We start from the raw sequence: 72,089 nt of genomic DNA, 5'->3' as shown, positions 1-72,089 counted from the left end.
CCACAACCAAACAAAAACCAAAACAAATCAGAGAAGAGAATTAGGGCAAAATAAAATCATCCAATTGTCACAATCTGTGCACCAGGCTTTACCCTGAAGAGAAATAACAAAGTAGCATTAAATTTAAATAGTGAAAAAATAATGCAATCCTACTCAATTTCTTTGTCATGCAATGTATTTAGTCAGTAAATAATTTGGGGCATAAATACTTCTGAATATACATGAACATCTGTGCATACACACTTATACAAAATGTATTTAGAACAATATATTTGGTTTCTGTAATTAAGTATGACATCTTTTAACATTCAACCCCTTGATAAGTTTAGTTTCCATTTGATTAGATGAAAATTATTTTAGTTCTCAAAGGGTCCAACAAACTGTCATTACATCAACAGTTTTCTCAGCTTAGTGCCCTTTCTTGGAGCTAGAAATATATTCATTGTATTGCCTCCTTTGCTGGGCAAGGTGTTCTAAGCTTCAAGAAGGAAAATCATGCAAAAGAAGATTGTTTGTCAACATCTAGATTTTTATATCCTTTACACAACATGACAAAATCTCAAAGGACACTACAGCTGAAAACACTCAGGTTTGAGAAATTGCCATGTTTTCTTGACCTGCACATTTATTCCATTGTAGACTTTACTTAAACATTTTATTCTTGTATACCTTCATTAAACATAAACCACTTTTGTTTTATCTTCCCTAGATAATGTGAGATTATATGATTTGCAGTATTGTCATTCATGCAATTTAAATGACTTTTAAAAAACCTGTGAATAAAAGGACTTTGAAAAATAAGTTTGGGTGGTTTTTTTTTTTTTTTGCTTTGTTTTGAGATTTTTTGTTTTTTTGGGTTTTTGGTTGTTTTTGTTATTTTTTAAATCTCCCTTTTCCTTCTTTTAAGGTTTTAGGATTTACTTGCTCACCCTTTTCTGTAGGTTAATATTGGTTAGAAATTTAAGACCCGAAGGAGAAAAAAAAGGCCACAAGAAAGTTGAATTTCCCACAGCAGTATCTGATTCCTGTCGGTAATGAAAACAGAGAAATAAAAACTCTGTTTTCTCAGGATTTTCAGGGAAGAAGTGAATGTGAACTCAACACTGGGAAAGACATACCTTTTTCTCCTGATGCACTTGAAGTGCCAAATGATATTTAATGAGTTGGGCTTGCTTGATTTTCAGGCTTATTTTAGACCTGATTGCCAGCTAGGTAATAGCCTGTGATTAACACAACTTGTCTTTCCATGAGGCTATAACATTACTCCCAACTGGCCATTTAACAATTACAAAGTGCTACTGCTTTGTAGAATATTTCTGATCTCTTTGAAGCTGTTTTCAGTTTATTTCCAGAACGAGGCATTCTCAAGTTTTTGGTTTAGCTCCTTCTTCCTTCCTGCTCAGCTTCCTTTTACACATACCTCTGATTATGGCAGCCCAGAGCTGCAGAGCGTTCCCTGAGGGTGCCTCTTTCTGCTGCTACCTGTTTTCCCCAAGCTGTTGTTCTCTGTGGGTGCTTGTTTGCTGCGTGTGAAAGCAAAGCGATGATTTTGCCTCTGATCTCTCCCAGATGGTGGTTTCCTCATTCCTGGTTGCTAAGTATTTTTAACATTTGTGAGCATTTGTCTTCTCTCTCAGGGTGGATAGTGCAAGCTTGCTGACAGGGAGGCTGGTTTTGGTGTGACTTGCAGAACCCTCCTAGTTAAATTGCCCATGGGGTAGTATGAGCTTGGTCATGCTTGCACATTGCCTGCTTCACCTATTTTAGCACAGCAAAACACATGGCCCAGAAGCTCCTTTGGAGCTCCTCCAAAAGCTGAGAGACATTGTGGTGCCATGTGGTAACCAGGGAGGTGTATTCTATGTTTGTCAGTGTGCTAGATATCCTTTGCCTCCACAAAGTCCAGAATCATGTCCAGGATCTAGTTTAAAGGTGTAACCCTGCTATTCACTTCCATGTTTCATCCACTCCAGGATATCCCTCTGTCGTGCTGAGGAGGCTTTCCCAAGCAGGTTTTCCATGCATTTACATATTAAGAGTAAGTGCAGTGAGCCTAAGGCTTCCAGGAAGCTACAGACTCACTGTTCATGTGTTTCTCAGTAATTTTTACATCATATTTACAGCGTACACACAGGCCATCTGTGCAGCACATGCACAGTGGATCGGTTGGCCTCATTGCAAATGCGCTGTAAAGTTGATACGCGCATGTGGAGTGGATATGTCCAGATTTTCTCCACTACTGCTCTGATTAGGTTGCCAGACATCCAGAAATCCTGAACAAATGTCAAAAATCTTTGAATTCCCTCTGGATATATGTTCCAGGCATTAAAAAAAGAGATGTGTTCAAGGGAACTGAAGCATATGGTAGTCTATCCGGCACAGACCACACTAAATGACTTAGTCACGTCTTGATGACAGAACACAGGAGGGCTGGGTCCAGATGCACCTTCTGGCTGCACCCCAGTTTTCTACTGGGGCTAGACTTGGGCGATTACCAGTCCTTTGTGGATTTTATGGCAAGGAAATCTAGATATTTGGGTCAGAGGAGAAACTGCCATGACGTCCAAATAAGCCCTTGATCTTCACAATCAAGGGAGAAGAAATCCTAGGCGAGCTATGGAGGTTCTCAGTGCAGCAATGAAGCTACAGTCTCACTTGCAGGATGTCCCAGCAAGGAGTTTATTACACTCAGTATTTTTCCAAATGTTATGTACACAGCTGTAGAAAAAGGTTAGTGCCTTCAGTGAATGTGGCTTTGATATTTGGAGGATGTTTCTACTTAAAAAAACAAAGGGACAGAATACTCAGTTGCTGTAAGAAATGCTGGACTGTTATTCATTTGGAGAGCACACAGTGAGCAGCTACAAAACAGCAGTTCAGTAAAAGAAATCAAAACATATACAAAACACAGTGAGTTGAGACATTTGTTCTTTACTATATTTACTAAATTGCCTACAATTCCTTCTTTGAAGCTGGCAAAATAACAATAAATACCAAGGAAAGAAAAAGGTTATCTGCATTTATTTCATAAGCTATTTATTTTAAGTAAGTCTGGAGATTGTAAAGTGTATGAAAAACATATGTATATTGCTTCTTAAGATGCATCATTACTGTGTTGGCAGTTTGAAAGTCAGAGAAGTCATAGACTAGAAACATGGAAGTAAAGACCTTTTATTTTAATCTTGATCTAATTAAGGAAAATATAGAAGCTATATATGTATATTTATTTAATTTATATTCATATTTCAAATGGAAATATTGTCTTTAGAACCAGCCTTAGGTACTCAGTAGAGATGAAAATTAATTCTTTAAAAAATAATAACAAATGAAATAAAACAAGGCATGAAACACATTTTGGTGTATTTTAAAATATAATTGTTCTTTTAAATTCTTGGCCATTTTAATAGATGCTAAAATCTATTTTTATAAGCAGACCATACATGTTGGTAAACATACAAATTCACCTTTGTATTAGGGAGCTTTATCTAGTGTTTATTTTAGTGGGGAGAAAGGTAAGAATTTTTAACCAAATTTCCCCCTTTCTGGGTATTCCCCTTACCCGCAGAAAAGGTAAAGCAGTGGAACCAGTTCTCACTGAGCAACTAAACTGCAGGAGAATGGATAGAGCTTGCTGTGTATGTGGGAAAGAGATTTTAAAACAGTTAAATATGCACTAAAATCTCCACAGGTGGCACAGGAAGTCAAAATGTTTTGTTTTGAAGTAAGAAAATGAACAGAATTAAATTCAGGAACGCAGCCCAGAGTGTAACTTCCTGCATCAGCAAGATGAAAACATGTAATTGCAGATGTTTTGATTATGAGAACTAATTCAGAAAAAAAAATCATTCTGACCTGCAATTCTAGCCCCAAAAATGAGGGAGAGAAAGCATACTAACTTTCATGTCAAAGCTGTTTTTATTAGTTCTAATTATAGAAAAGAGAGACTTCTGTTAGGTTTATCTGAATGTTCATTTGGCTTTGCGTAACAGATTATTTAATATTTTAAGATGTGTTTTTCTTAAGAAGTCACTTCTACAGCTTTTTCACTCAGCTGACCTGAATTTCATATCCTTTTTTAATATTTAGGATATTTTTCTAGAAGCTTACCAGGTGTGCTTATGCAACAAGGGCAGGTGAAACTCCAACAAAAGCCTTTTATTTGGGGAAGCTATTTATTACCAGAGTGCTGACAATATACTGTAGCTAGGCTTAAAATAAGGACTGGATAAATAAGTTACAGCAAACAATTTATTCAACACACATATAACCATTGTTCCTACTCACAAATTGTGCAGGAACAGCTTGCAAAGCTCTTGAACTTAGTGCCTGGAGCTGCAAAAAAAAGAAAAAAAAGGCAAATAATTTTACTTAAGCAAGTAGCAGGAGATTGAAGGGAGATCTCATAGCAGTCTATACAATTTTCTGCAGGGGCAGGCACAGATGTCTTCTCTGTGGTGATCAGGGACAGGACCTGAAGGAATGACATGAAGCTGTGTCAGGGGAGGCTTTTGTTGCATATTAGAAAAAAATTCTTCCACCCAGAGGGTGGTTGGGCACTGGAACAGGCTCCCCGAGGAAGTGATCACAGCACCAAGCCTGACAGTGCTCAAGAAGTGTTTGGACAATGCTCTCGGGCACATGGTAGGACTCTTAGGGATGGTGCTGTGCAGGGCCAAGAGTTGGACTTAGATGATCTATTTGGGTCCCTTCCAATTGAGGATAGCCTATGATTCTGATTCCATGATTCTATGAATTTTACTTAGGCAAGTCTCATCACTGATACATGCAGCAGCACCTGACAACCACTTGCAAGATCTTAATATTTTGCTATTAGTAGCACAAATGAACTTAAAACATGAATGCTTGATGGGAGTATGTTAAATATATTTTATCAAACCTACTTTTCCTTTTGACTGTCTGTCAAAGGACAATCCTTACTCTCGTGAGGGCAGTCCTCAGAGTTTCCTCAGCTGTCTAGTTTAAAACTGTTGTCACACATGCTCATGTAGATGTCTCATGTAGATATATGCATATATCAAGTAGATGTATCATGTTGATGTCTCATGTAGATACTCAATTGGATGTAAAGATGGAGAAAGAGAAGTAGTGAAAGTAGATCAGAGGATGAAAAATTATAGAGGCACTGATTTCACGTTGGCCAACTATGAGTTGATACATGATTTACAACCTGACCTAAGAACTCAGGCATACCTTTGATCTGGCAATATAAGAACAGTGCTCCAGAATAACATTATTTATTCTCTTCATAAGCTCTGCAAGAAAAAAACCTATCAACAAATTACAGTTATTCTCTGGAAGATGTTCAAGGATGACAATGTAAGGACTGCTTGTTGGACAGTGGAGTAAGGTTTTTTTAATCTAAAGTTTCATTCAAGTTCTAGTTACACTTTGCAATTTATCCCTGTATTCAATTTGCCTTCAAAGGTAGGCTCCAAGAAGAGTTAAGCCTTATATACAAAAAGTTAAATCCCTTTGTTGAACATATAGTGCCACTTCCAGGTCATCTTTTATACTTCTGTTCAGTCTGATTGTCAGACTAAAACCCTATCCTGAAGGTAGACATTTGCAAACTTGCTTGAGAAATTGGATGTGTAATGAGTCACCTTTAAAACGAAAGACTTACTGCTGATCAAAGCAGTTATATATGAAGTGGGAAGTCCTCCCTGGGGTTTGCAGATTCAAACCACATTTCCTAGCTATCCTTATCTGGATGGATATGCTCCCTCTTTTGTGGTCCTTCTCAGTAGATCCATGAAACTTGAGTGTGTTCCAGCACAGTGATTTAGAGGCATGTCTGTGTCCAGAATAGCTGACAACCCAATAGCTTGGACAACTAGAAATATGGAACTTCTTTGACCCTAGCAAGGTATCTATATATTGTAGACAGAGTGTTCTCATGGGGACCAACCAGTGGCAGCTTGCCTTTGTGTTTTCTGAACTGTTGGGTCATGTCTGCTTCAAAAGCACACACAAGTTGTTTAAAGGGAAATTCTATTATTCAGATACTAAATCAATAATTGAAAAGAGAATTTTCTGTATTATTACACACTGGTAGGAATTTTCAGTGTTTTTCAGACTATGGAACGTATCAGCAAATACCACAAAAGTAGTCAGTGGAATTAAATGCAGAGTATGATAAAAGCTTTGTTTTCTCTGGACTGTAAGGTTTTAATTTTCAGGAATCAATAGAAAACGCTATGGTTTTGTTTAATGTTTTGCAATATGGAGAAGGTTAGAGCAATTCACCTCATGGACCCTCTGACCTTAGTTTCAGTAGCACTTTATTATTTAAATGACATTAAAGCTCACATTAAATGAGAACTCTGATATGAATGATGGAAAATTGTGTGTTTGTACGATCAGCCAACTGTCTACTTGTTATTCTAATCCCTACAAAAAGGAAGATTTTATTTCCAAAGAGGAAAGATTGAAGCTTGTTATGTCAAGTGCTTTATTTTCTTTTTAGGAGTGTGTTAACTTGTCTTATGAAAACACGACAGTATATTTTACTTCAAGTTGAAAAAACAGAATGCTTTTGTAATGGTTGTCTTGGAAAGAAATCTCTCATTCACCAGTGGAATGGTGAAGTGTTGGAAAGACACTGATTAGTCATAAGTACTGTTTTGCCCATGATCACAATGTTCATAAGTATCCAGTTTATGTACATTATTTAAAGTTTACACATTATTAGTAATAAAAAAATAGCTTAAATGCAGCGCACAACAAATTGAGGAACATATTTTTGTCTTTCCCTTTAAAAAATAAATTGGTTTGGCTGATGGATCTAATGTTCTTTATGGGAAAAATATGGATATTACAAGATGTATAGTTTTGTTCCTTCACACTTAGTTGGAAAAATCCTTTCCTCATTTTATACAGAGAAGTCTCCTTTTAATAGCCAAGCTATATACAGTAAATTAGTCTTCTACTACCTATTAAATATGTATAGCTCTGAAGCCTATTTGGACTACATGTTTGTTCCAAGCAATTAAAAAACATTTTATAAAAGAAACAACAAAAGTTAAAGTTTTACAAAAACCTTGGCACCATGTCCTGAATTGGATTGCAATATTTTTTTCTTTAGTAAGCGCCACAGCTAAAGGGGCAAGGATTACTTTAACAAGCAGTTCCTAATATTTGTTTATTTGTGTAGAAGACACATTAAATTACTATTTCTTTCTAGTGTGAAAATGGTTTTACTGCTACTTTCTTCATAATATACCAGAAGACTTAAAAGATTAATACAAGTTGGATGAAGTTAACGTATACATTTAATTCTCCCTTTAAATAAACAATCTACACCTTACTGAGGTTTCTGAGAGTGAAAAGAAAAGTATTGTTTTGGGTTTTTTCTGAAGGTTAGCATCAGGTCAGGTCAGTAACTTGAGATGTGTAGTCAACAACTAGTTTGACCTGAATTGTTGAGAATTTTCTTTACTCTTGGAAAGCTTAATCAAAAATCCAGATGTATGCAACCAATGATAGCATAAAGCTCAGTTATAGTGTCAGTGGGAAATGGGAAATTTGCTTGTACTCAGGTAGGACAGTTAAGGATGGATAGCAGCATTTTGGGCTAGGAAGAGAAGTATGGGGAAGGAAGAAAGGATTTTGAGAAACAGAAATGTAATGCTTCTGAGGAAATCAACCCTCCATTGCTCTGGGAAATGAAAGTTAAGTCAGAACTGGGTGAACCTCTAAACAGCTGCAAAATTTTACTAGTATTTGGATAAGAAACTTATCAAAATGTCTCAAGGTAAGTAGAGAGAAAAAAATCACATGTATTTGTGGGTGCAAAGTGGGGAACCCCACTGTCATACTTTCACATTCAAAGAAAGGTGACATCTTGAAAAAGACCTGTGCTATGCACGAAGGCTCTCAAGTTACACTAAAATGTTTTTAGGTTATACTCCCTCACATTTAAAGCTTCTTAATGTGCAAGGTGATATATCTTGGATTGTTGCTGCCAGTATTTGAAAGATGTTTTCTCAATTGTAACATATTTCTGGTTACAGAAACCACATTAATTGTTTGAATAATTTTGAGGAATGTTGCCTGGGCATCAACAGTCAAGTCCCTGTATTGTTATGTGGTTAGAGGGGTTTCCAGCAGTTTCTGAGCCCCTTCAGTGGCCACACTCCGCCACCACACTCCCCCATAATTCCTGAATGTTTTCAGAAGATCTGTAGTAAGGTTGAAAGAAAAGAGGAAAAGCAAGGAACATTTTGCAGTATGCAGTACCCGAGTGCCACAAAGGAAGTTCCAAAGAAGTTTCATTAACTGCAATACAGGATATAGCAAGCTAATGTTGGAGGAATAAAGGACTGGCCTTCTAAAAGAAGAATGTACATGCTTTAAGCTGAAATGATAATTTAAAAAACCCTAATAAATTAGCTTCTGTCAAGCAGTGAAACAGTGCGCCCATCTGAATACTAAAGTCTTCATGGTTGTTTTAAAGTTTCCCCTTGTATAGCAGTTCCAGCCCCTGTTTTGGAGATTTCTTAGTTTAGATTTTGTTTGTTTGTTTGGTTGGTTTGGTTATTCACTTTTGTTTTTGCTTTTTTAAAAATCTAGTATTGATTAATAGAAAATGTCTAGACTGGTCTAGGACTCTGACCAAAAGATCTTTATTCATCTTTGCTCCCTTACAGCTGAGTGAGGAAGCAAACCTAACAATCTATTGACTTTCAGGTAGAGGCTCTTTTGTTAATCCCATTAATCTTTCTCACTTTGACAAAATTTCAGAAAAAAGAATAGGGAAATTAAAATTCTCTTGGAGAATATAACTTGATAGTCAGAGAGAGAGATATCATTGAATTTGAAATATTGGAAATGGTGAAAATGGGTGAACTGAGTTATTTCTTTTTCTGGAAGAATGTTACAGCCAGTAAATAATTATATTAAAAAAAAAACAAAACAACAAACAACCAAACCCAAACAAAACAACAACGACAACGAAAAAGAAAACAAAACAAAACAAAAAAAACCCCAAAACAAACCAAAAAAAAGGAAAAAACAAACAAAAACCCCCCCAAAACTCTGGAACTCAGTTAAGAAAAAACCAAAAAAAAAAAGGAAAAAACAAACAAAAAACCCCCCAAAACTCTGGAACTCAGTTAAAGTCAATGCACTCATACACTCCAGACAGTGATCTGGAGGTTAATTTTTCTGCAAACATTAATCCTTTTTTAATTTGAGCTGCATTAAAACTCAGGTTTTCTCTAAATATCCTTGAAATACATGTGTGAATGTTCTGTTCTGTGTGCCTGTATGAGAGATGAGCTTCAGAATGGGATTATTTTCCTTCTTTATAGTATCAATGGTTTTCCAAAAGCAAGTCACTGCCATTCAAGTCACTAAATGCAATTAATATAGTCCCTGGGAAGAGAACAGTGTAGAGAAATCCAGATTCTGTATAGCAAAGGTCCTCATTAAGGCTGTGTGCATCAAACCAAAGTGAATTCAGCACTGTATCACCACTAATTCTGTGTGCTCCAGAAAGGTCTTGTTCATGCAAGCCTTCACTGTGAGACTGCCTGTTTATCCTGGACTGCTGCCTTTTAAACCTCTTAATTTTGACTGATGAACTCAGGGCAGGAAGTGTTAATGAAACCTTGATTTGCAGGTCCCAGTTTTGCAGAGATGTATTATCACAAAGAGCACTAGCACCCAAATTTATTTAGGGTGTCAAAATACCCACCTGTGCTGTTAGGCACTCAGGTGGAATTCAGAGCAAAACACTGCTTGATGCCAACACCTCCAACATTCATAAGGGCGTCTTAGCAGTCTTGGTGGAGTTATGTGCAGTTTCAACCACACCTGGCATTTGCATGGGGCAAACAAGCCTGAAATTTATGCCCTGCAGGGCTCAGGCACTTCAGCCCTGCCATCCTTCCTTCCATGGTACACAACTCCAGTCATGTTTTCCAAGAAGAAGCTGGAGCTCTCCTGCTAAGGCATGCTCGGTGGTAGTGCTGCCACCATCTGTATATTTCAGCCAACGCAGGAGTGACTGTGCTTTGCAACCTGACCAAGAGCAGCCCCATGCCAAGCCTGGGTGCATCTCTAATTGCTGACCAAACGGCTACAAGAGCTAATGAAGCAAACATAACACAACTTTTCTGACAGCTTTGCAATATAGCTCCACTGGGAAGGCAGCAGTATGACCAAAATTTTCTCCCACCTATGAATGAATTTGTGGGAGAACTGTAAGTTGTGAATTGTAAATTTTGCCTGTGGTGTATCATACTACAAGAAAGACCAAACAAATAATTCAACTGATATTATATTTTGCATCTGATACTGACCAAAAATGAACTTAGGGCAAAGTGCAAGAATAAATCAGGGATATTTTCTATGTATTTTGTCTAAACAGCCAAGCATTTCTGACTCAGGGACCTACTGTTGCAGAAGTGATTCTTAAATATTTAGTAACCTTCAATGACTTGTAGCTCAGAGCTTCAAGGAGATCCACTTAATCCTCAACAATCAAAGAGTCTGATTGTTATGTATGTGTAGAGTGGCCATCCAGAAATCTGTAACTGTCCTCACAGCCCTAACTAAGTGCCCTCATCACCAGTGTAGGTTAAAATAAATACCTGGACAGACATCAAGGAGGAAAAACTCTCAGCATTTCTTGTTGAATCTGTTCTGTTCAGGACTAACAGCCTGCAATTTTAGTGAGAGGAGAACACTAAGAAATGTTATATCAGTCTTCAGCACAACATCTTCTAGTGACTGCTCTGTAAATTGTTCCCCTCTTTCATTCAAATGCTGTGTGATATAAAATGAATTTATGATAGACAGAGTATTAAATATTCAATTTTTTCAGTAGGGGTTCTAAGTATGAGGCAAAAGCCTTCTTAGGTCTTGCTTTCTAAATAAATTAACCTCAGAAAGTAGATGCATTTTGCAAGGCTATTTCCAATAGATTTGTGCTGGATTAGGTCTGGCAATTTGTCATTTAGACTGACAGATTACAGGACATTTAGGAAGAGGATCACCTACTATCTGGATCTTGATCAACCTGTAACAGGAGTCACAGGCTGACACAAAAGGGTAGAAATAGGTCTGGGGAGAACTGTGAAACTCTAAAATCGAAGTGTGGAGCTTTGCAGCATACCTCTGTATACAACTCACAAGATGTAGTACAGAAGGAATGAGAGTAGGAAATGACTAGCAGTTAACCAATGTCCTGCCTAAGGTACCTGACTCCATTTGTATTGATAAAACTTGAGACACTTGATCCAAAACTCAAGGCAAGACACAGACTGTGATGTGTTAAAGAAAATGGCAGAATAATGCAGAGAGATCCCAAAATTTTAGATGTTATCAACAAGTGTCATTAACTTCACTTTTAAGCTAACTACAGACTTTTGGTTTTGGTTTTTTTTTTGTGGCTTTTTTTTGTTTTGTTTTGTTTTGTTTTGTTTCATATTCAGCATCCAAATATACATTCCTTATCTAGGTTTTCTTTGAACTTTAGTACAACCTTGACTGAGGTTTTAAAAAAGACCGGGCTCCTGAACATAATGTAAGCTCCTACCACTCTGCCTGTAATATTGTTGGTGCTTTTGTCAGGGTCTTGATTTCTACCTTGGGTACAAGGATGTGTGCATTTGGTTATTTCTCTACTTTTGTTCTCATGTAGTATGGGCTTATTTATTTTCATTTCCATCCCAACATGTTTTTTGTCTTTCTGTTCGAATGCCAATTTTAGATAGATATTCATATGGGGGGAAAAATATCACTGACATATGGAGAATATTTGGGGTATTGGCACAATTATTTGTCCTCAAAAGGTTTGGTATTCCCTTGATTATGTTTCAGATATCACACTGTTTTGAGAAAGCCATCTGAGTCTTGCAGACAGAATATTTTCAGACTAGAAACACTGTATATTTTAAATTAAATATATTTCTCTCTTTTAGTCTCCTAATAAAACTTCCATTTTCAAAAGACTTTTTAAGAAAAGGATTCTTTGTGTTCAAATCTGTCTTTCTCTACATGTCAAATAAATCAGACTTTTTACTCTGAGATGCCTGGACTGTTTGCCCTGACATGCTTCTAAACTAAATGCAGGAACAGCAGAACCCCACTGCAGAAATAATTACTTCATGCACAACGTCTACCACTTGTTTCCACTGTTTAAACTCAGACACATTGTTCTTATTTCCACTCCTCACAAGACATTTGTTCTTTTCACTGTTCCAAACTTTGAGTGGATGAGGTTCATCTGGTTTGTTGATATTATAAAATATGGAATTCTTGTATTAATGGTTATAAAATCATATGGGAATACTTTACACCATGTCTTTGTCATGATGCGGTATTAACTGGTATCATATAGAATGAGTTAACATGATATTGAATTACTCCTTTTTATGTCATTCACATTTTTTCCTTCTAAAGACTTTTTGTATTATGTTATATTTATGAAGTGAGCAAATATGATACTGAAAAAAACTCTCAAAGCAGTTTTGACCCTAATTTAGCAATATTTAAATCAACATATTATGTCTGAGACTCCTGAAAAGCCACCCCTCAATAACTGATGTTTTAAAATACTGTAATATATTGTTGGTACAAGTGTCCAACCACAAGCTCACCACTAAATCAGTTCATATTGTTAATGCCTATTTTGCTGTTATGAAGGAATGAAAGGTAGAGGTAGTCATATTTTCATTTATGGCAGAAAAGATGGGGAGAGTTTGACATGGTTCTCAAACCCAGGTCAGAAGAGCACTTGAGTTGAAGTTGGATCCATATCTTAGAAGGTCTTAAAAGCCTGACCAAATGAGAAAAGCCAATTTTTTTTTTCCCCTGAGCTGTAGCAGCTGCCAAGGAGATATCAAATACCAGATCAGAAGGACAAAAATCAGATGCTTTTTGTATTATTCCAACAAGTTAAGAATTATTATCAGAGAATCATGGAAAGATTTGAGTTAAAATGGACCTTAATATCATCTAGCTCCAATCCCACTGCCATGGGCAGAGATACCACACACTGTATCAAGTTACCCAGGGCCCCCTCCAATCTAGACATGTATCCAGCTGTAGTGATGGTATATGAAAAGAGGCAGATTAAAAGCAACAATGCAACTTAGCATTGTAGATAGGACTTAGGCACAATACAGGACTATTTTAAAATTCTGATCTTAACAATCTGTTTTAAATTAAGAGGTATAAAATATGTGAACAGTCAGTAGAGAAAGCTCCAGAAGTTCTGGTCTTTCCTCCCAGGTAATGCTTTGATGATCCATAAAACTGGATTCATTTTCATGCATATTCTATCTGTATTTTAGGCCTAAAAATAGTTTAAAATGAAACCTATAGCCATTCTAGAGGAATTAGGGGTGAGTTAGACTTTTTGTTAACCACTCTGTAATTGATGTAAATGAACATACTCTGTAGTGTTGCTAAGTCCCAGTGCTAATAACATAAGTAGCAAACCTCACTCTGTGGACTGGTGTCACATAAGCTTCTTGATTTCCTGTTTTGTTGTATTTTATTAATCTACTGTCCTCTTCTTCCTTTCAAAATCTCATGACAACAGTCTGTAGAGGAAAAGAATCTTGATGTTACAAGAGGTATAAAATACATAGCAGGAAACAATGGGGAAAAATAGGCATTGCTAAATGGCCATGCAGTTTATTTAGCATATGCTCAGTGCCTTGACTCAACAGGTTTTTCTGCTGTGTTTTTAGAGGTGCCAGTATCACTGATAATGATCAATTTGTCACAGACTGACTGGACATAGTCATCATCAAGAAGAATTATATCCAAGATACCTGATCTTACCAAATCTCTACCTGCCAAGGTAATTTTCACCTTCCAGAAATACTAATTCTCCATCTGCCTCCATCATTACTGTCAGCACAATCACTAGTCATTAGCACTGCCGTAGATTGTGTCCATTATCTTATCTTTTAAAAATGTTTTATTTAGAAATAGTTTCAGTTTTCCTAGAACTCATCTTTTGTTAATGAGCCTTCTCTGCTGTGAATGACATCAGAAAATCTGAAGTATCATATGCCAGGATTTTAGTTTCACATAGTGATTCAAGAATAGCCCACGTCAAGATATTCTACCAGAACATCAAGAAAAAGTAGGGAGGGCAGGAGGGAGAGCTTTGTGGATTTCTGCCTCCAGCTTGAGAGGTTCTTTGGAGAATTCAAGAGCCCTTGTACTTCTGTAGTGTAAAAAATGTAACTGCAAGGGAAATAGGAAAAGGATAAGGCACAATTTAATTCTGCCCTGGATTTGATTTAAATTTTATGTGGTTGCTGTTATGCTTAGGCTGAACTGCAGCTCACTGTCTACTGTTGTATGTATATCATATCCTATCATGATTGGTATAGATGATTCTGGCTTTTCTAGAAATCCTCTCGGAGGAGAGAGGATTCTGTCTCTGAAGTGAAAGCTGGATTATTTCTGACAGAGGAGGATAAAGCCTAAAAGCTTGCTGCTCTGTCACTAATGAGTTGAGAAAAGTAATTTATCCCGTGTTTGTCCCATCTTCCTTATATGGAACATTCACATAAAATATTTTGTATCCACTGAGCTTCTTGCATGAAAGTAACTTTACAAGTTAAAGCAAGAAGTATTTGAAAAGGGTTGTTGAAAATCTGCAAGGAAATAGAACTTATTTTCATTATTGAACAGGACCTCCTTTCCTTATGACCTGACAATATCCCTGTGATATTGGAAAGCAATTTCTGATGTCTTTAGTCAGTGGTTACAGAGGCTTTGCAGAGAGTGGGCTCCCTCCAGCTCTTGTGGAATTTGAAGTTAAAATATAACCCAGGGACCCAGGAAGTAGTCAAAATAATGAAAAATTACCATATGGAGCTTTTTTACTAGAAAGCTGAGAAATGTACCTTTTGCATATTACTATTTCTCAGCATACACTTGATGTGCCGAGGGAAGACTTAGTGCACAGCTTTGCCTTCTCATTGCAGCCATATCTATTTCTAACACACTAAACAATCTGCTTTTCTAAAAGTTTCTTTTTGCTTCACTCCTGCTGTGTCTATTTAAAAATAATTCCTGTTCTCTCTACCAGTTCCCATATATCTTTCTCACTGTGAGCTGCTCCCATTACCACTCCCTTTTCCCTGAGGCTCTGGCATATGATGCCAATTTTTATGCTGACAGCCCAGATACCCAGCTGACTGTGGAAAGCAAAGACCATCAGGTCAACCTACAGATCAACCAAATCTTCTTCTGAAATGTTTATGTGTCAAATCTGAGCTAACTGAAGAGGTACCTCATACAGTAAATGGGAAGATATAGATCTTTTCAAAGGTTGATTTGTCTTCCACTGAGGAAGCCGAAAGAGCTGTCTCAGATTAGATATGAGATAAAAAAGAAAAGTAATATCATTCTGTGTCCAATGCTTCTTTCCATCGGTGCAAGAAATGATTGTCTGCTTTTTTCCTTTCCTGTCGGAGAACTGGGCCTTTCAATAAGCAGAGAAGTAAAGAGTAACTGCTGTAGGGCTACACTTTTTTTTATAGAAGTAGTCTAAGTTCAGGACATTTTCAGTATTTGCTTTTATTTACCCAAAATGCTTTTTATTTTTCCTTTCTTCATTCCATCCCCCCCTCCCCCCACCCCTTTTATTCTTTTTTCTTAAACAAAAGTTGAAATTTACTGCGTGCTTCTATTAACTAGTTATCAGCATATCGCTGCTAACAAACTCCTTCTGGCCCTTCAGTTTCATTACTGGCTGCTGGACTGCATGCAGCTAATGTTGTCAGATGCATTTTTTCCCTTCTGTGGTTCTAGCAGATATGGCAGGATCATCTGCATGTACAGGGTGAGATTCTAACCTGTGAAGAGTCATTCAGGGTTCACTTAGCCCAACATAAAGCAACTTCATTCAAGATGTAGTAAACCATCAAACAAATTAGCGATTCCAAAAATAGACAGGACTTGATGATTACTAGTGCATAAAATTTTGTTGCCATTTACATCAGTCAAAATTAAATTTAATTCATCTTAATCATCACTTTTACAATTGAGACACAGTGAGGTAAGTCTGTTACTGTTTTTTTTTTTTTATTTTTAATGAAAGATTCTAGTATGGTTCTTTGGAGTGAGAATATTAATTCAGCTACTGCTGTGTATCAAGGATAAGGTCTGGCAGCATGCTTGCCATCTTACAAAATCATGAGTATGCAGTGACTTATTGTCATTCCAGGTATATAAGACAACAGTCTCTAGCTCCCAAAGCAAGCCACTTTTGTAAACCAACCACTTTGGGCTCCTCCTCCCCTTCCCCCCTAAGTATTCTTTCTTATTTAACCCATACACCAAGTTCTCAAAAGGGGTGAATATATATTGATGTATGGTATTATGAAATCATTATTCAAAACAGATTTTGTGATTTGAAGCCCAACAGTGAGAATTCTTACTGGGTCTACCTTGGATGTGCAGTAAGAGTAGAAAAAATTAGATAATTGTTATACATGCCTGAAAACAGTGCTCGTAAATTTTGCATAGACAAGTTTTAAAGACACGTAAGCACTTACATATGCTTTAACATATGTCTGTTACACAGGATAAAGCTGAAAAGATACTTAAAATCAGAACTACACTTCTAGAATTGCTTCATTTAATAAAAAGTACAAATTTTCAAACTAATTGCCTTGCTTACAGGTATATTTAGAAGTATATATTTCCCCTTTTTCTTGAAAACTTGTTCCACTAGATATGTTTGGGAGATACTCCATTCTGAATTTTTGCTGCCTATATTTTTCGCTATGATTCAATGACATAAATAAAGCTATAATAGATACTGGTAGATTACATTTACAGTTATTTATTCAGGAAAATTGCTAAGGACAGTAAGAAGCTTTGACATACTTTGTAAAGGCTTCATTTAAATTGAAAGCTGTTCAAATCTATCCAGCATCAAATGATTCAGATGTTGTTAAGAGAATAGAAGCTATTCTTAATCCATGTTCAATCTAACAATAGATTTCTCAGCAATTTATTGCTGGTATTTGCGCATCCGTGAAATCTTATCTTTTCACCCTCTTTTGTCTTAGAACTGTTTCATAGCTGTGGAATATTGCAATTGTTTGCTTTGGTTATTTTTTTGTGTATACAAAACTGGTGTATATAACATTGTAAGATCTCAGAGGATGCTTCCACAGTGCAACCTTGTAGGTTTGTGGGATCATGAATCTGATTTCATGACAGTGACATATCTCCATTTAAAATACAAGTATTTTTATATACCTCCCTATTCTGCAAATTTACCTGCCATTTTGGATAAGTAATTTCCATCCTGCAGTTTTTGTTCCCATATGGTATTGTAAAACAATTGTAAGAAAACAGATGTCTGAGATTTCAAACAGCAATTAACTGCTATACTTTACTGACATATATTTCTCATTGTGATAGTGAGAGTTTATTATTGTCAACTTCCGAACATCGGTATTATGAAAGTAGTGAAACATCAATCAGTGAAAGGTATGAAAGAAGTGCAAGAAAAAAAAAGAGAATGGAATGCAAATCTGTCACAAGAGTGAATTTAAGAGAAATATACTAATTGACTTAAATGGAAAGAGGTTTCATCAATTTTGTTCTACATTTATGTGCCATCCAAAGGGTTTAGGTTGGACTGATGGTTAAGATAGTTTCTAGATAGCTGGGGGCAAGTGGGTCTCCTGTGTGTGACTCACTGTAGCATGTGCTTATGCAGACCTGATTATCTGTGGCTGGGAGGTGTGGTACTGCCTTCAAAGCAGCTCCAGCAGAAGGGATATTCCCGGCTGTCCCTTAATGCTGTTGTCTGCTCTTTGTCAAATGAGGCTGCAGTGTATTTATATTTTTCTTGTATGACAAAGGATAAAATGTAGAGTTTATACCACATTATTTTTATCTACATGCAAGGCTAATCGGTAAGGCTTCCTTTAATTAAATGCAGTGTAATAAGTCCTTTTACAGCACAAATAATCTCATCCTTGTATACATCTCTAGGCAGATCAAATGATCAGTATGACTCCATGATCAAATGATCATTGGAGACTTCTGTTTCTCTCCAGTGCCTGTGACAGGGACTAAGATAATTTGCTTAAGCTCATGAATATTTAGCATGGATCTGTGGAATTTCTGTACTACAAGTCCTTAAGACTTTTGCATTATAGACAATGCATTATTGATAGGTTCAGGGTTACACATTTAGAAACAAACATGGCGATAGCCAAAATATTCTAGGTCATTTAGATTTTTAAAAATCCAGTTCTTGAATGAGGACCATAAAATTCCCTTAGTGCAAAAGCAAAATACAAGGAGAAAGAAATATAGAGATGAATATATAAGTTACAGTAGTAATAAGGTGTGATAACCTTGGATTTATGCATTCATTTCAGTTGGTTGTGGGCTGAATTTTTTGTTACCTGCCAGCTTCAGTTTAATAGCTATTGCCTTATGGTAGTCTTTTGCACAGAGAAGAGAGGTCAGAGAAAATAAGTCACTTAGTCTTTCAGAAATAGCTTTTGTTAGGTGAGAAAGCAGTTATAGCTTTGTGACTTTCTGAAATGCAGTTCCACCAAACAATTCAGGGTGTATTCTTTTCTGTTACTTTTCTTTCACAGTCTGCCTCCATTTGTTTGTCATGGCATGCTTCTCAGCGGGGGTTTTCCACCTTATCTCTTCACTGACATTTTTTGTTTTCTTTCTTTTCACTTTCATTCCCACACACAGTAGTATCTCAGTTGTATCTTGATGTGAGCACAGGAAAAAGATGCAGCTTTCCTTCCAGCATCTCAGTAGAGCTGTCAGTGACTACTGAGTAGAAGCCATTTGTGGCTGTGGACATTTCTACAATCTAGACTGTGCTTTTAAAGAAGTTGTTTTTTTTTTTTTTTTGGGGTGTTTGGTTTTTATTCTGAGAGGTAGAATATGTTCAATATGACAGCTATCATGACCAGCCTCTAGTTCTAGAAAATTATTACTACAGAATTTTAAACATGTGTAACTGAAGGGAAAAATTCTGGCACTACAGCTCAGCCATATGCACTTCTCTCAGGTAGATCATATACCCCTTTGATATTATGTTACTGTGACTTTAGCTAGCGTGTGCTAAAATCTTTTTGTGAAATCAGCATATTATGGGCAGTCATATAGAGAAGGTTTTAGAATAAAAAGACTATTTTAAATAGATAACTGATACTGTTCGAAACCACAAGTAAGCTTTGGGCATACAGAAACTTTCATCTGTAAGATCCCCATTGCTGCCCTAACACCATTACCACACAGTCAAATTCCTCAAAAAGATGAATTTAAATTAATTAAATTAATGTCTGATAAATTATTTGTAATAGTGTACATAATATTAGCTAGATATTCAGCAATAATCATGTAACTGGACATATTGCATGTTCTAGTTAATTGCAATTGGTTTTCAACATGCATATTTCAAAAGCAAACATTACTTGTACATTTCCAGATTTTTCTGCTAATGAAGCAATAACATTTTAGCAAGAATGGATAATGAATTTTTAGTACAGAAATACACAGCAGCAGTATTTGAACTGAATAATCACTTTCTCTGTTCTACTTGAACCATTGCTTCATTTGCTTTAGTAGAAAGAAATATCACAATTACCTTCTAATTTTGTTAATGCTATAGGAGAGAAAATGTCATTTCAGGCCCCCTAGAGAATTATCTATCTCATTCTACCTGCTTTTACTACCTATTTGAAGGATTCTAAACTCTTAAATTCCAGAGTCACTCTGTTAATAATATAATAAGCAAAAAACAAAAGAACCCAAAAAATCAAAACAAAAAAACCTCCCCAGCAGTATAATTTCAGTAAATTCCAGTATAATTCTTTGGAAACTCATTAATATTTCTTTGTGTGCCATCTGGTAAATAAATAACTGAGAATTTCAGTGGTGATTAATTAATGATGAGATATTGTGGCAGCAGAGAGAAAAGTGGTCACTGGAAAATGAAGAAAATTTTACTCTTGTGATGAACAATTGTGATAGTTTCTGTGCATATTGCCTACTTCCTTAACTGGAAAACCTCATAGCTTTCTTTTGTTGGTTCTGCTGTTTCTAATAACAGTAACTGATAACTACTATGGTGGGCATGTGAGAAGGTAGAAATCACTGGACTCATATGGCATATGTACAGTCAGGGCTGACAAGCAAGGAGACACGGACACTGAACCACGAGCTATTTCCTTTGTGCAGAAACCCACTTGAGCAAGGTAAGAAAAAGTTTTCATTTCTCCATTGTAATACCTTTAAATTTTGCTGATGATAGAGAAACTAGGGGAAATTAGGGTCTCCTTCCTTTAATACGCTGTGGAGAAAATCTTACAGACAACTGTCTGCAAGACAGATTTTAAGTAGACTATCTACATTTTCTCTGCTGTGATTATAAACACTAAGTCCAGATAACTACTTCTGCATGGTAGATATCTGGATAGAAGCCCAATGTCTGCTGAAATTAATCCCACTATCTATACTTTTACCTTTACTGCACCTTTTTCAAGTTTATGGCAGACAGACATATCAGCAGTTGCAGGTCCTACAGCTCCAGTCAAGTTGCACAGAGCTTTCAATTTCCTACCCCTCCTTCCCCAGACAGTGAAGAAATGCTAGAAGAAGTAGGTAGGAAGCAATGTACTGGCAGCTTGTAGGAGTGTGAGATGAGTATGTGATGAAGGGGTGTGGCAGCAGTGTAATGGCAGAAAATCTGAAAAGTGGGAGTCCTTGTGAAAAAAAAGAGGTGATCAAAAACTAGAGCAGGGAAATGCATGCTATATTTGGAATGGTAGCTGAAAAAATATGGGGTGAAAGTGTAATAACAGGTATTATGGAGACGTGAGTCATTGTAGGAGGAGGTGAGCTGAACAGGAAGACTTACAGAAAATAGTTGGAGGGAAATTTTAAAAGACAAGGAAGAGTTAGCTAACATATAGCTTTTGTATGAGAAATGAGTAAACAAACCAGTAGTATCAAGCCCAGAAAAAACTGATTTGGGGAGATACAAAATAAGTCTACAAAATAGTGAGTGTTAAGGAGAAGGTAGATTATTTATTTTGGTCTTTCAGAAAAGAAGAATTAATTTTGATGAAGTTAGAAGAACTCAAAAAAACAGGAGAAAATTCAGAAACCTTGTGATTTTTTTTGCCAGAGGATGTCCTTGAAATTAAAATCTTTATATAGACTTGAGACCAAAAAGTCTGAGAAAGATAATGTCATTTAAAGTTACTAATTATGTGGCAACCAGAGGCAGTTCAGAAAATCCAATGAACTGAAAATTTTTGGAGGCTGAGAGAATTCTGGAAGTATCATGTACACTTGCTTTGTTTGTATTTCATCTTAGGTATTTGCTCACAGCTATTTCTAGAGAAAGCATACTGAGTTAGATTATCCTTGACTCGACACAACATGGTTGCATTTATTTTCTAAGTAGGGATGAGAAAAAAAAAAGGAAAGTGGTACTATAATTCAGAAAGTACTATGGAGGCAGTATTTAGGACATACCTTTTTCTCGGAACATACATTAACAAAATATATTCTTAGGAATTATTATTTTAAAGCAAGTTTTCCTAAGTACACCTGTCTATAGAGAGAATTTCCAAAACAATTTCTAGCAGTCTCTAAGTAGTGGCACAATCTGTTTCAGATACCTTGTTTTGATTACTATACATGTAAAAAAAACCCCCAAACTCAGACCAAAACAAAACCAAAACCAAAAAACTCCCAAACACCAAAAAAAAAACCAAAAAACACCACCAAACTCCAAGCCCCTCTTCCTTAAAAATATTCTATTTCATTTAACCTAATTGGAAAAGATTTATCTGAATTCTGTATTGATGTCAGGGAAATTAGGCTTGTGCCAGTTAACTCAAGAGGCTGTCATACAATGGTTTACCTCAGACAAAGCCTTCTAAAACCAGCACGTCATGAAAAGGCCAAAGGCCATGCCACTCTTTTGTATGGCCTTCCATCAAACTGTGTTTATGGACACCCAAAAGCTGAGCTCCTGGAGAACACAGCAGGGGTCTTAGCGCTGTGTGGCGCCTGTCAGTGCCATGAGAGACATATCAAACATCTGCTTCCTTTCATTTATTGATACTGATAGGTGCATTTTAAATAATTTTGTACTTGGAAAAAGTGATGAATAGCTTAAGAAGTGTGATATGCACACAAAAGAAGTACCATGCTCAGGTAGCCATGCAAATGGCTGTACAGGAAACAGCCTAATCTTCCTAACTAATGCCTGAAAGGATGGTGACATCCATCAAATAAGGTATAATTGCCTTTCTCTAATATAAGTGAGTATTACAATTATCTTAATATAATAGATCCAGAAATATCTTAAATCTGCCAGATTAATAAACAAACAAGCTCAGCATAGTGGCCAGACAAGAGGTCAGATCATGTTGCCCTGAGGTTAATTGGAGTTTTTCTACTGAATTAAATTAGGTAAGTGTTCAGAAGAAAATGCTTGAACTTTCCTGAATGGCTTCCTTTCAGTGAAGGGAAGGCGAACATAAGCAAGCTTTGGTTACATATTATGTCCAAGGCACAATTTTTTCTTGTGGCTTTAATCTGTAAACCAAACCTCACTCTTTTCCTTTGCTTATCTTTATAATGATTCTTATCTACTATCTATCAGTAATATACTTTAAAGAGCAAGTACTGAAAAGAAACTAGACTCTTATTTTTCTTCTGGGGTGTTGCTGTTTTGCAGATAGCAGACAAAAAATGGCATCCCACAACCTCTGTCTTGAAAATTGCAGTCAAAAGACTGCAGAATTTTTATTGAGAAATTCTCTCTTTCTCATTATCTGTGACTTCCTCTGCATGATTTAGAAAGTGAACGACCTGGCATCGTTAAAAACTTCATCATTCATTAAGTAGGATAAATAGATAGGAAAACAGTGTTAGGAATTAATATCAGTGTTAATTAAACACTGATATTAATTAAACACTTTATTCTGTTGTCCATCTAGTGTAATAGTTACTCTATCCTTTGCCAATTTGAATTTCATCCTAGTGATATCTTGGTCTACCTATCCTAGATGAAATTCACAATATTGGACAAACACTGGAACTTACTTGGCTTTTAAAACCTTGGACATAAATTTGAATGCATTTCTTTGTGTGTGTGTGTGTGTGTGTGTGTGTGTCCAGGAAAAGAAGAAAGGAAGAAAAAGAGGAAATGAAGAAGGCAGAAACAGGCAAAACAGTAGTACTTTCTTAAAAATCTTACTCCTAAACACATATTTAACCATAAAATAAAAATTACAATCAATAAAAATGATTTAAACTCTAAAACTGAGGCCAGTGGAGAATTGCAGGTGCTTAATACTTAAAAAAAATTGATCTTGAATATAGAAACCTAATATCTAACAATCAAATCTGAAATTTTTTAAGCTCTGCTCATGGCCACAGAGATTGTTTCTTTATTATATTACCCTTCATTCTATTCTTATATATTTATGTATTTACAAAAGAAAGGAACTCTGAAGCTTAAACAAGAAAAGGAAATGTGGTTAGAAATTGAAACACAAAATGTCTGCGTTAGCATAAGTTTTATTTTTGTTATTGACTATATGAAGCTGTACCTTGAATGTAAAACTTTGGGGGATTTTTTACAATGTTGCTGGTTTTGTATATATTTTCTGGGAAATGTTCTCCTTTGCTATCAAAATTAATTCAAGGCCCAGATAAAAGAATATTTAGTTTAGAGGGGAAAATACCCTAGGAGAATGCAGTTGTGTTTTTCTTAATATTTTTTTGTTTACTTTTTCTTTTAAATGGTGACAGTCTTTATATATTTACTGGTAAATATGTCTCTAAAGGCTAAGGCAGTTAGTTAGTTAACATAAAAATATTGAGATGATCATTCAGATTTTGTTTTATTTGTTTTCTCATAGGCTCTCTCTGATTGGAAGTTTCCTTTTCTCTCTCATTTCAGAGCTGATAGTCTATTAGAAACAGAAATTTTATGGAAACATAGCAGCTTTAATAGAAACAAACAAACAATCAAACAAAAACTGTTAAGAAATCCTTTGACAAGGTGGTAGCACTTTCTGTCAAGTTACATCTTGGAAGTAACATCCATTTCCTCTTTAAGCAGAACAAAATTAAAGGCTTTCTCCACCCCATACCCTCACCCTCCCCTTTGAAATAGATGGTCCAAGTCCATTCTGTTTTCTAATTTACAGAGTTAAGATTTGATTCTAAGTAACATAAACAGCAGGGTCTTTGGGGATTAGAGTATTTTCTTTTAATTATTTTCATATATGATAAATAAACCAAAAAAAGAAGTCAAATTGATAGGTCTTGAGTTCATCAAAACATTAAAGAGAAAACAAACAAACATACTTCCACCCTTGCCAAGTTTTGAATTTTCCTGGGAAAGAAAATCCATTTCCTTATCAGCCGAAATCTAGACTTTTCTGCTCCAAACGAAGTAAAACCACATACCAGCTGCTGCTTATATGTTTTCAGTAACTTCTAAGCTCCTAGAAGATTGGGAATAACTCATTATAGCAGACATAGGAAAGCATAAAGTGCCACTCTACTTGTTCACTTATTTAAAATAATTCTTTTCCCTAGGACTTCTGCCTACACTTCATTTGAGGGAAAAACTAAAGGGGAAAAAAAGGAAAGTGATAAGAATAATTCAAGAGAACCAGTAGCTATACATATCCATAGTTATGTAACTGCATGTGTGTGTATATATATATCATAGGTATATATTTAAATATTTCATAATCACGTGTATAAGCTTCACTCTTCAGGGCCTGGGAAATAGTATTTAGAAAAAAAAAAATGGAACTCTCATATCCATACCAGAACTGTAATGAGACATTTTGGGCACTTTGATTGCAGGCTTGATGTCTTTTCCCCTTGTCTTCTATCAATCCCCCTTTCTCCCCTCATACACCCTGGCAAATTCCTCTTAGTGCTGAAACAACCTGCAGCCTCTTGGACCAGAGGGCTCCAGTACTTGTACAATTATTTGTCAGTGTTCTACCTCACCCTTACAGTGGCCCTGTGTGGGACTCTTCCACTGAAGAATTCATGAAGGAGATAGATGGAGTCCGTGGTCGGGGAGAGTTCTATGTGAAAAGGGAGAAAGAAGTGAATGACAAGTGTTATTAAGTCCCTAGAGATTCAAAGGAAGGAAATCCAATGTTTCTCATAATATGAGCAGTTCTCTGTATTTTTCAGCCAGGAATTGTGCCACTGGCAAAATAATTAAACTAAGGAGTTTCCCTGCAGTCATGTTTTTTTTGCTTCTTATCTAAACAGCACCAAGAGTACCACAGACTCAATATAAGATGTGACTTAGAAAGTAAAAAGAAAGGAAGGAAAATTTCCCTAGCTATGAATATACTTCCAGTGCTCTATTCATGGCATGAAAAAGAGGCCTAATAAGATAACAAAGTGTGTGATGAAGTGCAGCAAGCTTGAACTGCTGCATGCAATGTGTGAGTGGAGACAGCCATTAATAACTCTTTCAGACTCTTAAAAACTGCAATGCAAACATTATTAATACACTTCTGCTAATTGCCATTCAAGAGAGGTGACGCAGCGTCTTCAGGGAAGTCCAGCTTCACTCTGTGATCCTGAAGAGCCTGAATCTTAGGAATAGGTATTTAGGCAGGAAAGGACCAAGGTGCCTTATATTCCAGATAGAAGTAGAGGAGCCCAAAGTATATTTTTTCCCTTAAGTTGTACAGTGAACCATGTGAGACTCATGCTGTTATGTCTAGTGGTATCACTAGGTGGCCATTAGAGAGCAGAGCTCTATTTTGAGAGGTGAAATTAGAGGAAAATCTCCTTCATGATCCCCTTCCCTTTGATATAGCATAAATAGCTTTTATTTCTCTGTTTGCTACATCTTCACACTCCAGTGCTTCCCAAACCCCATTAATTTACCTTGCTGCTGTGCTCCTGCTTGCCCTGCCCACCTCTCACAGAGCTGTTACTGTCCTCAGACCACCCAAGGTGCTCCACAGCTGACACACTTGCACCCTTCACTTAAAAGAGTAGGGATTCTTTGCTTAATTGGTTGATCAGAAGATAGAGAGCTGAGCTCAGTAAAAATTTTCCAAGGATTTATCTGATACAAAGGGACAGCTTAACTTTCTTCTCCAAAGACATCAGGCATCAGCCCCTTCATGGGCTGACTGACAGGTCTAGAGTTAATCTAACTCTCCTGTCTCATAAAAATTTTCTACATCTGGAAGAAAGATTTGAGAGCCAAGCATCCCTTTCAATAGCATTCCTTCTATTCTTGGGAAGCACCACTCCTCTCTCTAGTGTTATGCCCATCCACAGCATGAAAAGTAGGAGCTTGGTCATTTCTCAGCAAAAGTTCCATGACTCCTAAATGTCTTTTTATCCACTTTTATTTGCTCAAATGTATCAAAGGGGAAATGCAAAGGGGAATGTTCCTGCTTTATTTCAAGAAGCCTCTGGAAAAAAAAAGTACAAAAGTGAAATTACTAATGATGCAACTATTGTGTGTCTGTTCCCCTTTGATCTCATTTGACAGTGAGAAGCACAAGCCGCCCTTGCTGGGAAAGACTGGATGCTGAGGAGATCTGCACTCCTTCAGATCACTCCTCCCAGCTACAGAAATACATAAGCAGTAGCTGTTCACTTCAAAGAAGCATTATGGAGACAAGGGCCTTACTTTCAGTCTGCTCTGCAAAAGTCTTTAGCAGCTTATGCTAGATGAGAGATAGTGTAGACATGAAGCAGCTCCGTGTGACTCATCACCAACACCTTGGGAAAACATTTTGAAAGCAACATTGAATCTCTTGTCAATCATAATCTACACAGGCCACATGCACGAACCAGGAAAATGAAAATTGCAAGATTGGTCATTTGGTCTCCTTCCATTCAAAGTGTTACTACAGTAAAGTAGTCTGAATTTAGGTATTTTTTTACTAGCTTAAATTACCTTAATATTAAGCAAAAATAAGATGAAGACTTGTCTTTCTGTAAGGGATAATCTTTTTCCTGTACATATTACTGATCTACTATATGTATACCGAATTGTCTTAGAGAACAGTAAACCAATAATTTAGCACTTCAGCCATTTAAAAATAGTGAAAACCAAGACATTCCTCAGCCTTCCTTGCATTGTGCATTACCACTCAAATTTTAAACATATTATAATTTTATGTTTTCAATTAAGGTTTAGAACAATGAAGTGCATATGTAGAATTCAAGAAATATTACATGCAAAATGATATAGACTCTCTTGGCTCACTGTGTTACAGTGTAATTTGGATCCATAACTACACTCATAATATTTTGATGTTTTATTATACTTCTGCGCTAATATTTAGAAGCAAAGGTGAATAAAATAAAATTATTCATGTGGTAATGAGATAAATATCATAATTGTAAATAACTTGCAAAGTCCAACACTAATTTACTTTTAACTATTTAAATTTTTATTTGGATTTCAATAGAATTCTTACAGTAAGAAAGTATCAGACTGGGTAGTCTGCAAAGTAGGTAGTGTGATTTTTGAGAGCTATTATAATGCACCACAACTAGAATGTTTTTCAGTTTTGCAAGCCAGTATCTACTCTATTCTGTCAGACACATACACACTTACACAGAGGTGGAAAAAACCTGAGAATTCTTCATCCTTTTTTTCTTCCATCTTTTTTTTCCCCCTTTTTTAAAATAATGAAGTATTAAAATACATATAAAAATAAAACATTAAATTTATTTTAAATTGATATGACCAGATTATTTTCATTTTACTTATACAATCAATTGTAGTTATAAGTACCAGTTTCCAATTGTTTTTCCAGACTATGTCAGGACATCTGATCACATAATATGGAGTCAGATTCATGTCTTCATAAGTGAAGCAGGCAAACATCTAAATATGGGTTAATGATAAATTTTGTGTTTGTATCAGTAGACAAAAGTATACACCTAATGGAGGGGGTTCAGATGACCTGCAGTAGAGGGTTTTCTCAAGATGAAACAAATCCTTTTTTAGAGCTGCATATCTCCAGTTATTGTCTGTAGGGAGAAAAAAATTGTGTAAGGTTTACAACCTTAAGTAGATATATTTGATCTCAACTCATGCAACATTTGTATGTTTTCCAGAGAAATTGGATATCTTGATATTTACTGACAAGTTCAGTAAGGGATCTTGAGAAATTAGGTAGGTATAATGCTGAAAACTTTCTTTTTTTTTAATGTAGTTTCTATGAACTGGGATCCCACATGAAATTTTCACAACAGCTTTTTTAAAGTTCCATAAGATTCAAGAAACTCTCTTTTTCAGAAACAAGCCATTAGGGCCTGAAATTCAGATCTAAGAAACATTCCTTCAAAGAAATTCAGAATTCAGAAACAGGCCAGCATGGTTGCAACTATGTTGTAAAATGACTTCCTCACATTTTTTGGAATCTTTCAATGGGTTTCTGGCATTAATCATTCTTTACCTGTTTGTTTATAATTTGCTGAAGGTGACTGGCAGGTGCCAGGAACAATGTCAGAACAAGGCTTGTGTGAATTTTAACATTTTTCAATGAAACTTGTTCTTATGTTGGTATCTACTTAAATTCATTGGTATTATATTGAATATATACTCATTTTCATAGTTACTAATTGTTGAGAGAAAAGCACATCAGAAAGCATAGTAGAGAAAGATAAGAAAAAATAAAAAATTGTAGCCATGAATAAATGGTCACCAAATGGTCTGAACCCAACAAATGCTGCTGAGAACTGAAGGCACATTTCCATTTTCAAAATACAAGCCAAAGAAATGCATACAGAGGTATTGGCAGGCCTGAGGCTTTGTTATGGCTGCCCTTCTCAGCAGAGTTTAACACAGATCTGTTTCTGTAAGAGTTCTGGGAGGAAACAATATATTTCTAAGTGATATGGCAAAAGATACACCTTTCACTACTTGTTATAATGGAATGATAACAGTGAGTGAAAAAAGAGGTATTTTTTCATCCTTTTCAGGTTATGTTTTAATGGGTTTTTCTTTATTTAACAACAATAATTAATAATATTTAACCATTAAGACTCTTTTCTTTTTCTGATTTTAGTTTTGAGAACTTTAAAAACAGTTTCCAATTCAGTTTGTCACACCTAGGAAATTTTCAGAAGCTGAGGAATGGGATGAGTTAGGCAGGATAAAATCACTTTCAGTTTTTCTGAGTCTAACAGAATGTTCCTAAGCATTATCTAATTTAAAAATTTTGTTCCTTTTTCTGCTCCTATTAAAGGCGAGATAAAGAGATGTGCACTTTAACTAAGAGAAGAAATGTAATATGATGATTATATATGGCCAGCTGTGGAAAATGTCTTTCTTTGCATATGATTGGTTCAATTGTGAAAAGTACTTCCCTGGTAGTTTAGTCTGAGAATCTGCAGAGTCTTCTGTGGAGACTGCTTTTTGTCAGTCATTCTCTGATAAAAGGAACCCTTATATTGCTGAATAACAGTTTTGAACTTTTTATCTTACATAATAATAATGATATATTTAATTTGTTGAGGGATGTTCTCTCCTTTGTTTATTTCCCCATGGAGCTGACCACAGGAACCTTCTGTACTAACACACTGTGGAATTAGATTCAGTCTTAACAGACAGGCATCCTCAAATTCTGAACAGCAGTAGCAGCCATACTGATATTGAAATGAAAATCCAGATGATTTTGATTTTGTATATGTGAGTTAGTAAGTTTGCTGATTAAGTAAGAATTTAGCTCCAGATGCTTCCAGCTAGAAGGTATCCTCTACATTCTATCAAATGTTTCTTGTTCTTTCTTCATTCACTGGGCATATTTTGCCACATTTTAAAAATTTCCATTATTCCTTCCTAACTTTCAGTTTTTAAGTATCACAGCCCATAAACTATAAATTTTCTTCAGCTGCTTCTCCCACAATCGTATTATTGTTTTCTGATTAAATTTATTGCTTATGCCTGTATAACAAACAATTCCTTTAAAAATTCTTAAGCATTTTCTAGTATGAAATTTGCATATTCTAGTGCAAAAATGGAATTACACTGATGATGCTTTTGTTACTTTTCCTTATTTTAGCATACAATTACTGCTCTCATCAAGAGTAACAGAAGGTTCCTTGTTCCTGGAATAATTTATCATACTTCATTTATACATAATATTTTGTTAAAAAAAAATCAAGATTTATTTTCATTACATTGCTGTCCTCTCTATATAAGAAAGCTGAAAGCTTAATGTAAATTACCAATGGTAAATACAGGCATTGGTAGCTGCTGGTGGTGTACTTTCCAAAAGAGAAATCATCCCGGGTTTGTTGCCATGTAGAGGTGGGGTAAAATTCAAGAACAATTTCTTCATTTGTTGAAACTGTTTCTCTGAAACAATGAAACAAATGCCCTTTTTTTTTCTTTTCCAAAAGTCCCGTTAGAGTATAAGGATGTAAATAAATAATTTGTCTTCAACAGTTTTTATGTGTTTTTATTTGATTTTTCTCCTTAGCTAGTTTACTTAGTGGCTTGTTCCCTTATATTAAAGGAAACTCCCTTATATTAGGAAAATTTGTGAAACATAAACCAAAGGACATGATATGTTAGCCACTGAAGCAAACTTTGTCTATTCACTCATTTAAGAGCAGGTCAGACTTTGTAAGGTAAAGTATAGTTATTAGGGAAAGAGGTTTTGAAAAGTCAATTTCTTCAGTTGTTTTTGTGACAAGGTTTAAAAAGTTGATGTGTAAATTTTGCTGCAGTGATTTTTTTTTTGTCAGTGATTTCTTTTTACAATAGCTTTGCAGTTGGATCCCAAGCACAATTTAAGGCTTAAGTCGGCACAACTTTCCACATATATATCAGTGTCTTTCAGCTAGTTCACTTATAAACATTAAAGAAAATAAGCAGAAAACACCATTTTATGCCATCATCCTGATGCTCTCTACTTCACATCATGTACCATAAAAATTGGTTATCATTGATTTTTAAAAGTACATTTTAAAAGAGAGATAAGACTTGGGGAATAGCTCATCAAGGCTAACTACCATGCTGTCCTAAGACTCAAGTCCAGCATTTGGTTCAAATCCTCCAGGCTAGGTCACTACACAGACGCAACCATCATCAACATATGAGACAACTTCCATGCTATTATTTATTAGCTTCTTCACACTAAAGATTGTATTTGAGAATTATTTTTTCACATAAAAGTTTATATGCATATTATACATATACATACTCTATTGAAGTGTTTCACAGACAGGTGAAAAGTGATTTGAGAGATATGTGAGCAGCAATCTACTTTTCCTTTTTACATTACACTTGCTGAACATTTATTGTTGTATTATTTCTGGTTTGCATCAATATTTTAGGAAAAAAACCATAAAATAAAAGTTTGCATGTGCAAATTGGAAAAAAGTGTATAACTGCAACATATGACTTACCTCTGAACAGGAGAAATATTTATAAATGAGGAGTGAACATTTTGAAGAACCATTCATCTTCTTTGAGACTGATATAATTTCTGTCTTACAGAATGGGAAATTTCCAGTTATTATTATCTGTATTTTCCAAAGGGTGGATACATAAACAATTGTTTATTTTAAGACTTTAGAAAGGTTCATTTAATGACCCTTTAATAGTTAAATACCTCAGAGTTACTGAATATGTGGTGTATCCATGTAAGCAAATTGTAAGCAAAATGACTCTGAAAAAGGTAGAGGCAAAAGTGATAAACCACTATGTTAACATATCTGTCACTGCTTGATGTATGTTCCATGTTAAATCTGGCATGGAATCAGTTTCTGCACAGAAGCTCTGCCATCCCAGGCAAGCTTCATCAATGGCATGTTGAATCGAAGACACTATTTTTGCATTTTAAAAACTTTTCTTTAATGCTGTCTCATTTTTCCTCCTTGATCTTTAACATCTATGACTACTGATGGTCACCTGCAATTTCTAAGTAAGTAGGTAAACAGCCAACTATTTCTGAAGTGCTTTAATTACAGTTGAAATAACTAATGGCCTGTTCTATTGCACAGATTTGGAGAAATATCACCAAGAAAGAGAGAACCTTTGTGGCTCATGAAAGGCTATGGCAAAAGCTCTTCATAGCAATGTGAGCCAAGCAAGGCAACAGGTGCAAAAACTTGTTTGCAAACACAAATATACACAGTTATTTTTGTTCCTATGAGGCCTAGCACCCAAAACAGAGGAGAGGATTCTCATAGTGCCAAAGCTAAAAATGAACAGGCTTTGCCTGAGCAGGGCTTTCTCTGCTCACCAAGGAAATTGCACCATTTGATGCATTATTACAGACATCAAATATTAGAGTTATAAATATTTTTCCTACGTAGTCCTTAGAAATTTAGTTTACAAAAACAACTGGGATTCTCTTTTCTTTAAAAAGTAGAGAGAAAAACTCTTCTTTTCTTGGACCATGAGGATTTTCTTCTATTTTTAAATTATTTATCTAAAATGGGCTACATTATATTTTTTAAGCTTAGGATGAACTTTTATTCAGAGTTATCTCTTCATTTCTTTGGAATATTATTTGCATTTTTGACATTCCATCTAAAGTGTATTAGATGTGAAATCACTTTTAAAACAGGAAGAACCAAGAAAAAAAGAAGGAGGGTGTAGCTAGGTGAGGGTTGGCACCTTCTCCCAGGCAACAGGAGGAAATGCCCTCAAGTTGCTCTAGGGGAGGTTTAGATTGGATATTAGGAAAATTTCTTCATGGCAGGGGTTCTCAGGCATTTAAAAAAAAGAAAAAAGCTGGCAAGGGAACTGGCTGAGCCATTGTCCCTGGAGCTATTTAAAACACATGTATATGTAGCACCTGGATAAATGGTTTAGGGGTGAGTTCTCAGCTAATGGTTGGACTCAATTATCTTAAGGCTTTTTTCCAGCCTAAATGATTCTATGATTCCACAAATTTTTGCAACAGTTAATGAAGTCTTGTGTCAGGAAGATATTATCAGATATCTCAGCTACCACCTCTTGATAAAAAAACTTAAATACTGAAAATATTTACTTGGCATATGTGTGTGATCAACACTGTGCAAAGTTACAATGTGAGATGGGCATCTAGTCTAAACAGGAAAGATTAATATCTGCTTCAAAAGTAGATATATACATCTAACAGAATAGGAAGGAGAAAGTTAACATTAAATTAAAGATTAGTTTTTGTATTGGTCAAACATTTAAAAACAAATTACTAAAACATGTCAGTATTACCTATATTTTTTTTTCTGTTTTTCTTCAAAGTGTGTATAAACAGGAAATTTCATTCCTAAATTTTTCTTTACACCTGAACTATTTAAAATACGAAACATAATTCCCTTCTTGTGATGTAACCTCTGTGGCTGTGAAAAAATAAATTAATCTCTTAGAAACTTCATAAATTAACAAAGGAAAGGAAGCCATTAATCAAAGGTGAAAAAGATCAACCCTTGACATATTCTGAGTGTATACATATACCCATTAAACTCATTTTGTTTATAAACAAAATTGAATTATATGCATACTAAAACAGTTGAAAGGAAGGAATCATAATTTTCAAGTAGAAAACACCAGTATATTATATGACTTACATATATTAGTGTAACACATAGCCTTAGAAGTCTTCAATGTTCCACTCTTGCTATCACATGAAGATTCAGAATGACTACTTTTCAAAATTGTATTAGTTTGCATGTATTAATGTAACTGTATTGACAAGGAAAGTTGTAGTTTGGTTATGATTTAACCATTTGAAGCAAGCTAAGAGTTTACCATTTTTATCAGCTGAGTATGTATTACAATTTTGTAATTTGGATTTTAGTACATGCCACTGAATGACTTTTGACTTGAATTAATGCTCTCTATCCATTCTAACCCCCAGTATAATAGTCCTTTTAGCTCCAACATAGCCATAATAATTGGTTTTGGATTTAAAACCTGGATAAGTACTGCTCTGAAGTGGGGTCTCAATTAACTGTTGTTAAATGAACCTTTTTGCAATTTTGGTTTATTGTTTTTTTTCTGCTCTGTGAAAATGTCTCTTTTCAGTGTGTTTTACTAAATTCCATCACAGCCATTCCATTTGATAAAACTGTCATATACACAGCTGGGTTAACTGAGCACAGGTTTGTAGAAGTCACTTTCATTGATTCACATCAGATGAAATGCTGAGATGAAGCTTTATTCATTTTCTTTAATCTTCGTAGCTTTTGGAGACTGAGAATAAAAGAATCAATGTACAATCATTCCTTGGTAAAGGGGCAGTATGTGTTCATTGAATAATACCCCTCAAAAATCTCCAGGTAGCCTCAGGTTGTAAAATAATCATCCCTGCCTTTTAGTCTTTCTAGCAGGATCCTGAACCACAAATTTATTTTCCAGAAATTGCCAAGAAATTTTTGTCTATTAGTTTCATATTGGTTTCAGGGGTGAAGCTGGAGAAAATTGATTTGGTCAGTGTAGAGAACATTCCTAACCATTTATATCTATGGCCATTTGATATTAGATCATGCAGTGCTATAAGTTCAATAAAATCCCCTGGGTGTAAAGCATTAGTCATCAGAAAGGGATGGTGCCACTGTCACCTCGTGACAGATTTGATGAACACATCATTTTAGTGATTGGTTATAATAGTGAATTGAGAAAACATATTTTTATCTCCAAAAGTAAGTTTCACCTTATTTTTACCTCATTTGCCAGAATAGAAAACTAAGAAAGTTCAAATTAAATGGAAATAGAGAACTGATGGGATAGAAGTATAAGCTCCTTTATTAAGTTCTGCAGATCAGGTTTTTATTTCAATTTATTTATTTTTTTTCTCATTGAAACTTGAATATTTAAAACCTCTCAGAGACTGCTTGAAAATAGGCTACAGTGGAATGCTGTTCATCATCAGAGGACAAATCACGGCAATACCATGATTTCATGGGAAAGGGAAATGAATATTGAAAACAATAGCAGCTCATCAGGTGAAGCTAAAGCATTTGACCAAAGAAAATGCATTGCTGTTGTTTTCAGGCAGACCAGAAAAAACTCACTTTGTCAGGTTCCAGATTGAGAGTGCAGAACAGGTGCTTGTCAAAATTGTCTTCAAAACTAGAAAAACTTAAAAAGCAAAATCATGCCAGGAAACACAATACCTATGTTTGACTACCGAGATGGGCACTTTTGAGTATAATGACAATTCTTTAAATTAAAATTAAGAAAATATGATAATATATTTCTTTTTATTTAATTAACTTCATCATCTACATACAGAATGGATGCACCACCATAGTTTTGTTTTTATACTGCAATAAGAATTCTTGATTCATTTGCCATGAGGACTTAACCCAGTGTTTATGCTCTAGAGATTGGCTTCTAGTTGTATGAGAACATCCATTATGTATGAAGGCAAACAGGGAGTCATACTGGTTTGGACCCAGAATCTGAATCATATGAGTTAAAATACTCCAATAAAGCAACAAGCCTGTTTACAAAGAAGAAAACCAAGCAAGCTAAAAATAAAGAGCACCATTTCACAAATATGATCTATTTTGTCATTTTTTTCCATGCCCCTCCCAGTTATTTTTACAGTTTTTTGTTCTAATATTAGAATGCTTGAAGCCTTGATAGAAGAATCTTGATCATAGGAACATGTCATTGTTTTGTAGAAGCATATAATGATATAATGTCTAAGGAAAAGAAAGAAACAATTCTTATGAGAAAGATATTCATAGAACTAAAGCAAAGCTTTGTGCTGGTGTCTGTGGGTACAACCACAGAGAACAATGGAGTAGTGACTGCTTTCTCCTGGCTCAGTTTCGTCCTCCAAGTTCTCCTTAAAATATGGTACAATCTTGAAGGCACCATCCACCCTGGTCTCCATAAATGGGATTGTGCCATGTGTGTGAAATGTATATGTGCTTTCTTTCCATGTGACTGAATTTATGTTGCTTACTGCTTGCACATTCTTCATTCTTCAATCAGCGATTGCTGCTCAGTGCTGCCTAAGTATCATCCTGGCAAAGGCAAGCTGTGATTTCATTTGAGTTTATAGTATCAAAATTTGTTTTATATAGCTTAATATATCTATCAGATTTCACTAGAGGTGGGTAAATAACCTCAAAAAATATTTATCTTAAGTTTAAAATATTTTTTTTTCTTACAGCATATCCATGGGGAAATAGTTTTCCACATAATTTTTAGCTCAGTGAAATGTCATTTGTGGAGTTCCCAGTGATGTTTCTTCAGATAAAAAAAGGGTTGAACTCATGGAGTCATCATGGTTTGTCTCATAAATTATGTGGGAATGTCTCTGTTGCCTGAAGAGACCAGATTACCCAAGGGACTTTGAAACAGCTTCCTTGGAAGTATATACCATGTAAATATCCTGGACCTGTAAATGGCCTCTCGTAGCCTGTATGATTTGTGCACATTTGGCCTCTCCCTTTTCCTTCCCATCCTCAGTGGTGGCACTGCAGGCAGTATGGAGAGCTGGAGCTGGTGCAGAGCTGTAGGGTGGCTTGGCAAGGCCTCCCCCTGCCCGGAAAACAGAGGCAATTAGTCCAACTCTTCTGCAGTGAGCCATGTGAAGCCAGCTCGTGACCCTCCCCAAGGTCTGGCTGACAGAAAAACCAAATTCCTGCTCTGGGGATATGCTGCAGTACATTGGGATCTGGGTCCTGCTAAGGTACAAAGGCCTGATGTTTGTGGAGGGAGTGCAAAAGCATGTATGTATAAATGAAAGGAAATCCCTAAAAAAATCACCTGGTATTTACAGAATGTATTTAGCAGTATTTGCCAAACAGATTGACATTTTAGGTACTCTTATGGTCTTCTGTTTTTAAATGGGAGATCCATCTTATACTCCTGAAGTCCAAACCCCCTCTAACTGAAATGAACAGCAAGCCTTGTTTTTAAGCATGATTTCAGGGGAATAAATGGGAAAAATAGTATTTTTTTAGTATCAAATTACTTGTATTTACATGTTGTAATTTTGTAAGTACTCATGTCAGACAACTTATGTTTTTTCCCTTCAAATAAAGTCTCGAGGATTGAGAACTTTCATTGTCATTTTCAGGTGATTTGCAGCATTCAGCCAAAGGAAACAAAATACTAGAGTGATTCATCTTTGCTGAGCTAGAGTTTTCAAGTTTGTTCTGACTCTATTTTTCAATTCATGAATATCCTGCGCATTTCTCTGTTTTTTTTTTTTAATCTATGCACTCCTCCTTCCCTTTATTCTTTCCCTTCATTATCTTCATTTTCCCTCAGACTCTTCTTCTTCCCTTCCCCTCTCACACCCATACTGCTCTATGTGGCATCATCACTAAAGTGGGAAAGATTTGTCAGCTTGCATCTCTTATTTAGAAAGCCATAGATTCATTAATCCTACATTTACTTTGTTTCATTTTTGTCATCCATTACATTAATAATAGATGTATTTATTAGGTACCCATCATTTTAATAGAAGTTGGTCCACTGTGACAGCAATTCTAAATGGGTAATTTTTCATAAATTAAAATTCCTTGCAGCGATATAACTTCGTTTCAGTAAATTGCAATCCACAGACTTCCATAACAAAGTGCTAATTGTAACTTGGCTTTAAATGTTACATTTTGTATGCAAATTGGCCTGTGGGGAGTTATTATTTAGTATAACATTGTTAAGAACACTAACATTAGTTTGTAATTTGTTTGAAGTGGAATACCATTATTACTAATACATTACATATGACTTAGAGAAACAACACTGCTTTCCCATGAAAGATAAACATCTTTTATCAGTCAAATTTGTTGAATGGTTTTTTTTTTGTGCTCCGTGGGAAAACAAAGGGTGACCTGAGTCATAAAAAATGTATTGTGTTTTACGTTATTTGAAGAGAAGGAAAGTCAAAAGAACATGACGTAATCTTCAGGCATTAAAAACACTGCACCGGACCTGATCCTGCAAATGTTTGGATAAATGAGACACTGTTTTTATTTCACATGTGAAACTCTAGAATAACTTGCTCTTCCTCTAAAACCCAAACCAGAATTTCTGGTAGGGTTTATTCTAAATGTGTGGAGTTGTCAGTGATTTCCTTGCTGCATGTGTTATTTCCTGCTTCAGTTGCTCAAAAACTAGCACTTTGATCTGACATAAAAAGGTGCAATGTCCTGGTCATCAAAGCGTTAAAGTTCTAAAAATGGTTTCATGAACATTGCCATCAGATCTGAAGCACGCTTTGATACTGTATCACTTTTTTGTGTTTAACCCTTGAGGATGAAACAATATCTTCCTAGAGGTCAAGGAAGAAAAAAGGCAATAGAATTTAGCCCCCAACACTGCAATGGGAGCCCAGTGAGGGTGACTCCATGTTGTTCACTGAGCTCTGCCCGACAGAACTTACTCTGCTCTGAACAAGGAGTGTTTACACAAACACAGCTCTATCCCTGACTGCCAATAGGACAGATGCCAAATAATACTAAATCCCAACAGAAAACCTAAAAGTTTACATGAATTCAAAAGGAGAATCCCCATCATGTCAGAATTCTAATAAATACCCTCATCTTTTTACAGTAGGTCTTACTTTAGGAAATGGAATTTGTAGGCATTTGTGAAAGCTATTAATGCCTGTCATGCTAAAGTCTGTGATCCTTTCTGCCAAACAGAGGAGACATGTGAGTTCAGAAGGGTAATTGATTTAAAAAATAAATCAGAAAATTCACACCAGGGTTAGGAATAAAAATCTCCTTCTACTTATCAGAAGATAGGACTTCCATTAATTTCATTTAAAATTACAAGCACTTTCATAACTTTTCAGCAGCTGTTGATTAATTGTTGAAGAAAAATAATGGGAGCCTGAGAGAATTTTGTTGATAGGAAGTTCACTTAGGTCAGCACATTTATTTGGAATACAGCTGGCCCTGGTAACCCTCTGCAAAACTTCAAGAACAGATCTGTCCAATGAACTCACTCTTCTCTGCTAAACCACTCAAATAGTGTCTCTTCTACTTTAGTAATGTAAGTGGACAGTTTATACATGTGTTTAAAACTTGAGGTTTCGTTTTAAAGTAATTTGATCCAATATTTACAGAATGAAAAATGCAGGTGAGACTTAGGAATGTAGATGAAAATAATAAATGAATTCCTGTCTATGACAGTCATAATATAAACATTTGGATTACTCCGTGGTCCTTATAGAAATATTTTCAAGTGTATTTTTTATTGATGTGTAGTGCCTGACACTCATATTGTGGTAAAATCAAAAATTTTTGGTTTACGGGAGCCTTTCAGGGTACTTGGAACCAGTTCAGCCCCCCTAAGGGCTGCCTCTGGCAGGTATCACTATGAGAAAGGCACTTTCCCTACCTTGCACTGAGCTGCCAGTGTAGTGGGAATGGGAAGTCAGTAGTTGAACTTCTCTCTCTTGTTTTCTAATGCTCAACTGCCCCTGGATGGATCATCCCCAGCTTTTTGGGTAGACACTAGGGGCTCTTCTCTGTTACCTATCATTCCTAATATCACCTCTTCCTTCATTGTGTGCCTAGATTCCCCACAGGACACAAATTCAGGCATCCCCATGATATGGTAGGAGTACATGTTAATGTAGCCAGTGCAGGATGATCAGAAAGATACATATGTTAATAAACACCCCTTTAAAATGAAACTGAAACCATTGTCTCATCATATGATGTATGAGCAAGGTGAAAATGAAAGACACCAAGTGATCTCAGATTGCATCAGCAGACACCCACACATGCATACATACACATTACCAGATGAAAGGGGATGCTTAAAAACAGTTCAGATAACAGGATGTATTTACTTTCTCAGAAACAGACATTACACTTGTGGATATTATAAAGCTCATCCTTAGTTTTGTTTTGCTCCTTGCTTTTAACTGAAAAATGGGAAAGCTGGGCCACAGTTTGGATGAATTATGACAGACAACGAGGTCTGGTCCCTGGGCTGCACTCAGCATTCCTGCTCCAGGAAATCAGCATTGCAGTCAGTTCTGTCACCTGGAAACTGATGTGTGTGGAAAGACAACCAAACTTCAGGTCAGAACAGGGAAGGATCTTAATTTTTACTGGCTCTGCACATGTTCTCTGAAACAATAGGAGTTCCCTGTTTCTTAGCAACACCAAATGGGTGCAGACTGGAGGACTGCTCACACAAGGGAAGTGGTTGTGAGTTGAAGGAGAAAGATGCGAATTCCTGATTTTTTTCCTAATTCCATTGTTCTTGGTTCAATGTTGTAAAAATAGATGGCTAGTCCCATAGGAGCTATCAAGTGACCCACACCTAAGATATCCCTAAAAGCTATGCTTGAACTTTTTCTAAGTGGTAAAACAGCAAGGAAAATCCCTGTCAGGAGAGCTTTACCTCAGGAGACAAGACGGGATACAATGACAGGATGAAGAGTAGGACTACAAAGACAAGGAATGGTAGGTTAGAATAGGGAAGGCAGAAAAAAACCCAATATAGACTGCCTTCAAAAGCAAAAAAACAAAATAACAAGGTAAAGAAGAAACAAATTACCATGAAGTTAATTGGCAGGAACACTCTATAGAGTGTGTTTCTCGAAAAATACTTTGTAAATCAGTAGATAAAAGGCCAAAAATTATTACATGCTGTATGGGCAATCTCAAGTCAGAAATCTTCATTGCTGTTAGAGCCAACAGCCCCTCATCGCTGTTAATCAGAGCTACCATCTTTCAATTGATGTGGATATCTAGTAATAGACATGGCTTTCCGGGACATAGTTTTTTTGCCATTGAAAGGAAAGACCAGTTTCCTGATTCTCTTCAGTGGACTCTGAATACAGGGAATTGAAAGCTATGATCAAGTATACATGGAAGTGCATGGGGAAAAGGTTTGTTGACAAAAACTAGATTTTATTTTACAGGATGAAGGATTAAATGTGTTGCAATACATCACTGATTAAATCAGAATACTGGCTTTGATACTTGCCATAACTATATATACAAATTATGTGTACAGATCTTCTAGTCTTGACCATCAAAAGCACACTGGTTTGGGGCTTTTTGGACTTCAGAGTCAACACACAAGGTGTACATACTCGATTTATTTAATATTTTTTTTTAAATTTGTAGACTTGAACAGGCAATGGAACTCTGATTAAGTTGCCTGATACCCCCATTATCTGGACCGTAGATCTCCTTTTTAGCGTTTTAGAGAAAATCCTGAATTTTAGGCACTGATGGGTCTTTGCTAAAGTGCTGGGAAAGCATTTTCTTGCAAACTAGTCCAATCTGTCTCCTGCAGAACACATCATAATAGGATGAAAATTGCTTCTTACCTGTTGACCAGCTGAAAATTGCATCTTTAGCTGCTTTCTCATGGAAGCTTCAGCAGCTTCCTCTTCTTTAGCAGCTAATTGAAATTCTTACAAGAAATAAACCACTTTTGAGTAGTCTGCAGAATGCCTAATAAGGTATTACATGCCCCCACCTTCTAGCATTCAATCATCAACTCCACTTCTCTGACTTTTGCAGCAATCAGAACTCTGGAAAATGAAGATGTAGGACACAAGTGAGTATGCTGAGGGAGTCTTGGTAATTTGGGAGAGATTGTTCTGTTTATTCTTGCAAGTGGTGTGTGTTGGTACTGAACATTGAGTAAGCTTTAATTGAGGGAAAGGCTCATAATTGTCATTCATCTATCAAAAATTGGGGAAAGTCTGTCTCCAAATTTCTTTAGGTAATATACAAAAACATTTTCCTCAAGTTTATATTTTTAGTCAAAAATGGATTTTTCTAGCAGGCAAGAGGGAGAATAAGACATAGATGTTCATGAATGTTTTTATTTTGTTCATTTGAAATCCTCTGATTGCCATTTGTTTCCCAGTGTAGAGTTTAAGAGAAGAGATAGAGAGATGTGGAGAGAAGATACATTTAATTGCAAGCTACCAGAAGTCTGTGGCTCAGGAGTCACAGGGACTTCTTTTGTATTCATACATTCTGACAAGAACTCTGTCCATGTTAGACTTTCTAGAAATCTTGCAAGATGTCACAGAGAGATAGTTGAGGAAGGCTGGAATATGTTAAATTTGCAAGTTCAGGTGCAATATATTTGAATTTCCTTTCAATAGTATTTTGCCTTTTATTGCTCAAAACTATTGCTCACTTAAAGGTATGCTGGAGCTCTGACCTGCATAAAGGCAGTTGTAAAGCTCTGTACATCCCTTCCACAAGTTATTTTTGTAAGCTATGTGTATATTCAGGTAGGTCCTATATTTCAAAATAATGGGTGTTATGAAAAATAACAAGTTTTACACTGCTGCGCTGCCCAGGATCATATTACAGAGAAAAACTAGGAAGTTGATGACGGTCCAGGCTGGCCCATTGTGTTTCTACATTACTTTGTTTCACCCATTTGCCTTAACTGCACAATATGGACACAGTGGGAGTAAGATACAGAAGAGGGAAAGGTACAGTACTAAAACTTTAGTGATACATTTTCAGATCGTTCTCAGTTATTACCTAAATATGTGAACCTTAATGACTTGGCAGCTAGAACCAAACTCACTTTCCAATCCACAGGATAACAAGAAATTACAGTTGCAATTGGAAAGGTATCTGTAAAATCCTGTTATCTTCAAACAGATATGAGGAATGTATGTAACTGTAGCTATACATTTCCACAAATATATCAATAATAATTTTTTGCAATGGTTTTGAATGTATCCTACCCTGGTCTTCTTCATTATGCTTTACTCACTTTCTACATAAATAGTGATCTAGCAAAAGCATTGAAAATAAAAAAAAAATATTTACGCATAAAAATTGAAATGTTCCATGACGTTGGTCTCTGAATAGCACTGTTCATTTTGTATTCTCTTCTTTTTTCCCTCAGTGTTAGGGCCTGAGAGTCCTTATCCTGTAATACACATGTAATACTTGATTGGTCACAAAACAGTTCACCCTTATTAAGAGCTGCTTTTGTTTCTTCGTCTATATCTTCCTGCTGTGTTGCTTGTTTATTCTGAAATACATGCAACTTGCCTGGGTGGTCAGAAAGGAATGATAGAATCTTGGAACTATCAAATGGCTTGAGTTGGAAGGAACCTTAAAGATCATCTAGTTTCATTCCCCCTGAAGGGAAACCTTCTTCTAGACCAGATTGCTCAAAGCCCATCCAACCTGGTCTTGGCCGCATCCAGGTATGGGGCATCCACAGTTTCTCTAGCCAACCTGTTCCAGTGCTTCACCCCCCTCACAAGAAAGAACTTCTTTCTAACATCTAATCTCAACCTACCTTCTTTCATTTTCAGGTTAGACCCCTTGTCCTATCACTACATGACCTTGTAAAGTTTCTATCTTTCTTGTAAGCTTCCTTCAGGTGCTAGAAGGAATCTCTAGGATAAGTCTTCAAAATCTTCAATAACAATGATAAGTATGGGGGAGTATTTCTACCATGAGGCATATAAACATTATTATTTCAGTGACAGAACGGTATTTGCACATCTGACTGACAATTCTTTCATATAAGGTGTTTGCTGTTAAATTATTTTTTATATTATATATTGTGAAATCACTTAATATTTAGGGAAGAAAAATACTAAAACAATAAGGTTTGACATAGAAAACATAATTGCATGGCTAAGAGAAATGCTGGTAGTTCTCTTCTTATGCATTTATATGGGGCATGTACTCTGTGGTGGTGAGAGCTGAGTAAGCTCAATGGTCATCCTGCTATATCCCAAATTTTTCAAGAATCCTGACCCAAGTACTAAGCAGAACTAACTGTCACTCCTGAGCCATCATCACTGCTCTGGTGACTCACTTTGAGGTTCACAAAAAGATGCAAGCAATATACATTCCTCCTATGATTAGAGTTGAAATTATTACCTCTGAAGAGCACCAGTGTAAGTCTGTTTGGACTGTCTGACCTGGCAGAGATTTCCATGTTTCTTTCTCTGATATCTTCAAAGACGACTGTTTCATTTCCACTACAGAATTGTATTCATGCCAAAAATTCTTCTATAATCACCATGTTTTTAAGTTTTATGTTTTTTACCAATACCAAACATGAAAAAAACCAAACAAAACCTACAAAAAACCCCAAAAACCAACAACAAAACCCCCACAAAATCACCAGCAAAAAATAATAAAAAAAAACACCAAAAAACCCAAACCCCCACTGATTCTTATTCCAGAACTACCTTATTCTTTGAAGTAAATCCATAAGAAAGTTCACAGCAACACTGCTGTTACATGGAATATTAGGCAGAATTAGATTAAAACGCCAAAAGGATAATACAGTCTCCAAAGTTGAGGCAAAGCTTCCTGATGGTGCTCTTCATGGTTTGCAAATGTATATTATTTCCCTGTGGAAATGTAGGAGATGTAAGGGAAAGTTTCCTAGCACTATGTACCTTTGACTGTTTGTATCAGCATATTGCCACATCCATGTTAATAATTCAGATATTCACTGGGTGAATATCTGAATGAGATATTCTCTGGGTGCCGTATGTCCCTCTCTGCAGAGAGTGCAGGATGATAAGAAATGATTACTTTTGAGAGATAATGGTCTTGGTCTTAGACAAATGTTGACCACCATGTGCACTTACATCTAGGAGTACAGTGAAAAGATGATAAACAGTCTGCTAAATAGGTCACTTCAAACCCAATTTCTAGGGAAGAAAAGAAAACACTTTGTCTTCTTCTGCAAATGACTATTATTTTGTCAAATCAAAACTGTTTACTCAAAACTCTTTTCTCAAGTAATTTCAGCTATGCAATTGTTCACAAGTCTGTCCTCTATATTTTATTAATAAGAAAAATATACTCTTTTTCAAGTTCCTTTATTGTCAGGTAAAAGCAAAAGTATTCTCATCCAAATTACTAGAAGTAGAAACAGGTGAAAAATGTTAATATTTATAAATGGAAGCATTGAGTTTTCCAGTGCTCACCAACATGTTTTCCAATGGTACAGTAGTACCAATAAATTTGCACACCCAGTAAATCTTTCTGACTCTGTATTTTGCATTGTCCTAGCTATGCACAACATCCTCTTTTTATGGTCTGTTTAGTAGTGTGTGGGAGAAGCTGTTTAACCCTACTTTCCCAGGAATTCATGAAATATCTTTAAAAAAGCAAGGTCTTTGAGGTTTTAAACTTTTTTGTTGTTGTTGTTGTTGTTGGGGTTTTTTTGGTTGTTTTTTTCTTTCCTTTTAGCTTTTTGGTTTAAATCTCTTTGTGAATTAAGGAGGGTTTGTTTATCCTTTACATAATTAAGCTTGTGTGCAGGGGCAAAAGGGAACCATCAATTTCCTTGTTCGTCTTTCTTCAGTCTGTAGTGGCTGATTCATCATTGCAGGCTTCACTCTGGTGACACTGGTCCCCACCATCCCTGCTCTGAGTTTGCTTTCAGAAGATTAATCAGTGCAGAGGGTCAGAGCAAGTCACTTGTGAAAAGCACTCTCAGGAGCTGGAATGTACTTGTGAGAGGCTCCCACCGCACTAACCATGAGGGGAAAGAAACTTTATTTGGTAATTCTTGCATTCATCTAATGGGTACTTTTTGATGTAAGAACATCAAAATGTATCTCTAAATTAGTGTCATCCACATTCAGAGCAGAGTAAGACAGTGTGCAAATTGCTGCACTATCTTTCTCTCACAGGTTTATATCTACCTCATTACCTCCCTTTTCCCCTTCTAATTAAAACATGTGAGACATTTTAAAACAGTCTATTTATAACATGACAAAGTTGCTTTCAAAGTAATTTTCTTTTATTTAGTGTTTGATCCCTGATTTAATGCATTTTTCCTCCATCTGGCAGTTGTCACTAAGGCAGATGGCCACCAGCTGGGAGGGCAATGTAAGTATCTCCCTCTAGATCTGCTGCCAGAGCTGCTCAATAAATGCAATGAGAAGGAAAACTGTGTCAGTCTATTACCCATGCAATGAGCTCACTTACTGACTTGTCACCACTTCAGGTTCTGACGATGAAATTCCACTCTGAAGCTGGAAGCTTGGAGAGGGCTTTATTTATTGGGACAAGGGAAATATTTTCCTTTCTTTTCCTTTCTTTTCCTTTCTTTTATTTTCCCTTTTTTTAACTTTTTTTTTTTTTTTTTTTAATTTCCTTCCCTGCTGCTTCTCCTACGTCTTTAGCCCTTCTATAGGCCTGCAACTCTGAACGCCACATCTGCTGCTACTGGTTTTGTAAATAAACATTTGGGCAGGTTTCCTATGTCTTCATGTTTAACTCTAGCCAATGATATGTCTATAAATAGGCCTGAATAAAAAGAAGCCTAAATTTCCAGTGTCCTTAGCAAAGTTAATGAGACCTGAGTGAGTTTGCTGCCTTGGTAAGCTCAGTCTACTCTAATTAGCATACTAATTTGGAAGCAAAGGGTGGATATATCAGTTGTAATGTGTAACGAAAAAATATTGAAGAAGTCTCCACGGTAGGTGATTTGGTCTGGCTAAGCAGAAAGGGATACATTTAGACAAATCAGAAAGCTCCAGGTCAAGACTTCCCTTTAATTTTGTTTTTATCATTTTTTCTAATTTTCTGATATGTGGGTGACTGATAACAGTAGCGAAAGGGAACACATATAACTCCTATCCTCTGGGAGATAATTACAGAAGGGATACTTAAAAAAAAAGTGACAAGTGCAAGTGTCAAAGATACCTGAAGAACTTAGGAGCCGGAATTTCCACATTTATACATGTGCTTGGAATAGGCATAAAATCTTAAAGAGAGAGTGATAACAAGAGGGTTTCTTTTTCTATTTCACAATTTTTTTCAAATTATCAGCAGTTTCTGCCATGTTATATACATGTATACATTATTTGTAAAACAAAACTAGGAGACTTTGAAATTATACGTTTTCATATTACCACACTTTTATATTTAAATGTAACTTACCTTGCTTTGGCTGCAAAAATAAACTTAATAAGAAGAACATAAGGGATCTATTTTTATTTCACTAGAAAGCATTTGTAGAAAACCTGAACATTTTTAGTGGCTTATTTAAAAACAAAATGAAACCCAAAGACTTTCCAGGATATATTTAAGTTTTTAAAAATCAGCATTTTCAAATGATCAGTTTCAGCTAGAAGTTTTACTAACATAGTAAATATTGTTCAGAGAACTGTTATAACTGGCATACAAAATATTCACCTCTGCCAGGATATGTAAGGACGATCCTTTATAGATGTTAGAACCTTTTTCCTCCTGGGTAATGAAAACCTAACACTGATAGGCAAAGAGCCCTGGGAATCAAATTCACTCCAGCACTTTGAATAATACTTTAAATATCCAAACCTTTTCTAATTTCAGTGAAAAATTTCCCCACCCTATCATTACACTGAAATAAGTAAATATGGATTTAAGTTACATACCACTCATCAGTTACATACCACCCATTAGCCACTAGAATAAAGATCATTTGGTTAAGTGCCTGAGGATATAAAGGAAAACTTAAGGTTTCAGGTAACTTTGCATATATTAATTACTGAAATGTGTTTGAATCTCTGAACCACTAAATACAAGGTTTACAACATTTTCCAGGAGTGGATATGCTTTGTTCTGTGTTTACTTTGGCTCACACAAAAGCAAAAAAAATCCACAGTCAGTTTTCTCTGATCTCATCTATAAAAAAAGTTCCTTTTTTTCCTTGTATGAGTACGCTTTGATATTAAAGCTTGTTATAAATTTAAACAAAGATATATTTTCAGCAGGCTATGGAACAAACAACTGCCTCATTTTGGTCTTGCCTATAAAATTACTGTTGAGAAGAAAATAAATGTGTAGCTCAAAGAAGATTGCTCAACTGACTTGCACAGTAGAAGGGTTAAGTTAATAAATATTTAATCTATGGAGTAATTAATGATTTCAGGATAAATCATTCTCTAACTAAAGTACATTGACTTAAAATACAGTAGAAGAAAGTCTTCCAATTTCCTGCACACTATTTTAGTACTGCAAATAAATTTCAGTATTTCTCATTATACCTCATATTTCCAGCATTCCAATGACCATTTCTGGGTTCCACTTTTGGTTAGATTTAATTTCAGTTATTCTCAGGCACATGCAAAAGCATCTGAATTTGTTTCTTCACATCTCGTACCATCATTATTTTTTGGACTGGAGCTCTTAAAATTAAACATTTTGTAAGTGTATTTGGCCAGCTGCCTTTGCTTTTCATATGTAAACATAGAGCTGTAAGCAAGTTATACCTTTTCTTACGCTTTTTGTTCTTCAGAACAAAGCTTAAAGGCTCTTACATTAAGGAACATATGACTTTGTGTTGTAGAATTACACTATTGATTAAAGGAGCCAGGATGAATTTACAGTGGAGGAAGTAGCAATGCTATTTACAAAGTAAACTGGATTAATCTCAGCTAAGAGGTCTACATAGTGTAACTGAGAGTGTTTGAATATGGTTAAAGCATCAAAAGACACTCGTATAATGACATTCTGCCCGTCAGCCAAAGGGTGGTTACACTGATGTTTTACTGCAAGTTGCCAAAATAAATATCAAGTTGTGTAGTTTGTGGGCTTTGGTATTTCTAGAACAATGACATCTCAAACTTTGTGGATACGTCATGCTACTTGGGGTGTAAAGTGATAATTGTTTAAATGCCTAATTTGCTATCACTGTTTGGAAATCACATTTTTTATTTTTAATAAAACACTTAACACATAGAAATGTCAATAGATGAAGATTGACAGCAGGCTTTTCAAGTATCTCAATGTGATAACCCTCCACCTACTATGTATATGCAAATATGGATGGACCACAGGAAAACCTAAAGAGGGGCTTGAATTTTTTGCCCAGATTTCAATTAATGTAATGAACTATGGGAGATCTACAGAGTAAGTAGAAAAAGGGGACTGTTGGCTAGCATCAACTTAAACTAGCAGGTATAATCTTCCTCACCAATTAGATAAGAAAATTTTTGATTCCTGGGGAACCCGAGACATATTCAAAATTTCTTGATTCAGAATTCTCAAGACTGGAAAGTGAATAAGCTTGCATTTTCTACTCATTGAAATAGTGGAATGTACTAGCAGTACTTTGAAGGTAGCAATTCTTAGTTCTCTGCTTTGCATCCTCAAAGTTGTTATTAAAATTTCTTTACACTATGTCACAGTAGGAGGTGTTACAGGAGGTGTTGCTGGAGTCTACAAAATTAGGAGAACTCAAAAAATGCAAAATCCAAATGTACTTGAAAAAGTTATCTAAAATGTTCCCTCAAGTAACACTATCCACTCACATCGACTGGTCACATTTGTGTAAAGTATCATTTGCAACATTCAAAAGCTCTCGAATAATGTAAAACATAATTTTAAAATTTGTCAGGGAGAAATGTTTTGGAGTTTTTCTCCCCTTGCTGTAAAGTGGGTTACAGGTTTCCACGTAATATCTCTCTAGCAGTTGTGAGGAATCTAATAAGGTTAGTCCTACCACCTGCTCCAGCAGGGTGGGCTAAGTCTCATTTTAGAATTATGGGAAAGGTACAAGAAGGAAAAACATCAGAGAATTTCAAAGAAGGTAAACCAGCTTTTGCAGCATCTATTGCCAGCTGAACCTTAGTTTCTGCAGTGAATTTAGGAAACTATACCCACCTAAACTTTTGACAGTTAAATTGAGTTAAAGTTTAAAAAACACTGAAGTATTGAAGAAATGTTGGTTTTGTTGATTTTTTTTCTATTGTGGAGATTAAATGATAAGTGTTTTTTAAAGAGTGCTTTTGAAAAATTGAGCTCGCCCTTTATTTTTAATCTATAGGATCTACAGCCCTTAAACTTTTGTAAACTATAGACACAGGAAGTTGTGTGCAGGGCCTGCTTCTGACTGACAGCATTTGAGTGCCCTCACTGAGTCTGTGAGTAAATAAATTCCTCTGATGGAATAAAAGGCAACCCTTTTACTCCGTCAGAGGAACAACACAGACAATTCTAGAAAACATTGGATGATGCAGCTAATGCTGTCCTGTGACTGGTAGTGTGTGTAAAAGTCACATCATCAGGAAATGGTCATATGAAAATGCGGACTCTATCAAGATGAAAAATCGCTGCTGCCTTCTCTCCTGTATTGCTGTTTGGCAACCTGGTTTCTGAAAGGGTTTTTCAGGAAGTGCAAAGAAAACACATTTGTAAAATCACATCTATTATTGTGGGCTGTAAATAATTTTATTTAAACGTCCTTCCTCAGACTACTTGTTTCCTGTTTATCTACAAAGTGTCCTAGCTCCAGGCACAGAAATGCCTGAACTACACGAAAATGTTCTCTCTATTCACTCCATTTATTTTCTTTAAATTAAAACAGAATTTTTGTCAGACACTAAAACATATTGAAAACATATTGAAAACTCCCTGATTTATTTGGATATATTCCATAGTGATGTTAAGTGGAAGAAAGTTTTGGAGATATCAACACTTTAAGTTTACCTTTTAATACTTAGGAAAAATAATTAATTATTTTCCCATCCTTTCGAATGAGGATGAAGGTGTACAAACTTGAATATCTATCAGAATAGGAAAATAATCTGCTAGTTCTACAACACTCTAGAGACTGATTTTCATTTCTTATAATGGATTTTCTGCACAATTTTGAGTCTGTCATCTACTTATGGACTCTGTTCCTGACTCTGAAATCAACCCCTAAGCCACGCACAGCTCTTAACTGAAAAAAGTGCTCAACCACAGCTGCATCACAAAACACACAGTATAAGATCAGGGGTTGTAGCACTCTTAACTTTCCAAATTTCCTCTTAAATCAATGACTGAGTGGCTGGAAAAGCTGATGCTAGAGTGCATACATACAGTATGTACATGCAATTTCAAGCAAACTAATTCACTGTTCAAAACAGAAATCTTCTGTCCTTTCCAAGATAAAAGCAGATGAGAATGTGCAATTATTTGGACAAATGGTACTAAAATCCAGGGTAAGATTATAGATGTGATGCAACTTTCCATACACTTCCATGTTAAATGTTTGTGTGAAATTACCTTACTCTTGGGTTTTTTTGAAGATTTTATAAGATTCAAGATTTCTAAATGAACAAAGACTTTAATTTGTTGGTTTAGTTGTTTATTTTTTTGTTTTTTTAAAATTAATTATCTGTTATTACATTTGTTTTGTAGCCTTAATTATCATTACAAGTAGGTATGTCTGCCTTTTTTGGCAGAAGGTTCACTATGTTTCTGTGGCAGAACTACAGAATTGGTTAAACTGCTGAATTTTCTTGCACTTTGATGTTTTTGATCCTTTATTTCATCACATTTTCTTGTAAATTAAGCCGTACCATGTTTTCTTTTGAGCTATACAAACAACTAAATATTCAGATAGTACTAATATTTACTGTGTGGAGCTCAGCTGTGAGGCAGACCCTAGCAATCCATTGAACAAGGACTAATCAATTTCACAATTTATTTTATTGGTTTGGTTATCTTGCATTTCACTAGATAGAGTGATTTAAAGTTACATAATGACAGGAATTCACAACTTACAGAAAAGAAAATTTGATTCTTGCTTCACAGTCTATCTAAAATTCCTATTAAATAAGGGTGCCCAATGTTACACAAAGTGCTTGCGAATGAATTAAGGATTACATGCAAAGGAAATATATATAAAAAAGAAAAAAAGGAATCCTCAGGAAGCAATGAGCTGCCACTTCGGTCTGAGGAGCTGGTGCCAGGAGGACACTAGGGCTGCCCACCCTGATAGCCAGCATCCTGCAGGGTCTGAGCACAGGGGACAGAAGTAAGGGCCAGCTGCAAGACCATCAACAGCCCTGACACTTTTAGAGGGCAGTGAGCCAGGGCAGGGTCCATGTAGCAAGGACCCTTCAGGAAGAGACTGACATGGGTCTGGAGACTGGCACCACTAGGGCATTGATGAAGTAGTGACTAATTACACCAGTTTGAAATGGAGCCTTGGACTGTGATCAGGGCAGGGAGGAACCCTGGAGAGTCCAGGCAGGAACAGAAAGGTCCTCTGGATCCTTCCTAACATGTCTTTAGGCATAAAAAAAAAAGGAAAAGAATAATTTTCTTACTTTTCTCACTGAAAAATGGGAGCAAGCACATTCTGCAATATGTTTGAGGAAAGAGATTTTTTACTTCAAAATTAAATGCAGCTTTTTTAGACGTGTGTCTGATGTTCAGTCACCCATGTGTATGTTTCACTGATTCTTGGATCATTACAAAAATAATCCATTTGCCCTAGCTTTGTCTAGGGGTACATTCCAGAGGGAGATTTAGTTTCCTTATGGTGGAAAATAACTTTTCATTCTAAATTGAACTCAGTTTGAAAATAGGTTTTCTTGGGCAAGTTAATGGAAATCTTTCTGAGGAAAAGTTCCTTTTCTGCCAAGGTAGAATATGTCCGAGTTTTGTCTGAACCCATAAACAATTGAAAAGATCATTTAAAGGATGGATTAGGCTGCTGGTTTGGGTCATGGCTGCAGTTCTTTAACTGGGCCCCAGCTTGCAATATGAATTACAGTTTGGGCTAGATGGGGAGAGACAAAGTGTGAACATGCAGTTGAATAGGGAGAACCAAAGGAAAGGGTGAACTGTGAGATATTTTTCTGGGCCATGTTGTAGTCTGGGCCATGTCTGTAGGTCCCTGGCAAAGACAGAATTAAAATATATATTAATGTCTAGAGTGTGCTCCAGTTTATTTTTGCTGTCAAGAAGATGTTAAAGCAAGGCAAGGTGACAAAAAGACATCTTCTCCCCTGAATACTGTGCCCTAGCACGTGGGCCTCAGCTGATACTAAACCCAAGGCCATGATTAAAACTGGGAATATGGTTAGAGACAAAAACTTAGACCTTAAGTGGGAGGTGGGTGTCAAAGAAACAAAGATAGTTGCATTGAAGATAGGTTTCTCCCCAAAGGGCTTATTTTTTTTTAACTGGACCATGGCTAAGAGTCCCTGGCTAGTGATCAGTTTGAGGCCTAAGGTGACATTCAGGCTTAGGGTTGAAAAAGACTGAAGATCCAGCTGAGGAGGGACTACCAAGGGACAGTTAGTACTACTGAGAGGTTTCTCTCATGAAAACTATTTTCTCCACATCATTTGTGAGGATCCCTTTCTAAGGCTCAAAGAAGACCAAATGCTTGTCATTTAGAGATGACTCTGAAAAAGAAATGAATCCTGGAACATCACTTGAAGGGCTCCAACACAGACGGTTCATGTGGGACTGCAAAGGGTCTGCCAAAGGAAGGAGTATAGTGATGGAAGAGTTTTCCTTTGAGATATTTTTTTCCTGGTAGCTGAAGGTCTTTGGCTAAGGGTCCTCTGAGTCCTACTTCTGTGAAAAAGGTTATGGTGGGTATGGGAGAGAGACAACCAGTAGAATTTAAGTTGGGATTGGAGCACTGAAGGGAAAGGGTAGATTGCAGAAGAGATAAAGAAAAAAAGATTCTCCCCTAGAAGCATTTTCATCTTGGTTGTGATAGATATTTGATCTAGATTTTATTTTGGAAGTGTTAAAAGCCTTTTAATTGATTACATAGTGTGTTTGTAAGTATAATCTTGCTTTCATCAATTCTTTAAATATGTGAGCTCCCTGAGTTTCCTTAATTCATGTAGGATATGATTTTCCTTAATTTAATCTTGGAGTCCTAAATAAATAAACAAAAATGCTGACAACTGCTGTGGTAGTGGAATCTTGATGACTGCCTATTTATTTTATTACCAGTAGGAAATACTTAATCTGCCTTTGAAACATTTTAAAAATTCCTTTTCACTGCTGATAATCTTAGAGATCTTTTCACAGTAAGGCTCTCTGTACCTACGAATACCTGTCTTAAAGAAATCTTTATGGCTGAAATATTGAGGTATACAGTGGTATCAAAATTTCATAAAGAAAAGCCTTTGAGGAAACCTAGCAGATTTAGATAATACAGCCTAATATTCTCATAGCACACTCCCTCTTGCAGAATATTGGTGCCATGGTGAAAGATCAGTGGTTATTTTATATTATACAATTAGTTGCAAGTAATGTTTTCTTCTCTTTTCTTAATAAATGTGCTTATACAAACCCTCAATGCTACATGCTTTTATAGAGCCACACTCAGAAGCTAAAGAAAATACAGACACTTAAACAGAAGTAAAAACAACATTCCCTTTTACTGTTAACTGTACTGGCTAATCAGAAGACACACTGGTCATATTACAAAGGAAATAATAGGATTGTACAAACAATTCAGGATATTAACCACCTCTGCTAAAATGACCCTTAGCTATAGATAATGTTTTGATTAGCAAAACATTTTCCTGCCTTTGTGTTGCTTTGACTTAAATGCATGACTAGGTCAACATCTTGTTAACTACCTCCACCTGTGTCAAATCTGGAGTTATTTTCTTCGACAAGCGGGTTCCTTACAACAGGAAAAATAAAAGAGGATCAGGCACAGATATGAAAGTTAGTTGTACAAAATTTAGATTTTGGGTAACATGGATGCTTACAGTACTATATAATCTCAGTATTATGCAGGTAGGTGATCATCATTCTGTTGGACATCGCTTAACAGAGACAACCAAGATGAGCTGTCTGATAAAGAGAAAAGGCAGAATTCACTATGAGGGCTTTTTGGTGCATTTTATACAATGCATGTCACACAGCTTTTCAATCAAATGCAGGCACTGAAACCAGTACATCAAACCACTGAATCAGTATTTGTGAATTTGAATCAGTACACAAGAATCCCTTGTCCTTAAACACATGTACATCATGAGTACACAATGTCCTCAACAACAATAAATAATGATCAATCTCTTTTGTGATTGAAACTCTACTGGATTAAAGATCAATCTGCTGACTAATTTCATTGTATTCCCCCCTCAAAACTAAGAATGACCAATCTCTTCCTCCTGTCCTGTGACACATAGTTTAGCCTGCCCTTAAACTGCATGATACTCTGAGCAGAATATGTTATGTAGAGTGTAATTCATGCAATTTTTAAAGCAGGCTTCTGACACTGCACGCACACTTTTGTTTGTTTGTTTGTGTTTTTTGGTTTTTGTTTTGTTTTTTTTGTTTGTTTGTTTGTTTTGTTTTGTGTTTTTGTTGTTTGTTTTTGTTTTGCTTTATTTTGTTTTCGTTTTTTCTTCTTTCATTTCGGAAAATACTATTCTGGATGCTAAGCAAAGGCCTTCAATCTCAGCAAGGCAGAACAAATAGTTGAACTTCTAGAACTCTAAACAGATCATGGTGGCCATAAAGCCGTTCCTTTTTTTCATTCCAAGTTCAAGACAGTTTGGTTTTAGGAAACATGGTGGAATATGAGGTGAATGCAAAAATACTCTTTGAGGTGAAACCACCCTTCTCTGTAAGAAGAAATCTGTCACTTGTTGATTCAGTCATTACTGATACATGAACTGCTCTTATGTGTGAGGAAGTTGGCTGGCACTCTGCCAGCAAGTGCTAGATTTGTTCATGTTTGTGTATCTGCCTTGACTTCAAAGTGTGAGCAGTGCAAAACAGAGCACTTCATGAATTTACGTAATTTTTTCCTTCATGTCACACGATTAGCGCTCCTACACATTCCCTGTAGCTGTACTTTGGGAATCACAAATATTTTTGCAGTGTTTCTCAGAACTAAGCATATATAATTGTATAATAAGCATTAGAGAGAGGCTTACATATAAAAACGCAGACAACATCAGCTGAATTTGAAATTCTGCTTCATTTCAATCTATTAGTCACTCATGAATTGAGTGAGGAATAGAAATAAAAGACTAATATTGCTTGGATTAATAACTGGGTATTTTAAAAAAGATTACCTGAAATGTGTCCTGGCTCCTTAAGGTAGCTGTTTGAGTAATGTGGCTTCTGTTTGCAGTTGTTTCCAAATGTACAAAGAGCAGGGATTTTATGAATCGGATGAAGCTTCAGAAACACAGGACAAAGAATGTATTGTTTTGATGCAGTGATATATTTAGAGATATTTTGAAAACATCAAAGGTGTCATTTTATTAGCAGTGCAAAATGTAGAGCAGCTTCCGAGTGATCTAGTCTTCTGGTTACTTAGAGGTTTCCTATTGAAAAGGAGACAGGACTATATAGAAAGGACTTGGTCTGAACTGAAAATTATAATGATTCAGTTTGCCTCCCTGTAAATGGGTCAGTAATTATAAAATCCTTTGGCAACCTGAAGTAACCAAGAAAAAATTGAGTATATCATTGTTACAGTACTCAGAGGTCATGAGGGGCTTTAAACATAAATGTGATACAGGCTCAGACCTTTAACATTTAAAATCTACACCTGTCAAATGGAGAAATTCCTACATTTTGGATTAATTTTAAAGCAAGTTCTTCATCTCTCATTCTTTAAAGGATGTATTTTAACATGTGTTCCAGTGAGATATATGAAATCTCACATATTTATTTTAAGCCTAACTTATTTAAATTGCTTCAGCTACTCCTGTAAATAGAACTTGCCTTTTTTAGACTAAAACCTTTAGATACATTTTAGGAATGCAAGTAAGGTTATACGAAAGAGAAGGGGTATGTCTCTTATATATGCACATTGAATTATCTCATTAAATTTAATTTTCATTTCAATTTTTATTCTGCCTTCCTAAAAACAGTATTTCTTGTGGTGTGTTTTTTAGTTTTTATATTTGTTTGGGGTTTTTTTGGATAGAACATGCAAGTACAGCATACATTTGCAGGCATGGACAGGATTTATAGTGTTCTGTGAAGATCAGTTCCTTAAAAGTGAGTGCAGGAGAGGCAGGAATATTTTTAAAGTGCAAGATGAGGATAATGGTATGCCTTTCCAAACTACTGCTTCTGTGGAAAAGTATAAAAAACTACTTTAGAGTTGCATGAAGATTACAGGTACAGGAGTTGCAATCAGAATGATATGGAAGTTTTGTGCACAAATTTATTATTTACCTCAGTAAAGCCACAAGAGTAAAACAGAGTAATTTGATATTTAGAAAAACTTTGAAATTTGTTAATTAGTATACAGTATTATAAAGATGACAAGATGTTGTAGCATCTCAAAAAGTGGATGTTTAGGGGCAAGCCATAGACAGAGCAAGCAGGCAATGATTTCTTTTTCAATAGTCTTCCAGTTTTCAATAGTCCCCAGTTTTCAACATTTGATTACACAATATCAGTGTAAAAAAAAAAAAAAAGTGAACCTTTTTGTTAGACCACAATATTAGTGTAAAAAAAAAAAAAGTGAACCTTTTTGTCAGACATTTAGTAGTTACAAAGCATTCATTCTCCTGAAGTGAACTTTTACAATGATCTCTTGAAGACAAATTTTTGGCCTCCACAAATTTCTTTTGACAAGGAATCACCTAGTCCATATTTGAGGTCATTGTGGTTTTATAAGTAGTTCTCATCTTCCTTTTTTACTATTTAAACTGATTTTGTAGGTTTAAGATGAGTGCATAAATTAATCTGGAGTCTTTGTAGGGGAAAAAGCCAAAAAACAAAATAAAAACCAAAATGAAACCAGTGTTCTCAAAGGCAATATATAGCCCCCCTCTCCATTACCTCACATGAATAGTAGACACATTGGCTTGTGGTAAACAATGGCAATGCCAGTATGCCAGCAGGGAGCTGACTAGCTTCTCATGACTTCAAGCTGCTGTTACGTAAAAAAGGAAATTTCAACATCCAGATGAATATATCTCAGACACAGGGTGCTAAATACAGGCTTCTAACCAAATGACTATTGAGGGTCTCTTCCTCAGGTACTTCACTTATACAGTTGTCAGTGGATATTAGGGTCCTTAGAAAGACTAAATCTCTTATATATACATCTAAATATAAGCAGATAAGATTTTCATGCCTTCAAAATCACTCAATATATCCCCATTTCCTTTAGCGGAAAGTTGACAGATTATTTTATGGGTGACTCAAAGGTACCTGGGCAAGCAGGGTGTTTTTAATAAAGATAACTGATTTAACCTACTCAGTTTTTTTTTCAGATTCAGTTTTTGTGAAGAGGAAGAAGGATCTCAACTCTTCACAGCTGAGCTATCAGTAGTGTTATCAGTGAATTATTCTTATATGTTACATTAATAATTTTAAAAATTGTTTTGATGATTAAAAATAGAAGGAACAGTAATCCTTTTATTGTTAGGAAGAGCAAAAATTTTATGTTTCTGTAAAATATTGCTCTGGATCAGGTGGTGATGGAGGATCTGTAACAGATGTTCCTTGATGCTATCTGCATCTGCAATTCTCATAACCAATTTTTGTCACTGAAGAATGGGGTGCTAAAATATATAATTAATATGTACACCTTTAGAAGTGGTTTTACACATGTTCTTTGTGTTTTCTGGCAATATAAATTATGCCATTGATATTCACTGAATGTTATGAGCAAGTGAAATCTTTAAAGCTTATTTTTAAAACTGTATTTCCAATTAGTTTATGGAGGTCCTGGATTTTAAAGACATGGTTCCCCCATTTATTGATTACATATTTATTTAATGTCTATACTTTGCTCCTTCCATGTGAACATAATTAAAATATGGCTCAAGGGATTTTTTTTAGACATGCAAAAAATTTCACCTTTAGTCAGAGGCCAAGTGTAACAAATCATGGCTATTTAGACACAGCTTATGGGGTCATCAGTAGGGATCAGTTGTAGGTAAATTTCAGTTTCTATTGTTGGAATTAGAGGAACGCTTCAATTTAATCATTCCAGGCAAAAACAGAAAAAAAGAATGATGGAACAGACTCTACATTTGTGTGCTGTGGTTCATTATAAAATAGCTTTCAGAACTTGAGTGTCAACATACCAGACACTTGAGACTAACATTTCTGATGCAAGATATATAATGACTCATATAAATAATGGTCTCGTACTTATGATAATGTTTCTCTAATGGCACACACTGATCAGATTAACACCTATTCTTAAAAATGATTGCACACTGCATAGCCAAACATGTATTTCTTTTTCCTCTGGGGGAAGGAAGAAAAAGAAAAATATCAAATTATGTAAGCATTCTCATAACAACCTATGGGTTTGGAGAAGAGTACATTCCTTGTTTAAAAAAATAAACACTCACGTTCCCCATTATAATGCAGCAGGAAGAGTACCTGCCTGGAAAATCATAGACACTTCTTCACAGCTGTGATGACCAAACCAAACCCACAGTTTAAGTCTTGCAGTAACTTTCCAAGCAATCACTTTGCTTGACCACCAGCCTGACATGCATTTTTACATAGTGAAATAGTTCTATCAGGAAGAACAGGGAGATCTTTCTTCAACAGCCAATCCATGAGAGGTGTCATCTGAGATACAAAGGATCCTTGTTCAGCTCTCTACTCTGGATTAATACAAAAAAGGAAGATATGTTACCCACACACCAGTGAATGCCCTTTGCTATGGGTCATTTTTAAGTGAATAAGAGCAGTGTGACTTTAATAGCTTTGCATTTCACGCTGTCAAGGTTTTACTTCAATGCAGACTAAAAAAAAATCTTAATTTTTAAAATTTTCCATCCATGAAAATTAATTTCCTACTTTTAAAGATACTTTTCCCCCCCGCCCCTTGGGCAATAACTATCAGGGTGATGATTCCCAGTTAAGTGTCCATTCAAAACGAGAATAAAGTACTTGGCAATGTGGTATCCAGGAGAGCCTAACAGCAAGCATGGCATCAGACATGAGAACTGGAGATGTGAGGCATGAGGACTAAAATCTAGTCTAGCAGTTGGTTGTTAAGTTCATTAGCAGTAGTGAATACAAATCAAAATTAAGAATATTCCTATAAGTGATTGTAGTTTGCTACCATTCCGAAATATTTGCTAAAAGACTGTAAATAAGGCAGCTGAGTCAATAGTGTGAAGAGGCAGAACATTCAGAAGGCAGTAAATATGAATGATGAGTTCTGTGCCACTGTTTTCCCCTTAAAATACAGGAGTTTACCTGCTATATTAAAGAAAGAATAAAATGTCCATAGAGTAGTGGAGTGGGTACAAAAAGAGATCAAAAAAAGTTGATTAGAAAGAATATAGATTGAATTCTAGAAACAAGAGCCTCAGAGTCCTGAGTTGGGCTAGAAATACTGGGTACAGTTTTGAGGCTAAACCTAAATGGCATTCCTGAAATGAATCATGCTGTAGCATCTTATGATTATATCTAACTTAGCTAGTAAGATTGTAGTTTGCCTTATGGTAAAGATATGTGCTGTGATATGACCAGGAGGGGGAAGTCCCACTTTTCTTGCTTTGAAAATCGGACTTTTGGACTATCTTCTGATAAAAATTACTCTCAGAGGAGCTCCACATCATTCTGCCAGTCAGTATGAGGATGAGTCCTTCAGTGAACACTTTTAGTTATGGGCTCCACTGACCACCTGCAGTTAAGTTTGGGGGCAAGAAAAAACGAGAAACATTGTTCTTTTCCGCTCAATTTGCAAGTGAGTTGTTTTTAAAGGAGTTTTGAAGACAGAATGCTGCCAGTACTGAGTAAACTGGCTTCGTGTTCTTTCAAAACAAAAACGAAATGCAGGATTTATAAGTACCAGGAATTAGCACTGCAATATTTGCTTTGGTGTTGCTGTTTATCCGGGGGTTGATACGGCAACTTTGAAATTAATAGAATTTCATTCATTTAACTAAATGGAAGTGAATTAGGCTCTCAGGGATTCTTAAATCCCCACAAAATGTCTGTTCTTCAGAAAAGTCAGATATCTCAACAGTCAAAACCTTGATTGCAAATTTAACATCCACTATATTTAAGGAAAAAAGCACAAACCTTACAACATAGAATTTCATCTAAAGGTAAGCATATTATGCAGTTCTCAGCAGCATTAGTATTCAAGCAGCTCACTTCAGATCATGTAGCCACATTAAATAAGTAATTATCTTAAACTCTAAGAGAAATTGCATTAAAGTGTCATAGCAACATATGAAAATCTAACAATAGTACAACTCCTTGGGAATATGGTATCAGGTTAAAAAAACCCAGAAACCTGTACTAATTTTAGTACATACAAACCATATCTTCATTAAATAATGAAATATTGCAATCTGTATTTTGGCAGTTACAGAAAAGTTCCAGGAAGAACACCTAGAACAACAAAAAAATAAAAACTTGTACCTAGAAGGAATTGTTTTCCTCTGAAACTGACTGAAACTTTTGAGAGAATGGTACTTAATTTTAGTCTGCCCTTTAAAGACTACACTATCTATTAGTAGAAAGCTGATATTTAGGACAATATGCTATGTTTTAGTCTGTTGATTTTGATAAGATGATGAAAGGCATCTGTGCAGATCTCCTTCAGTGCAGACAGCTGGAGAATTCAGCCGTATACAATAGAAAAAATTGATTTGCATGCACATGCAGGAATAGTTAAATAATTCAAAAACCTATGAATGGCCTCTGAGTGTCAGTGTGTGCAGTACTGAAGGGACCCAACATAACAAACAAAAATTCAGTTTCACTTAGCTTTCTCTAAAAGAAGTGATTCAGGTTCACACTTTTTATATATTTAAAATTACAACAGATTATAGAGCATTAGGTATATGAATGAAATGCATACATACAGGCTTTAATCGGAATAACTTAATTCCAGCTGAAAAAATGTCGCAACTGAAGACTGAAACCAATGTTTTTGCATTGTATGAGACTGATCGATGATGAAAAATGGAATTTATTGCCAAAAATATAGATTAATTGTTAATTAATCACCCTTACTATTTTTAGCCCAACATGTTTAGGTCATGATAGCGATAATTTAAGTAACTGAATATCTCAAAGAGTAAATAACTTGTTCATAAGAAAGCTATGCATTTAGTGAGGTATATTGTAAGAAAAATTAGTACAAAAATAAAATTTTAAATTAGGTTGTAAATCTCATTTATTTATGCATTGTAACGTGGTCTGCATTACACATTAATCTGTACTTTGGAAATTACTAATGGCTCTCTATTTCTCTGCTCTGTTTATTACAGAATTGGCCTTAAGCACTTCAAATGCCCTGGCTCTAAAGCTTCAGCTAGCCTCAGGTGAAATTGTGTGTAAACAGAAATAAAATTTAAGTTATTTTCAAACATTATATGGAGCTTTTTCAGGCCACATGCAACTACTGTGTCTGGCTACAGCATTCATTAAAATAGAAAAGCAGATAGTGGCCTTATAAAGTGTAAGAAATGTTTTGCTTCCAAAATGTATAAGCACATCTAAGTTGTATATAGATATATGGACACAGAATATACACAGATACAGGTAAATGTGTACATATATGTGTATACACATGCATATATGCCTTGCCCAGGTAAGCAATTGGTTTGATAATGCACTGTATTTCATATTACAGCAATATTTTTTATATATTTACATATAGCTATATAGCATTTGCTTGCATAAAATCAATATTGACAGCATAAGCAAAACCTAATGTTATAAATTCACATTTGTAACCCATGCATAAGCAACAGAGTGCAGTTAGATCTATAATGTAGGCCTGTCCAGCACACTTACATGGAGAGTTTGTTCAAAAAGAGATGGAAATGAGGAAGTAAGAATGGTGACTATGAAGAGACTATTCATATTATTTTAAAATTTAGGGCAATTATATTAAAAAAAAATTCCTTGGGTGTTTTTTGAAGTGAGGCATATGTTTGAACTCTTTGACATTGACCATATTGTGACTTGATTGCAATGTAATTTCGTTTTACTTAGTTTGAAATAGCTCTGCCACAAGATGTTCCATTTTTGTGTGTATCAGTTCTGTTTATACTAAACTAAAAGAGAAGGGCAAAAATTAAAACTATAAAAATGCTTTAAGCAAAGACACCACAGGGTATCTTTTTATGGAAAGTTATTGAGAATTATCTGTGAGAAGAAACCACAGACAAAAAACAATGGTATTTTTTCAAATTAAAATTTCAAAACAGCGATCAGATCAGAGGGCAAAGTGTGGTATCCAATCACACCATCAGAGTTACTATTTTTATACTAAGGGAAGCAGTAGTTTATTTGCCTGCAAAGCCTACAAATACTGCTGTTAATTACCATAAATACTAATTATGTGTGCGCCCTGAAATAAAGTTTTCTTCTCTATTTTGAAAATCATTACTCCCATCAAAATTATTGCAGATTTTCACATGCTTAAGGACAGGTGGAAGCTAGCAAGACACAAATCAAGTGGTTTGCCTGAGGGCTTTTATTACTTTGAAAAATATTGGAAAATAATGTAACTGCAGTCATGACCAAAAAGTTCTCTCCATACGTGTTGCCAATAATAAGATTGTTATAGTTAACCACTGATTAACACATCTGTGAGGAGTTACTAAGTGCTGGGACCATTTCCAGAGATGAAATGTTATTTCTGCTGACTCACCTCCATAGTCAGACTAGGAAGGTTGTACTAAACTTACTAGAATGAATCTTATCCTTCTCTGAAATGTTAGATTTGTTCCTTAAAAATTTATAAGTTTTACTTGCTTCAAAAATTCCCTGTCTACACCTTTCTAAAGCTGACTAGAGATATTTTATTGGTATTAAAAATGAAATTAAATATGATAATAATAAAATCTTTAAGCTCTTCTGATAATAATCAGAAATCAAAATTAAAGGTAATAACATTATTAAAAAGGGATAGAAACCAATCTGTGATAAGGAAAACTATAGGGATTATAACTTGTATTATTACAAAAGTCTAGTGTAAATGATTTCTTACAATATCTGTATAATGGAAGAGCAAGTTAGTTCAAAGACAGGGGGAGGATTCCAGAAGCAATTTCAACATAGCTGTTAGGAAAGACACTTGCTTTAAGAGAAAATGGGGAAAATCTAGGGGAAGGGAGAATTCTGAATACAATGTTGATCACTGAAAGTCCAAGGAGTTCAGGAAATTTCACAGAAGTGAAATTCCTGTAAATTAAATTTTATACACAGCATAAAGTATAAGGATAGAGGAGTATTCTGCTGTACTAGTGTAAGTCTGCAGAGGAGTATGAAGGCTAAAGAATAAACATAGAAATAATAAAAATATGATCAATTCAAATAACAAACAAGATATAAACATCTGTGGTTCTAACTAGTGTAATTTGTAAATCAAAGCCCGAAACGGTGTGATATTTCTAAAATAAATAAATAAAATTGTGAATACAATGATTAGCTATTGGGGAAATAGTCTGGTCGAAATAAGATAGGATACTGTGTGGGTAGGAAACAAAGCTCTATATTGTCACATCACATTCCCAAATTGTTGTTCTCAGCTGGAACAGGCTGATACTGTTTGACCTCCTGGCAATACTGTCTAGTCACACTGCCAGTAACCTTGTTGTTTTGTCACAACCATTCAGTCTTCTGTCTGGCAGGTGAACTGATTTTGGAACAGAAATCAGTGTTCAGCATCATGTTGTTATGTCAAAAATTTTCAGGACATTCAGGTTAACTCCTTATTCAAATGTGAAAATATCATGTATATGCAGCTAAAATAGCTAGGAAATGACAGGCTTTTCCCAGCCCCTGACCTATTGATTTGAATTAAGCAGCTGGGGGTGATTAATGTTAACTGAATAACAAGGAAAGTAAAAAAAAAACCCTCCCAGGAGATTCCATGGTGAGTTTATTTCTTCATATGATGAACTTGCTTTTCAGCTCACCCACACAAGACTTCAGAATCTTTAAGCTGAAAGTTACTACATTGCTATAGGGGGGAAACGTGAAGTGTGTTGACAGAAAAAATGTGTTTATTTTGGCTCTACAAGTTCTCTGATGTTCTGAAGCTGAGGCCACGTAGGAGAGCTGCACTGAGCTAGCACAAAGGAACAAACAACTGATGCCTTCAGAAGTGCTGGCATAGAGATTTGTTGGCAAAAACTGGTGGAATGCCATTCTTCCCTCTGGTGCTAATTTTTTCAGAGGTACTTGACTAGGCCTCTGTTTAGAAGCTGTTTTAATTAGTTCAAACTTGTTTGACATTATGAATGCCTCTTGAGAACTATTTTCTTGAATGTATGTATTTATTAATAATTTTACAATGTTCACTGTGGGGAAAGTATTTATTTGTTTAGGGCAACTTTATAAATACAGGTGTAGGGTAAGAAATCTGAGAAATATAAAAAAAAGGGTGGTTTTTGTACAAAAAAGAAGGGGTTGGTGGAAGAAAAATAAGTATGGAAGTCTCCATACTCCTCTTCTACTACTCTGTTCTGTTTCTAAATGCTGTGTCTGTGTATTGGAAGGGTCAGCAATTAAAAATCATAGAGTGGTTTGCATTGAAAGGGGCTTTAAATGTCATCTAGTTCGAACCCCCCTGCCATGGGCAGTGAAACAAAATCCAAAGGTCAAATCCAGTATTCAGGTATAGCACCCGTATTTGTGGCCCTTGAAGGGACATTGAGTCCATGGGGCTAGGAGTCGCTCTTTCATTTCTGAAAGATATTGTAAAACTGGAGTTCAATGGCTATTGTTCATCTCATGTTTTCCCCAGGCTTCTGCGGCTTAACAGCACAAATTAAATTTCACACCAGCCAGCCCAAGAAGCCAGCATAATGTTTGGATTTAAATATCAAGCTCTGTTTTCGAGAACAGCTAAATATTAACAGGAGTGTACCAGCACTTCTGTATCTGCACTAGGGAAACTATTTCCACAAAGTGAAAACACAGCAACTTTGTACATGCTCTCTGAGAAGAAAATTATCCAGACTGCCTGACTCTGCAAATACTACACGAGCTGGTTAAAAGGGTGGAAAAAAAGGACATAATAATTTATTTTGCAGTGTTGATACTTCCCATATGCAAGCAGTATTGCAGAATTGCACTTCTGTAAAAAGGCAATGAGAGAACCCTGTCAACATATATCTGATAGAAATACAAGCGTTTATAAATGCAAAATAAAGTTTTAGAACTGTTGGCTAGATACTGGAGAGTGAGATTTGCATGAATGAATGTTTCCTCTTACTCTAAATATTTTTATATACCACTGACAGTCACCTTCCTTCCTAAATTTCCAGTGGTAAATTTCTATGGTCCAAGTTACTGGAGGAGGTCATGCACATAATCACTGAAATACCAGGAGTGCTGGAAGGCTCAGTGTCTTTTGAAATGCTCTAAATTATGATTCTTCTATATCAATTACCTGGAGAGGGGGCAACTGACTTAGGATTTGGGCTCTGAACAAATTTTAACTCTTATTAAACATGATCAGGAGTAATGCCAGGGTTTTGCGTATTTTGTTTTGGGTTTTTTTTTTTGTTTGGTTGGTTTTTTGTTTTGTTTTGTTTTTGTTTTGTTTTGTTTTGTTTTTTGGGGGGGGTTCTTTTATTTGTTTGGTTTTTTGTTTGGTTTTTCTTTTTGGGTTTTTTTACTGAAGAAAATTTGAAAGATCTTGTTAGGAATTTTTATTTTCCATTTTTCTTCTGTGGAGAGACTACCCTAGGTAATTCCTTATTAATGTATTTCCTATTTGCTGGCTTATGTCGTTCTGTGTTCAGGATGCCACTTACTGCAAATTCTCATCTCAAATGTCCTTGCACTCTCCCTCATGGCCACTCAAATCAGGATTATGATCCCCTTCCAGTGGTACAGCAGTGAAAGTGTAAATGCTCCAAAGATGAGTCTTGTGACCCTGAGGGAGCACTGAAACTCTGGCTCTAGGTAGAGAAGCATATTGCCCTCTTCTGAAGTTCGGGCCATTCTTTCTATACTTGGGTCTTCAAGGGAAATACACAGAAAAGTGAGTATTTCATCCTAGAACATAATTCTGAATTTTGCACCTGTCTGTAGTTGCTTCTCAGAATCAAAATATTTGTCCAAAATCCTGATTGTATCATTCTGTGAAGAATCAATACTAAAATTTAAGACAGCTATCCTTCATGACATATATTTTTCAGAAGGGCAGCAATTTCATAATTTTGGAGGAGACCTTTTTTCTAGCTATCCCCATAAGAGTTTACTGAAGTAAGAAAATTTCATGTTCCGCATGACATATATTTTTCAGAAGGGCAGCAATTTCATAATTTTGGAGGAGACCTTTTTTCTAGCTATCCCCATAAGAGTTGCTACTGAAGTAAGGAAATTTCATGTTCCAGAGGGGCTTCTGCTATAAGGATTCAAAAGTGAAAAATGCAGTGAAAAAAATAATAGGTCTGAGTTTTTATGTTTTTATCAAGGTCCAGACACTAGCATGCAAAATTATGTTACCTTCAGAGGTAGCCTCAAAAACTACCCTGTCGGGAAAGATAAACTGCCTGGGAACCAGCTCCAAATTTCAAACACTAGCTCCTCATTACATCTATATTTTTAACTCTCTTTAAACAGAATGGAAGGAATAGAGTGCACAGATTAATAAGTAGCAAATTTCTGCATGTTATGGCAACCATCTGTATAGAGAAGGGCTTTTAGGCTTTTTTAATGAGGTTTAATAGCCAACAGAGTCACGTACACCTCCATTGCTAAGTCTATGTATTTAAGAGATGTTTGAGGCCAACAGCAGCTGCTGCAATGATGACAAAATGCATACATATATACACACACACATATATAAAATTCTGAAATCCACAATTGCTTCATTAACATTATTGAAGGCATAAAATAGGTTTTAATTGTATGGCTGATTTCCCACAGCAATTTAATGCAGAAAGAATTTGGCAGAAATCAAAAGCTGTAAAATTCACGTTGTTTGTTCCTGAAGCTAGCAGTGAGCTAAATCCTTCAGCTATTACTCAGGCAAAAATCCTATTGAAGTGCATTGAAGTGAACTTCAGTTTTCCCTGAGGACTAAGGTTTGCAGCATTTTTCTGAAAACAAACAGTAACGTTCAACCTTAGGGAAGCTGTCATGATCAGAGAGCCCTAAGGCAAGGACACTGTTACTCTAAATTTAAACTATTTTTCTTTTTTCTCTTTTCCCTTCTTTTTAATTTTTTTTCTTCCTGACATTCTTTCCAGTATGACAGATGCAGCAATCTAGGGAAACAGCTAGAGATTGCATGGACATTTATTTTGATTAACAATACAGAAACAGTTAATTTCCGTAGGTGCTTCATTTTAAAATGTTTTCTGTTGGAAATATCAGACATCTGTCTGGAATGAATAACTAAATAGCTGATAGCATGGTATCTGTTCCTATTTTAGGCTTCCAAAGCCAGAGGCACTTGAACACCCATGTAGGATCCTAGGTGCTCATGGAGACTGGGAAGCTGGAAAGACCTTAGCCATATAAGATCAATTGCTCCTGGCACTTAAAAGGCTAGTAAAAACAGGTTATAATGTTTACATGACTTTTTATGGGTCAGAGTTTATTATAGCTCCTTTCTATGGCCTACAGCAGTGGAGCATTTTACAAGGCTTTTGCTGTGCTTGACAGATATGTTTCAGCGAGTTTGCCAAGGCAGCCTATTTCAACTGAGCCCCTAACATTTAAAGATTTCCAAAATTCTCTTTGCAGTGAAAAATACTTGGAAATTGGACAATATGAAACCAAATTGGATTGGACACAATTCAGGACAATAAATAAACCCTGTGACTACTAATCATAAGAATGTTTATACATGTCAAAAGACATTATATGCTGCACTCAAAACGCTGTATTGAAGCACACGGTGAGGGCTACAAAGTTAGGCTATCAAAAATCACAAAATGCTAGAATTAATCTTGCTTTCTTAATACATTTCATTCCTTTAAAAAACAAGAACCAACAATCTTGCACAATATTGTCTTTCTCACTTCCATGAGTCCTTTTTCTTCTGCAGCTTATGCTCTTTTCTTAGTTCAGTTATTGACCCGTGCCTCATCTGTTGTACACTACTCAAGCTATTCTCAACACTGATTTATTGATTATCTCACAGTCTTCTATGGTACATGTAGGTATAATATCTGAACACATTACAGTAGCCCACACACAGTCATGGTGGAGACAAAGTTTTTGGAATAAAGTGTGGTGCAAGACAAAGGCCAAAAAAAAAAAAAGCAAGCACTGTGATGGGGGTAAGAAATTTACTCTTTTAAGAACAAGAACTTGAAATAGCTATTTTACTAGTGCCATGGTAGTATTGTAGTTAAATAATGAACCTAGTAGTTAAAAAATGGTCCAGAATCCTCATCTTACCTTCTGGTGGGAATCTGGAAGAAGTCTGTGAGAAAAAGAAAAGAAAGAAATTGTTTGAAGGGAAGAAGTATTTACCAGACACTTCTCATTTTTTGTTGGACTAATATTGCATCTTTTTAAGTAAATCACCATTTAGCTGATTTCTACGTTTTTAATAAAGCAGAAAAAACCAGTATTTTAAAATAAAAATTAAGATGTAATGAATTTAACAGCTTTGTTTGCATTGCATCCTTATTTGAATCTTAGATTCAGTGATATATTCTCATGGGTAGTTATTTCAGTAAATTTGTTCTGAAATGTCACTCAAAACAAAATAAAAATCCTAAAATTAAGAAATAGAGCCTAATTAATCTTCAGCATAATGTCAATATAGTTCATATTTTCTTTATTCAACACCAGAAATGTTAAAAGATGACATCATATCTGAGAAAATGTCACAGAATGCAAAAAAGATTCTTTGGCCAGTTAAAATTAGTCTTTGAGGTGATACCAGTATTTCTGGCAACATCAGTAACAGAAAATGTAATTGTCTAAACATGTGCAATGAAGATTTATTTTACTTTGAAGTAAGGAAGAAACAAAAAAGGAAAAAAACCACAAACTAAAAAGAAGCTGTTTATTAAACAGTATATGATATTGAACACTGTGATATGAAAGCATACCTGCTCCAAAGGGCACATGGTATGGGGTAGTAGATTAGGAAAGATCAGTCTTTTCTGATAAGCTCCCTGTGGTGTGGCTGGAAGAAAAAAGACTTAGAAAAACCCAGTAGAAAATTACCAGCATCTATCACAGTGAGAATAAAATATAACAAAAGCCTGTAAAAGCTGTCAGAAAGAACAAACAATTCTTGATCCATAGCAGTTAAAAGAAGTCTGTAAACAAAGCAGGTTTTATTTTCATTTCAAACGGTCCTGTGATCAGACTGAAGTGAGATAGCAGCTGCTTAAATAGAGTTAACAAGCCAGATACTTCAAACTCAGTAAAATGCTACTGTATGGTGTGGTGTGGCAGTTTGTTTTTAATGAAAGTCAGCTTTCTGGCTACAATCAATATGTGTTATGAGAACTTCCACTTGAAATTTCACAAAGAAGGAATTGTTAACACTGAGGGTGAGGAAGAACATATTTCAGATGAAAACTGGGGTTTAAATAGTCTATGAGTTTACTTTGTCTGGTGACTCCTTTGTACACCAATATTTTCAGAACACTCTACTCATTTATATTTGAAATTTGCTAAAAATGAATGTTGAATTGCTGAAGTTTGTGAGTAAATATATAAGGATAGTTATAAACTACAATAGTTCTCAGTCAATCAAAACTGCTAAAATTTCCCATCTGTTACAGAGGAACAAAATAATCCCCTGCTTTTCCACTGGCCAAGTCATATTAAGCAGTTTATAACCAGAGACTGAAGGATGGAATGCACATATATGGGAAAATTCACTTCCTTAATCTCCAGTTTCAATGGTATAACAATAAGTATCACTTTAGAAGGTTGTCTTTTCAGGATGGCAGTAATTCAATTTTGGAGAAACATGCCATATAGGAAAAAGAGAGGTAAAAGGACACAGAGGCTAGTCAGAACAACATGGAGATCCTGACTCTGCCTGATATGCCAGGCTTATTACCTTGAATTATGCTTCAAAGTCTCATTAGCATCTACCAACTGTTTCATTACACTATACTGCATATAACATATATTAACATATATGTAATTTTTAGGTGAAACCTCATAACTGTCTAACAAAACATTGATTTTTTTTATGGTAAAAATTACAGTTCCTTCCAAGTGCATGAAAAGCTGTCTATTTGTATTAAGAGTAAGGCTTAATATGACCTTTGAGATGAAGCAATAAAATAGTGAATTATACTTTTGAATAACAACAACCATCTTTACACAACCTGTATCTTTTCTTCTTATACTTTTTATGACTACTAGTATCTCCTGGACAAATATTAATAGAAACATGCAAATATAAATGTCTAATAATAAATTTCTCCAAAGGCAAGATTTGAACCCTTAAATCACACATAAATCTCTAATTTTAGCATGAATATAAGGAGCATTTTCTTCCAGCAAGGAGAATATCACATCAGATTTAGATGTATAATAAAAATAATGGAATGAACATCAGAATGTGAGTAGGAGTCGGTTGCTAATAGTTTGCTGTGAGAATAATATGTATGGATTCTAAATACCTAGAGAAACATATTTTAAATGAATATCAGTGTTCAGTATGTTGTGGAAACAATATAATATGCATAATGTGTTAGTAGTAGAAAATTGTCTGCTAATTATCTTTGTAGTTATTATATAGTGATTAGTATGACTTAAATTGTATCTCTAGAATGTAGGGTTGTACCAACGGTTAATGGAGAGCCAGCATTTTTAGAAGAAAAATAACGAGCATTTTGCCACAACTTGTGCATTTCTGAAGAAATTTCAGAGGAACTTATGTAATCAGCTGTTCTGGATGTTGTCATACAACACTGAATAAAGGAAAAAAAAAAAACAACCAACTTATAATGCCTCCTGTCCTTGTGAAGATATTGCAGTTTTGACTGCTTGTTCTGAAAATTTATCTGTATGTAGCTGCAGTCTGGGATAAACTTCCTGCAGCTGAAAATAAGCTGACCCAAGATTGGTGCTTGAATTTTAGTTTCAGGAGTTCCCTGTTGCAGCTCCTTCAGTCTGTAGCAACTAGATAATTTCATAGCTCGCATTTTAAATTGATAATACTGTTACCAGAGGCAAAATATTGTGAACCAGTATGGTGGAGGTGGAAAGATGACTGGGGGTAAAATCAGAAGAAACGGAGGAGTTATATTCACATACTAGCAGAGATTAGAACGGTAAGGTAATAATAGGGTAAAATACAGTTGTTGCTCCCTGGACAGAATGCAGTTGGCAGCTCAAAACCAGTTCCACAATGATTCCCCAGATCCACAATCTGCAGCACTTGCTAAGGAGGTTGGAATGGAGAATGGAGCAGAATGGGGACACCTCAGCCAGGCTCTTTGAAATCCTTGCAGGGAGGCCAACTCCATGGTATTTTGCAGCTCAGTTCA

Source organism: Passer montanus, unplaced genomic scaffold (assembly GCF_014805655.1).
Source record: "Passer montanus isolate IOZ18808 unplaced genomic scaffold, ASM1480565v1 scaffold56, whole genome shotgun sequence".
NCBI classification, from domain to species: domain Eukaryota; kingdom Metazoa; phylum Chordata; class Aves; order Passeriformes; family Passeridae; genus Passer; species Passer montanus.
Note: the sequence above shows the minus strand (reverse complement) of the source record.